Source organism: Monodelphis domestica, chromosome 1 (assembly GCF_027887165.1).
Source record: "Monodelphis domestica isolate mMonDom1 chromosome 1, mMonDom1.pri, whole genome shotgun sequence".
NCBI lineage: Eukaryota > Metazoa > Chordata > Mammalia > Didelphimorphia > Didelphidae > Monodelphis > Monodelphis domestica.
The window spans coordinates 56508658-56580746 of NC_077227.1; the positions used below are offsets into that span (position 1 = coordinate 56508658).

The 72089-nt window shown below is 41.0% G+C and overlaps 1 pseudogene; it reads right to left on the reverse strand.

Annotated features, from left to right (window-relative positions):
- Positions 1 to 32487: 32487 nt before the first annotated feature.
- Positions 32488 to 33050, reverse strand: LOC100011380 (40S ribosomal protein S5-like; annotated as a pseudogene).
- Between the last annotated feature and the right edge of the window lie 39039 nt (positions 33051 to 72089).

The window sequence follows — 72089 nt, forward strand, 5'->3', positions numbered from 1 at the left end:
TTAGGGAATTTCCATCCTTATCCTTTTTAGTTGTAAGCCGTTTTGATTAGATTTGTAAGACACCTGATAAACAGATTCTTATGTGCCTTTGATTAAGTATACTCCATCTCTGGCCAGGAAACTGTCAACCCTATAATATAAACTGTGATAGAAAAACCTAAATTCTGTTTTAAGTCATCATCTTATCCAGTGGTTCACTTCTCAAATTACTACAAGTACTCAAGACTGAATACTGAGTTAGCTATCATCTTATGTTGTTTTTCATTATTTCCTATATCTGAATCTTCTTTCCTTAATGGAAATGGATGGATTTCTTTGATAGAGAATGTTTATTGGAAGAGGAAGGACTTGAGCTGGGTCTGGAAGAATGGGTAATATCTGGACAGATGGAAGATATCAGGATATTAAAGCCTGAGAGAACAATACAGGTAAAAACATACTAAAAATGATTATGTCATAAAGTAGGACCTCGTTTTACATGATCAGTATGTTCCAGGACACTTCACACAAGCTGGAAATCATGCATAATAGCTAACCCATTATTCAAGAAATATTTCTTATACAAACTCAGTAATTTGAGCAGGTACTTTATTACTCCAGAGTTACAAGCATCACTACTCTTGAACTCTGGGGGTATTATTAATAACTAAATAGTATTAATAAAACAAAGAGAAGCACTGCTTTGACGTGGACATGGCAAGAACACCAGACAAAGATTGATGTGATAGCTAATGTTTGGAGCAAAACAACATAATGACTCACACTAATGCTTCTCAGAGAGAACGAGCATGACTGGACAAACCACTGCAAGTTGGGGAAAATGGCATGGATTTAGCACATAATTAAAAATTTATGTATTTTTCTGCATTTTTTTATTGCCAATTGCATATACCTGAATTTGTGTGTGTGGAGTTCATGTAAAACAAGGTCCTACTCTATTTTAGGATAGGCTGGGGAACCAACATGATTGAAAAGGAGGTTAAAATCATAGAGCTAAAAGGGACCTTAGAGATCACCTAAACACAATGCTTATAACCTAATAGGTGTTTAATAAATGCTTTTCATTCATTTGCTCATTCATTTTTTAATTAATTCATTCATCTAGTACAACTTCCAGAGTGAGGCAATATAAAAACATTAAGCCATTTGCTAAAAGGTGAATTTAAGCTTGATGGGAGGAAGAATTCTAATTGATTATTAGAACTCTCCACAAGTGGAATGGTTGGCCATGCCAAGCCACCTGATGTTGATCAGTCTTGACAGTTTTAAGATATTTTATTGAAGCTCCTCATTGGAGATTTTCAAGTAAAGGCTGGATGACCATTGTTCGGTGTGTAGTAGAGGAGATTCCCATTTAGGGGCAAGTTGGACTAGCTACCTCCTGAGATCCTGTCAGATGCTGAGATTCCATAATCCCTTCTGTAGGTGAAGAAACTGAAGCCAAGAGAGGGAGATGTGAATCACCTAAGGTCACACAGTTTATTGGTGGGAGATTTGGAACTGGAACCCAGCTTAGAGTTGAATATATAGCATGTCAACTATGAGAGTTATATCTCTACCCCCCCAGCTGCCAAGTCATATACCTCGGGATGTCCCACTCATAAAGCTTCTGAAAAAATGAGTGTGTGTGGCCAAGAGATAGAGAGAGAAAGAAGAAAAGAGGAGAGGGAGAGAGTGCATCAAATAGGACACAAATTTTGTAGGGTGAATTCAAATGACATTCAAGAAGTAGTGGGTCAAGGAATAGGAGGAATGATGGCTAGAGGAGTATTTCATTCTACCTTGAATTGTCTCCCCTATTTCACAAGTGAAGAATAAGCTGTGAGGAATGATCAAAGTTCTATACAATACAGGCAATGAGCGGTCATGCCAGGAAATAGTCAGAGATGATGGCAGACTCAAGGCAGAATGGGATGTTCCTGCCAATGAAAATTGTGAGCTCTGGAGTAGATTCTAGTTGATGAGTTCTCCAACTTTCTGAATGTATATCCTGCAGGAGCCTATGAGTAAAGGAGATAGATGAATAGTCCCTAGTTCCTGGTGGTGGGGGGTTCTGAGTCTAAGCTCTGAAACTGTGTCCAGAATTGCTTTAATTTACATTTCTCATTGTTAGTCTAAACCTGCTTTCTGGGACAAGAAATACTTAATTTCCAGAATCTTCTAATGCTCAAAAGAGAGACCAGAGTGGGAATCCCTGGGAGAGGGAACAAATGATATAACTATATGAATGAGGTAAAGAAAATAGTGTGTGGGGAAATTATGTCTCAGTGGATTTTGAGTCAAGCCTAGAGATGGAAGGTCCTGGGTTCAAATTAAAGCTCAGACACTTCCTACTTGTGTGACTCTGGGCAAGTCCCTTAAACCGCATGGCCTTGCCCTTATGACTCCACAGTTTCTATCCTAAGACAGAAGGTAAGGATTTGGGGGTGGTAAAATGGAAGAAACCTCAATGTGGAAATCAGGAGACCTGGGTTCTAATCATAGCTTTTCTACTCACTTATCATCTGACCATGGACAAAGTACTTTATTCTTCTTGAGTCTTAGCTTCCACATATGTCAAATGAGGGAAGGGAACTATTTCAGTGGCTTCAGATTCAAATAGAAGTGGTGGGGAGGGTGGGGTAGAGGGTAACTAAGGTAACATAAGGATCCCTGCAACCTACTTACAGATTCAGAAAACCAAATATTATCATTATCTATGTTCAATTGTATTTTTATTTTGTTAAACATTTCCCAATTACATTTTAATCTGGTTTCGCTCTTAGGAGTATTGCTGGTTGCCGCCTGATGCCTGGTCTAGATCATCTCTTTTAGTTCCAACAAGTGATTGATATCAAAATCTTTCCTAGAAAATCATGGCTGAAGGAGATGAAAGTCCACCATGGGATGGATGAGCAGGGTCAGGGGAGGAGCAAAGAGGGCTTTATAAGTCAGAGGAGACAGAGAGTAGAGCCACAGAGGGAAAAAACCCCCCATCCAATTTCATATAATTCTGCCTGTTCATTTTAGAGATTTTGTTTTCTGGTCCCTCATTTTAATGACAAGAAAACTGAAGAAGAGAGAAGTGACTTGCCTAAGGTCACTAGGTAGGTACAAAGTAGCAGAACTGGAATTTTACCCCAGATCCACTGACTCTAAATCTGATCCTCTTGTCACCACACTACATTCTTGTTGGGCTACTCCTTTCCTCCCTTCCCTGCAGGGTCCCTGCTTGCCTATTCTCTCAGGCAGTGCCAGTGGTGTGCCAAGCTGAGCAGACCTTGGTAATTCCCAGCCTCCTCAGGAGGCCTGGGGAGCTGAGGATTGGGAATATTCATCTTCTCTAGGAGCCTGATTGTGAGCCACAGCATTGCACCCCTCCTTTCCCCCCCAACTTATGACTTCATTTATCCCGCTAATGCCCACCATTGATTCAGCGTGGGGGGAAAAAAGCCCAGGCACATTTGGGGAGCCAACATCATTAACGTTTAATAATTTAGACCTAGTTAATGGGATAATGAATTTACTGACAACTAGAGTGCGGTTTCAGTACTTACACTTCAAGAAATACTGACTCCTCAGATCAGCTTTGCAGGCAGCAAAGTTATAACTCAGGGAATTGTTGGGGAGGGGGGTGAATTCGCGAGCTTCCATCCTGCTTGGAAAATACAAATTGGAACATAGGAAAACTTGCTCCTGTCTCCGCATTTCCTCTCATCTAAGGAGGGAATGGGGGACCTGTCCATCAGAGAGCGGAGCACAGAACATGCCCCTTCATCATATTAGGGGGCAAGATTGCCAGGGAAGAAACAGCGGTGGCCTTGTCTAACACAGAACCTCAGACCTGGGAGGGAACTTGGGGGAGATCTAGTACAATCTTCTACAATATATCCAGCAGACAATCATCAAGCCTTTGCTTGAACTTAATCCATTCCACTTTGAGGCCACTCTGTTCATTTTTTAAAAAACATCAAATTTAAATTGGTCTTCTTGTGACTTTTCATCCATTTAGTGAATAAATACAAAAATAATTTGTTAAGTGCTTACCATGTACCAAACTTTGTGCTACCAATACAAAAGCAAGGCAGTCTCTGCCCTCAGGCAACTTACCTTCTAACAGTCTCAGACTCACATATGGAAGAGTGGTGTCTAGAGAAGAGTGTTAGAGAATCCTTTGGGTGGTCCATTGACAGAGCCTTTCTAGAGGCAGTGGTAGTGTTTATTTGATACTGAACCCAGAAAGAGAGGTAGAAAAGGGATTAGGGTTTACATGAATGTCTGTGGCAAGATGGAAAATGGCCAGTGAGTGGATGATGATACCTGGTCCAGGTGAGTTCAGTGCTAAGTAATTTAGTCTTCCCAGTGTGTCAAGGAAGTTCATTACCTCCCCCTCCTGAGTAGCTTGACCTGTCCATCAAACATCCCTAACATAACACAGTTGTGCCAGGTTTGCATTCCTGTACATGCTGTACATCAATAAACGTCAAGGCTTTGGTCTTGAGAAAAAGGGAAGAGAGAAGAGAATGAAGAAGGAAGAAATCAAGAACAGAGCAGGGGTAAGAGGGAAGGAGGAAGAGACTTGCAGGCTAAGGACCACATAGTCAGGTTACTTAGAGGAATAATTGTCTGCCCTTTCTAATAAATTTTATAAAATATATATCTGGGTAAAAATATTATTTCAATTCTTACACTAGGACATGTTTTTATGGAGGTCTGAGTGGAGCATGCATCCGTATCAAGGCAGAAAATGGCATTCTGGTGACTCCCCAAACCAAAACTCCCTTTCTTGGCTACCATTAGTTCAGAAATCCAAAGGTACTCAGTGCTCCTAGTTCTACTTACTCTACACCTCTAAGCAGAATAGGGCTAATCTCCCTTCCATGTGATGGGCTTTGAAATACTTGAAGATAGCAATTGAATCTCCAACCTCCTTCTCTTCCCTGACCCTCAACAATGTTTTCTCTTCTCTAGGCTAAACGTTCCTAATTCTATTTTGTTTCTGGTTTGGCAGTCATGATCTGCCAATGGTAAAGCCATTTTGGCTCTTTGTGATTGCTGAATCTGTTTCTGGATCCATTCCTTTAAAAATCTGAGTTCAGTTTTAGAGATGTCTGTTGGTCGTCCAATTTGAAATGTATGAAAGGCAACTGAAAATTGGAGACTGGAGGTCAGCAGAGAGGTTAGGGCTGCACCAGTAGATTTGAGAGGCATCATTGTAGAGAGCTAAATCTAGGAGAGGAGTTGAGATCACCAAACAAAATAATAGAGGAAGAAGAGAAGAGAGCCCAGGAAAGACACTGGTGGGAAACCCATGGTTAATAGGCATGACCTTGGTGAAGATCCACCAAAAGAGCTTGAGAAGGAATATTCAGAAAGGCTGTAAGAGAAGTCTCAGGAGACAGGAATGTCCCAAAAGTCTAGAGAGAAGAGGATATCAAAGAGAAGAGCCTGATCAATTGTGTCAAAGCCTGCAGAGAGATCAAGAAGAATGAAGACTGGGAAAGGGCCATTAAGTTTGATAATTAGGAAATCATTGGCAATTTAGGGGAAAGCAGCTTTAGTGAAATAGCAAAGTCAGAAGGTTAAGAAGAGAGTGAGAGAAAAGAAAGTAGAGGCATCTATGTAAATGGTCTTCTCAAGGAGTCTGTCCACAAAGGGCAGAAGAGATAGTTGTTGTTCGGTCCTTTCACTCATGTCTGACTTTCCACATGACCCCATTTGGGGTTTTCTTGGCAAAGATATCAGAGCAGTTTGCCATTTCCTTCTCCAGCTCATTTTACAACTGAGGAAACTGAGGTAAACAGGGTGAAGTGACTTGCCCATGGTCACACAGATAGTAAAAATCCAAGGCTAGATTTGAACTCAGGAAGATGAGGCTTCCTGATTTCAGGCCCAATGATAGAGATCCATTCTGGCACCTAACTGCTACTCTTGTATTGTCTAAGATCGTTCAGTAGTCACTAATAATGGCCAGCAATCACATCCACCAATTCTTTCAGTATTCAACAGTGTAGTTCATCTGAATCTGGAGACCGGAACTCAGCAAAGACAGCTGGGAGTTCTCTTATTTCCCTCTATCTTGGGTTTCAATGCCCTAGCAGACATTTTTGTTCTTTTTGTTCTCCCCAGGGTGGTCTTAATTGCTCTCCTTTCCCCAGATTTGTCCCCACTTCAGTCCAATCTTTACAACCTAAACTGATTGCCTTAAACATAGGGCTCGCTATGTCACTCCCCTATTTAAAAAACAACAAAAAACCTCCAGTGGCTCTCTTGTACTTTAGGATAAATAGAACCCCCTCTTGTCTATCTCTTAAAGCCTGTCACAAGCTGGCCCTAACGTAGCTTTTCAGACTCAGTCTAGCTCACTCCTGTTCCCACACCTTACGCTGTAATCAAGCTGGCCTTTATTCCTAACACACACAGAGATCCAGCTCCCATTCCTGGGTGATTTCTCCTGCCATACCCCATGCCTGTAATGCATGAGTCTCAAACTCAAGAAGAAACTGGGGCCACTACACTGTGCATAAGGATCCTTCTTGCTGGCCACCGATTTGAAAATATAACGTGGTGTCTTTTCAGTTGTGTCTGGTTCTCCATGACCCCATTTGGGGTTTTCTTGGCAAAGAAACTGGAGTGGTTTCCTGTTTCCTTCTTCAGTTCCTTTTATAGATGAGGAACCTGAGGCAAACAGGGCTAAGTGGCTTGCCTAGGGCCACACAGCTAAGAAGTGTCTGAGGCCAAATTTGAACCCAGGACCTCCCATCTCTGGGCCTGGCTCTCAATCCACTGAGTCATCTGGCTGCCCTTATATATTTCTTTAAATTTATTTTATTTCTGAATTTAATGAAAGCCAAAAAAAAGAGAACATTTTCACATGTATAAAGTGGAATAAAGAAAATATCCAAATGCATATCTATACATACTTTTATGTTGTAAGGGAGAAAAGTTTTTTTTTTATAAAAGGTTTGCCTGGATTAATTAAGAATAGAATCACTAGGAATTTAATTTATTCCAAAGAGATTTATTTATAATTTATTTACAAAATATAAAGAGTGAAGTAAGAAAATCAGAGAGAGGATAGGGTAAGATATCTAGCCTAAGCACTAAGTAATTTACTCCCAGCCCCTGGCTCAACCCAGGCAGGGAGAATTAATTTAGCTGGAGAGGCCTCGGCAAAGCCAAGGACCTGGAGATGTCTCTCTCAAGAGGCAGATCTCTCCTGGGGCTAGTGTCTTCAGAAAATCCAGGAAAGGAGTCAGCTTTTTCACTTACCATGTGTCAGTCCAAAGGGAGAGGCTCAAGGACACTCTCACCAGGAACAGGGTCTGAGGTCCAGCCAGCAGATTCTTCTCCAGTCTCTAACTTTAACTCAGAACTCCAGAAGAAGACGAAGTCCAAGTTCAACTCTCTGAAGATCTCAGATGATTCTCCTTCAGAGTAAGTTGTAACTCCCTTTTAAAGACACTTTCTTTTGCATCACTTCTTGTGTCTTCCCCTAATTTTACATCTACCAACCACAGTTGAATCTTTGCTTAGAATGTCACCCAGTATTGTGGATCACAGACCTCTCCACTTAATGATTAAGTGGGATGTTTACTCTTTTGGCGATTAGATCTAAAAATGGGCAGGGGAGTTAATTTAATTTTCACAGTCAGGGGAAAGTAAATTAATTTCATTTTCTCAATTAGGAGAGAGTTAAATTTAATCTTCACAATGTATATAGGTATCTTTGTATATCAATAACTGCCAAATAAAGATGGCAGCTAGCATTCATAGAATTTGTTAAAGATTGCAAAATGCTTTATACATACTGTTTCATTTGACCCTCACAAAAACCTTGGGTGGTAGACCCTATTATTACCCCATTCTACAGATGAAAAAGTTGAGGCAAAAAGAAATTAAATGACTTGCCCAGGGTCATACAGCTAGTAAGTATCTGAGGATTTGAAATCAGGCCTTTCTGATTCCAAGTCTAGCACTCTATCCTCTGTGCCACCTAGCTCCCTCAAAGAGGGCTGAGCAGGCATAGTTTCCACATGGACTTTGAAGTAGGAGATGAAGGAGGGTCTGGGGGCAGGGGAACCAAGATGGCAGAGAAGGACCCATATAATCTCTACCAAAGTATCCTCCCCAAACTATAATATTACAATGCCTCAGAACAAATTCTAGGGCAGTATAACCTATAAAAAGATGAAGCAAAGTAATTTTTCATCCCAAAATAACTTAGAAGGCCAGCATGAGGGATCTAGTGTACTGGAAAAACAATAGACCCTGGATATAGCTGAATCAGCATCAAGTCTTTCTGAGCTCTCAGCCACAGAAGGTAAGGGAGGGGAGTCGGATAACTGCTCAGAAAGATATTATAGGGGTCCATTTACTGGTCCTGGGTGCAAGACTCTTGTTGCACTACTCATACATAGATTCAGGAAGCAGTCCTGGGGCATACTTTCAGGGGGAGGAGAAGCACATACTAGCACTTGCAGCCAGAGGGGAACAGGAGACCCTAGTTATAGTGCCAAGGCAGAGAAGAATGCTTGGGATTGCTCAGAGAGCAGAATCCAGGCTGGGAGAGTATTAAATACTCTTCTGCTTATATCATACCACCCTGGAAGAACTGAAAGCAAATAGATCCCCAGAGCCAGCTCTGAAGGCAGCTGCACAAAAAAACCTGAAGCTTGGAACAGTGCTTCCTTCACTGCAGTTATATAGAGATCCCAACGTGAACAATTTATAAAAAGAAAAGAAAAAAGCTAGAAAATGAGCAAACGACAAAAAAGAAACAACACAGAAAGTTATTTTGATGAAAGGGAAGACCAAAACACAAATTTAGAAGGCAATAAAGTCAACACTACTGCATCCAAACCTCTAAGAAATATTAATTATTCTCAAGTCCCAAAAGAATTAAGAGAGGAGCTTGAAAAGAATTTTAAATATAAAATCAAAGAAGAAAAATTGGGAAAAGAAATGAGAGTAAAATGGGAAAATTATGAGAAAAGCAACAACTTGGTAAAAGAGATGCCCCCCCCATACTGAACAAATTAATAACATAAAAACAAAAATCAACCAATTGGTAAAAGAGAAGAACCCTATAAAAAGGAGAATTGGCCAAATGGAAAAAGATATACAAAAATGCAATGAAGAGAAGAACTTCCTGAAAGGGAGAATTGAATATAAGGAAAAAGAGAAACAAATAAAAAGAACTTTTTAAAAAGTAGAATTGGCCAAATGGAAAAGGAGGTACAAAAGCTCACTCAAGAAAATCATGTCTTAAAAATTAGAATTGGGCAAGTGGAAGCTAATGACTCCACGAGACATTAAGAAACAATAAAAGTCAAAAGAATGAAACAAATAGAAGAAAATGGAGAAGCAATTGACCTGGAAAATAAATCCAGGAGAGATCATCTAAGAATTATTACATTATCTGAAAGCCATGATCAAAAAAAATCTTAGACAAGAAATCATTAAGGAAAACTTCCCTGATATTCTAGAACCATAGGGCAAAATAAAAGTTGACAGAATATACAGATCACCTCCTGAAAGAGATCCCAAAAGAATAGCTCCTAGGGATATTGTAGCCAAATTCCAGAACTGTCAGCTCAAGAAAAAATTTGCAGGTAGCCAAAAAGAAACAATTTAAATATCATGAAGCCTTAGTCAGGATAACTCAAGATTTAGCAGCTTCTACATTAAAGAATTGGAAGGCATGGAGTATGATATTCCAGATGGCAAAAGAGCTAGGACTTCAACCAAGAATTACTTACCCAGCAAAACTTAGCATAATCTTTCAGGGGAAAAATGGGTATTCAGTGAAATAAAGGGTTTTCAAACATTCCTGACAAAAAGACTAGAACTGAATGGAAAATTTGATTCTCCAATACAAGACTCAAGAGAAACATAACAAGGTAAACAGAAGTCAAGACATTCACTAAGGGTAAGTTGTGTACATCTCTACAATGGGAGATGATTTCTATAACTCCAAAGAATTTTATTATTATTGAGGCAGTTAGAAGGAGTATAGCTAGACAGAGGGCAAAGGCATGAATGAGTTCAATATGATGGGATGATAGAAAAAAATAAAATTAAGACATAAGAAAGAGAAATACATTAGGAGCAGGGGGAAAGGCAAAGTAGAATGGAGTAAATTATCTTACATAAAAGAGGCATGGAAGAGTTTTTACAATGGAGGGGTGGTGAAGGAGGTAGGGAGGAGAATGTGTGAACCTTGTTCTCATTGGAATCGGTTCAACAAAGCAGGAACATACACTATCAGTTGGGTGTAGAAATCTTTTCACCCTACAGGATAGGAGGAGGGGAAGAGGATGGGAGGTATGACTGATAGAAAAGAGGGGAAATTCAGGGAGGTGGTAGTCAGAAATGAAAGAGGGAAATAGGATGGAGAGTAATACACAGCAGTCATAATGGTGCAATTTTTAAAAAAGTCTCACTAATAAAGGCCTCATTTCTCAAATACATAGAAAAATAGGTCAAATATATCAGAATATAAGTCATTCCCTATTTGATAAATGGTCAAAGAATATGAGCAGGAAGTTCTCAAAATAATCAAAGATCTCTATAGTCATGCAAAAAAAGTTAAAACAATTCTGAGGTACCAACCCACACTTAATCAGATTGGCCAGTATGACAGAAAAGGAAGATGACAGAACTTGGGGGGGTGGTTGGGAAAATTAAGCCACTAATGTACTGTTGGAGGAATTTTCAAATGATTCAATCATTCTGGAGACCAATTTGGACTTATGTCCAAAGAACTATAAAACAATGCATGCCGTTTGACCCAGCAATAATATTACTAAGTTTGTGTACTAAAGAGATAAAAACAAAAAAGAAAAGGATCTATATGTACAAAAAGATACTGAAGTAGTTTGCCATTACCACCTCCATTTCATTTTATATTTTATATCACCATTTTATAGATAAAGAAACTGAGGCAAGTAGAGATTAAGTGAATTGCCTACAGTCACATAGCTAGTTAGTATTTGAAGAACTCAGGTTTTCCTGATGCCAGCCTCAGAGCACTATCCACACACCACAAGTTGCCCCTTGACATTTTCCCTAAAAGATATGGCAACCTTTTCCAGTGATCCTTTGACCATTAATATCAAATACGGAATAAACCAGGAAGATGTGTGTCTGCCAAAGATCTTTTCCACTGTCATGGAGGAGATCTAGATCAGAGATCAAGTTGAAGAGGATAAGGACCTACAGATATTTCAATTTGCAGATGACTTTGTGCTGATTGCAGCAAGCCTCAGAACTCTGCAGAATCTTCTACATGAGATCCATAAAAATAGGTCTTGATCAATGACACATGTAAAACCCAGTGGAATTGCGCATTGGCTATGGGTCGGGGGAGGTGGAAAAGGGGAGGGAAAGAACATTAATCATGTAACCATGGGAAAATAGTCTAAATTAATCAATTAAATACAAATGTTCAATTAAAAATGATATCCATAACTCAAGAATTGGGCCCAACTATAAGCAAAGTGAATGAAGAATATTTATTGCCCAGAGCATGACACTCAGTTGAATGGTCTCTGCGTAGAGTTTGTTTTGCAATATATCTGGGACACACACTGAAAAAGGACAAAGAACTGGGTTCAGAGTTGAACAGAAAGAGACGTTTGAGCAGAATGACTTGAGCCAAAGGGGACTTGATGGAGGATTTGAGAGGGGTATAATTTTGGCACATTGGAGTCTGTGTGGGGCTGGCCCAGGTGGATGGCAACATGAGAGAACTGGGCATCTATCTGGAATATGTCCTGAATAGAGAAATGGGACAAAGAATGGGAGGTGGGTGCCACTATAGGCCAGGCTGGTTTGGTAGAGGAGGTTCAGGATTGGAATGAAATCAGACACTCACAGCTCATTTAACAGTTAACAAGGGTATAGGGCACTCCCTCTCTTTTCTCCAATAGAGAATATTTCTGGTCATCAGGGAAGAATGTGATTTGAAAGACCATCAGCTTGAAGGTCCCTGATTTCTTGTGAGGAGATAGAGAGTAGTGGCCACTTTTATGCTCTTTGGCTACCAGAAACTTTCGCATCAAAGCAAGAATCTTAGCATCTTAATCATCAAATCTGAGAATAGCTTTTTGCTATTTTGGAGAAGAGGGAAAAAAAAACCCAACAACAAACAACAAACATCTAGTCCTAGATGGCTAGGCAATTGGGGTTAAATGTCTGAGGCTAGATTCGATTCTAGGACCTCCTGCCTCCAGGTTTGGCACTATCCACTGAGCTACCTAGCTGCCCTTCCTGTCCATACTTTAAAGTCCAACACAAAAACCTCCTTCACCATGAAATGTTCCCTGATTCCTCCTAGTCAGCAGAAACCCTAGGATCTCACATATCGCTTTGATTTCTATTTCCCTAATAAATTCATTATTGTGTAATATAGTTCTGGTGTTTTCTCTCATCTCCCTACTCCAGCTAAGCTCCATAAGGCTTGAGACCAGTATCTTATCTAAGGTGTTTGTTGCTCCCAGTTCTTCATACAGTCGACACTTAATAAATGCTTGCTGAATTCATTTGCAATGATGAGTTTTCTTCTTCAAGGTTTTATCTAAGGACTGGCTTTGTTTCCTGACTTTGTGTCCTAACTGTTTCTTGGCATCAGATGACACACTGGGGTATCTTTTCCTGTTCCCCTCCCTGTCTAGGAAGTCTATTTTTTTGACTGTCCAAGTCATCATTTGCCTGGAACCACCATTTGAAGCTCCGATATTTCCAGAGCATCTGCTTTTCTGTCCCTGAAGCCAGAGCCTCACACCTCTATCCGAGCTTCAGCTCATATGCTTTCCTGGGGGAAGATATCCTGCCCATTCCCCAATTGGTCTTGTTTCTCCACTGAGTTCAGGCCTCGATGGAGTGAACTTAAGCCAGGGTAGGAGGTATTTGCTAATTCCTCTAGCAAAGGTCAGCCAACTAAGAGTAGCCATGGAATCTTCTCCAGAGATCTTTTGAAACAAGATTCTCTTCATTTCTTTTCTATCAGTTTTTCTGGGTGAGATGACCATTGGCAGAGGATGGAATGAAATGACTTTTGGAAGACTCCACCCATTTGGAGGAAGGTATGCCTAAATTCATGGTGTACAGGGAGCACTGGACCGAAGGCCATGAGGACCTGGTGGACATGATTTTCCTTTGAATTCACAGAAGGGGGCAATGTTTCCCTTTGTAGTTATTTGTCCTCCATTCCCCTGTCCCTCCCACCTCCTAGAAGGGCCAGGGCTTTGGAGGAGATAATGAAGGAATCTAGAGTGGTTAAGAGAATAATGGAATGAGGGTACATGAATGGGAAGGATGACTGTCCAGGGTACTCTGTGTAAGGCAATAAATTTCCCCAACTACCTTTGATGTAGCTATTGAGAGGCCACCTGGGAAAAAGAGTGATATAGAGTGAATAGAGTGCTGGACTTGGAGTCAGGAATACCGGTGTTCAAATCCTACCTCAGACACTTTCTAGCTGTGTGGATCTGGGTAATTCACTTAACCTCCATCTACCTCAGTTTCTTCATCTATAGAATGCGGATAAAATAGCATCTGTCTCCCAGGAATGTTATGAAGATTAAATGAGATAATATGTTTATAAAGGGCTTTGCAAGATTTAAAGCAATATATAAATATTTGCTCTCATTTATATATATGTGGCAAGACAGACCTAGAGATAAGGCTAGGTAGATTCAATCTCTCCTATCCCCTACTTTTCCACTGTCACCTACACACCTACTGGCCCTGTTGTTATCCTTTTCCCAACCAGTCATCAGTCTTCTATGAACCTCAGTTCTAGTTTAAGTCCATATATGTCAGTGAGAAAATAGGACTTGGTTTACAAAAATTCAATTTATGCACAATTTGTTGAGGAACAAATCAGTTACACCAAGGACACCAAAGTATAGCTGGTTAGCTCAGCTGCTTAGAATATAGGTGGAGAAAGTCACTCTCTGGCTCCCTCTCTTAAGCCACATCTGCTGTATCTCCCCCCTCAGAGTTTTAGGGGACCCTGAGAAGTTGAGGGGTCTCATTTTTCTTTTGCTATAGGTGTGAGTCTTCACCAGCTGTAGTCCTTCTATTGTTATGGCCTCAGTGACTATCATCTGAGGTTTGTTTAGTTATTAAACACCATTAGTTGTTTTATTTTTGTTTAAATCCTTACCTTCTGTCTTACGATTAATACTATATACTGGTCCTAAGACAGAAGAGTGGGAAAGACTAGGCAATGGAGGTTAAGTGACTTGCCCAGGGTCACACAGTTAGGAAGTGTCTGAGGCCAGATTTGAACCTCCCTTCTCTAAGCCTGGCTTTCTATACTGGGTCACCTAACTGCCCCCAAACACTGTTAGTTTTTACAAAAAGAAATTTACTTCCAAGCTATAGCAAGAGTGAATGTATAATTTTGAATGTCTCCAAAGTCAATCAAAGAACTTCTCATTTAAATATTGTACACAGACTGATACACTGTGGTACAACTGAATGTAATGGACTTCTCCATTAGGGTCAATGCAGTGATCCTGAACAACTTGGAGGAATCTATGAGAAAAACCACTATCCACATTCAGAGGAAAAACTGTGGTAGTGGGTGGGGATGACTACAGTAAAGCAATTCAAATAAGCATCCATCCACTGGCCCATTGGATGGGACAGAATTCTTGAGCCCTTCCTCTAAGGGAGACAGTCTCAGAATGTCATTTCATTCACCCCTTGTGAATGAATGAATGAATAAAGTGTTTACTATGGGCTAGGAATAATTATGGAGAGAGATGAATGATGGTAGATAATAAGGGGTCATAGGATCATAGACTTAGAATAGAAGGGACATTGAGTTCAGCTTTCTCATTGGACAGATGAGGAAACTGAGTTCTAGAAAGGGCATATTTCTATCCTCCTAGGTTTTGGCACAATACTGTCATGTCGGGTTTCTCTTCCCATATAAACTTCTGCCATTTCCACATTATTTGACTCATCTTCCTGCTGGGGGCCTTGAGCCACCAACATTATCTTCAATGCCATCATTGCTCTTAGTATCACCATCCTCACCCTTATCTTAATCATCATCCCCATCCCTATCACCATCACCACACTTACTACTATCATTACCCTCTTACCCCCATCCCCATCATCCCTAGCATCACAACATCAATCATGGTGACAGTGTGAGATGCTGGAGAGAGTATTAGGACTTGGAGTCTGGAAGACCTGTATCTCACATCCAATATTTACTAGCTATGTGATCCTGAGTAAGTCATTTAATCTTTATATGTTTCAGGAAATTCTCTAGGACTTGTCATCCAAGTCACAGACGAGCATTGGTGAAAGGACTTCGGGATGCTGACAAAATCTCACATTCTTCATGTATCCATGTGATAATGATAATTATTTACATGGTGCTTTAAGCATTTCCTTATAACTACCTTCCAAAGTACATGATGCAAGTACTATTGCCTCCACTTTACATAGGAAGAAAATGAGGAACAGAGAGGGAGGGATCTCTTTCTGGGAACACAGTAGAGTCAGAATCCATCTATAGCCTTAGCTTCTTTCATTTCTTGGACACTGTATCAGTCCTCTCCTTCCCATTCTTGGGACATGGAAGGAAGCCCAAGTCATATCTGAACTACCCTAGGGAACACGTTTTTGTTGTCTCCTCTCAAAAAATGCTACTTGGCTGGACTCCAGGACCATTGGAGCCCAGCAAAAGGAGGAGCCAAGTGAAGAAAAAAAAGACATTTAAGGAGATGAAATTGGAAGGAGCAGCTGGACCTGATCAAATTCATGTGGGAGAAATATGAACTGGAGATGATACAGTCTTAAGGTTTCTCAAGGGTCAATTCTCAAGATATAATTCATTTCCATAATACTTTAGGGTTTACAAAGTACTTTCCTCAAAACAACCCTGCAAAGTAGGTATTGCAAGTATCATCATCTCCATTTTATAGACAATGTTATCAAAGTCTTTGAAGGGTTCAGTGAATTTGCCCATTGTATTAAGAGTCACTGTATGTTACATACCCAAAATGTGAAGATATCAAAAGAATATGGAAAAAATCATAATATTATTAGCCCAAAGAATGTGACTGAGAAAAATATCAGCAACTACTGACTCATCTATCTACTTAATTTAAAAAATCTCTAAAATCCTTACATGAATGGTCTATGCACATATTATGAGCATCCTTGATGAAACAAGAGGAAAGAGAAGTTGGGCTATTACAAACAAGTTTCTAAAGCTGACAAGTTACAAAATTAATCAAAAGGTAGAAAGCACTTAAGATCTTGATTTGCTTGTTTGTTAACATGTTATAATGTCGTTATATATGATAAAATATATAATCATATGCATTATGCCATTTATACATAATAACATATCATTAAATAACATAATATGTGATAGGTATAGGTAATTATCTATTATTATATAATATAGAAATTATTAATAAATCATACACATGTTTTTACTTAGAGGAAAACACGTCCTTAAAGACTCTTCTCGAACAAGATTGGCCCATTTTAAAAATTACAAAATAATATCCCATTCCATTTCCACGTATATGTGGAGGTCATACAAGAGTCCCTGATAGATACAAATACAGAATTAATTTGGTTCAAAGATCCTGATTATTGCTGTTGAGGCACAATATATCTGTTGGGACATATATATATATATATATATATATATATATATATATATATATATATGGGATATGTGGGATATAACAGAGGGACAATATAGCTATTGCTATCTTGGAGGACATCCCATCCTCTAGATGGTTATTTTTGTGCATAATGTAATGCTGATCGTATTGATAAGTTCCCAAAGCAGTTCAAGGATTTGAACTCGGGTCTTTTCTGACTCTGGGTCCATATAGCTTTCTATTCACTCCTACTAGAACTCTACAGAGCTTCATGAATTATAGAATCACAGAATTATGGATTTTCAGATTTGGAAGGGTCCTTAGTGAGTATCTAGTCCATCACACAGGTCCAATATGTTAATTTGTTTTGCTTACTTGTGTGCTTTGTCTTAAGGAAATGTTCTGGTGTGTGTGTATGCTTGCATGTATGTGAATGTGTGTGTGTTCATGTTCATTGGGAAATGATCATTATATTAAAAAAATTTCAGCCAGAAAGCTGGTATTATAAGAAATGGTGACACAATGATATAAGATAGGACATGAAGTTTGGGAGGGGGAGGAATCAAAGGCTTTACTGGCTCATACTCCAGAAAAGATTAAAGAAAGAGGAAAAGGACTCATGTACAAAAATGTTTTTGGCAGCTCTTTTTCTGGTGGCAAGGAACTAGAAGCTGAGATGATTCCCATTAATTGGAGAATAGATGAGCAAATTATGGCATATGAATGTAATGGAATACTATTGTGTTATAAGAAATGATTAAGGGGAGAGTTTCAGAGAAAACTAGGAAGACACATAAAAACTGATGCAGAGTGAAGTGAGCAGAACAAGGAGAATAATTTATTAAATCATACCACCAGAAAGAAAAAATAACATTGAAAAGTTCAAGAACTGGGAAAATTGTTCCAAAGGACCAAAGATGAAGCCTGTTACCCACTCACCTCTTGACAGAGAAGTGATGGACTCAGGGTAAAGAATAAGACTTTTAAAATATGGCCAATTCATGAATTCATTTTGCTTGACATGAATATTTATATGAAGGTTTTGTTTTCTTTTTTCTTCATGGGAGAGAGGTGGTGGGAGGGGGAGAAAATAGATTTTTGTTCATTGAAAAAATAACTAAAGTTTTAAGACAAGATAAAGTGATCAGAGTAATCTTGTGGATTGTGCTCTGCAATTGGAGAAAGGAAGACCTACCTTTGAATCTCGTTTTTGATGGTATCCTCTCCATAATCATGAGGATTAAAAACAAACAAACAAAAAACAACCCTTTGTCTTCTGTCTGAAACCAAAACTATGTATTGGTTTCAAGGCAGAAAAGTGATCAGGGCTAGGCAACGGGGGTTAAGAGACTTGCCTAGAGTCAGGTCATGTAGCTAGGAAGTATCTGAGTTCAGATTTGAGCCCAGGACTAACCATCTCTAGTCCTGGCTCTCTCTCCACTCAGCCATCTAACTGCCCCAATGGCCATGGGTGTTTAACTTCTGTAAGCCTCATTTTCCCCACCTGTCAAATGGGGTTAATAATAATAATAACTGTCATAATCACCTCATAAGGTTCTTGTGAGGCTCCAATGAGAAAATAGACATAAAGTACTTTGCACAATTTAAAATGCTATATAAATGCCAGCTACTGTTATTATTCCGGTGAACCTCAGTGAACTTGGGGCCCACAAGTGCCGCTCAGCTGGCATGTTTGGTTTTATAAGGAATTCTGACTCGCTAGCCTCAGCCAGCAGCTTGGATGGAGGGAAGATTTGTTAAAAGAGACTGTCTGGATGATGACTCCACACGGGGGGGGGAATGGACCAACCCCAGTGGGAGGAAGGAAACCATTCTAGGGGACAAAGAGGCCAACATCAGGCACAAGGGAGTTGCTCAAAGGAAAACTCTGAAGTGAGCACTGGCAAACTTGGTAGAGAAGGTGAATGTAAATCAGTCCTCCATGATGAATGGGGAATTCATCCTTGCCTAATTAACTCCTCTAATGAGTCTCAAAGTAGACCACACTGGAGCTAGGGGTAATCAGGAAGAGGGGCTTGCCTTTTTCTTTTCAGAGTGTGTTTGTGTGTGCATGTGCATTTTCGTGTGCATTTGGGCATTTTTGTCTTTGCATGCATAAGTCCATGTGTGTCTGGGGACTGGGATGATCAAGACCTGAGCTTTCACAAGTCTCTTCCCTCAGACGCCTTCCCAAAACGGTGGGTCTCTCCCTCCCCTAGTCTCAGACTGCCTCCATCTGTAATTGTTTTCAACCACCTTGGGTAGGCTGAAGGTTGACCTGCTCTGGCTAACTGGAGGTTTTAATTAGGTGGTACATCTGGAACATCTCACAAGGCCCAAGAGTCCTTAGATCCCTCTTTCCCTCAAGAATGCAGAGGGCTATTACCCAGGTCTCCTGCTCCTATCGTTCAGATAGGATTTCCCCCCAATTTCTCCCAAGAAGCTCAGATTGGTATTTGTAGAGTTTGAGGGTTCTCTCAACTCTTTTTGGTTGGATTTTAAATCCCCCCAACTTGGTTCCTTACCTGTGGCAACTTGGTCCTTTGACCTCTGGGATTCTCTGCCTCTCCATGGCTGGGGGAACAGGGTGAGCATGCATTTGTGGACTTTAGGTGGGATTCTTCATCCTCAGAGATTACTGTACCTTCTTGTAGCAAACTGCCTTGCCTAAGATACCTTCTCCCAGTATTACCTCAGGCCCCAAAGTGGGCTCTCCCATATTGCTCCAGGAAGTTTGGCACAGTGGACCAGGTGTTAGGAGACCTGGCTTCTAGGTCTTGCTCTATGACCTTGGGCATGTCAACTAATGGATTCATGCTTCAGTTTCCTTAGCTGAAAAAAGGGATAACAGTCCTAACCTTACCTACCTTATAGGAAGGTTGTGGGGTTCAAATTACATAAGATGTGGGAGAGTAATATGAAAAGTATGGGATACCTTTATCAGCAAATGGTGGCATGACTACTAAAGAACCCATATTAGCCTCCAAGTCACCCATCTCTTCAAAGTTACCTCTCTCATCATACTTTCAAGGTTCTAGCTCACTATTCTCATCTCTTCTTATCCCTTGAGAAGGATGCTATAGCCTAGTCTGTTTCCTGTTCATCACTTGGTCCCATCTCTGAGTTGAGTATTTTTATATTTGGGAATTTCCCATGGCGACCACTTATTTAGATTTTGTCAAAACACTAAAAATTATCCTTTACCCAGTAGTGATGGTCTCCAATCCTGGAATGTCCTTTTCTCTGTCTTCACATCCTTACTTAAGCAAGGGGTCTTTTATCTCCTGGTGTTCCTCTGTGGTTTCCCCACTTTATTTTATTTTATTTGTTTAGATTTTTGGAAAATTGTATTTTATTAATTAATTTATAATATTTTGCCATGGTTACAAGATTCATGTTCTTTCCCTCCCCTCTACCTTCCCCTCCCATAGCTGGCACATAATTCCACTGGGTTTTACATGTGTCATTGATCAAGACCTATTTCCATATTATTGATATTTGCACTAGGGTGATCATTGAGAGTCTGTCTACATCCTCAATCCTATCCCCATTGACCCATGTGATCAAGGAGTTGTTTTTCTTCTGTGTTTCTCATGAATCCCTCAGAATTGACCTGGATCATTGCATTGCTGGTAGAAGAGAAGTCCATTGCATTCAATTGTACCACAGTGTATCAGTCTCTGTGTACAATGTTCTCCTGGTTCTGCCCCTCTCTCTCTGCATCACTTCCTGGAGGTTGTTCCAGTCTCCATGGAATTCCTCCACTTTATTATTCCTTTTAGCACAATAGTATTCCATCACCAACAGATACCACAATTTGTTCAGTCATTCCCCAATTGGAGGGTATCCCCTTATTTTCCAATGGTTTCCCCACTTCAAGCTTTTCACCATTCCAGTCTATTCTCCACACTGCTGCCAAATTTTCCCCACATACCAATATGACCATTGGACTCCCTTACTCAATCAATTCTTTCTATTGCCTCTAGAATAAAAAAAAACCTATAAATTCAGTTTAGCTTGAAAACCCTTCATAACCTGGCCCCAACCCTTTCCCAAGCCACATTGGATATTATCCTTTCTTCATACTCTATGATCCAAGCAAGCTGGCTCTTTCTCTGTTCATTACTCTCAACTCTTCATTTCCCATCTCCCTGCCTTTGTGCTATTTCCCAAGTCTGTAATGTCTCCCTGTTTGTTTCCTCTTTTCCTTAAGAGATAGCTCAGACACTATCTTCTGCATGAAGTCTTTCCTGATCCTTATACCTTCTAATACCCTTTCTCTCAAAGTTCCTTGTATTTAACTACTTTGTGGGCATGTATATTTATTCATATTATATTTGGGAAGTATATAGTCTTTTAAATATGCTTTCATTGATTTTTGAGGTTTTTTAAAATATCATCATAGATTTCCTCAGCATCTTTTCCTCTTCCCCTCTAGAGAACCATCCTATTTAAACAGTAGTATTTTTTTAAACCCTTACTTTCCATCTTAGAATGGATACTATGTATTGGTTCCAAGGCAGAAGAGTGATAAGGGCTAGGCAATGGGAGTTAAATGACTTGCTCAGGGTCACACAGCTAGGAAGTGTCTGAGGCCAAATTTGAACAATAGTATTTTTTTTGAAAATTTTATTTAGTCAATTTAGAACATTATTCCTTGGTTACAAGAATCATATTCTTTCCCTCCCTCCCCTCCCCCCACTCCTTCCCATAGTTGACACACAATTCCACTGGGTTTTACATGTGTCCTTGGTCAGAGCCTATTTCTATGTTGTTGATGTTTACACTAGGGTGATCATTTAGAGTCTACATCCCCAATCATATCCCCTTCGACCCAGGCAATCAAGCAGTTGTTTTACTTCGGTGTCTCTGCTCTCAGTTTTTCCTCTGGATGTGGATAGTGTTCCTTCTCGTAGATCCCTTCAGGTTGTTCAGTATCACTGCACTGCTGCTAATGGAGAAGTCCATTACATTCGATTGTACCACAGTGTATCGGTCTGTGTACAATGTTCTCCTGGTTCTGTTCCTTTCACTCTGCATCACTTCCTGGAGGTCATGCCATTTCCCATGGAATTCCTCCAGTTTATTATTCCTTTGAGCACAATGGTATTCCATCACCAACATATACCACAATTTGATCAATAGTATTTTTTAAAGACAAAAAAAGAAAAGAAGAGGTGAGGAAAATCAGTAAAATTGATCAGTACAGTTTGATTATTTGATTATTCAAACTTAAAAAAGTTTGAAAACACTTGCAGTGCAACACTTCTGGATCTCCCACCGCCATGAGCATCCTCTCATATCGTTCATGTTTTTGCAGTAGCTAACTACATTTTTGTATGTACTTGTCTCCTGCATTAGAATGTAAGCTCATTGTGAGTAGGTATTGTCTGATTGGCTATTCTTCTATCTCTAGTGACTGGTACAATGCTAGATGAAAAAATACTTGTTGATTGGTTAGCTCTCCAAAATCTCAGTATTCTCTTAGGGAACGGGAGTGGGTCCTTTGGAGATGGAGGACACTTTTACAGATCTCTAGTCTTCCTCTCCATGACAGACAGATGCATCAGGAAGACATTGCAGTTGGATTCAGGGTATATTAGTCAGCCAAACAAGCATTAGTTAAGGACCTCCTTTGTGCCAGTGGGGGCGGGGGGGGGGGGGAACAAAGATGAAACAGCCCTTGAGGAACTAAGTCTCTTTTCTTTGTATTGTGGTTGTTGAGTTACTTCAATGATGTTCAACTCTTCATGACTTCATTTGGGGTTTTATTGGTGAAGATGCTGGAGAGGTTCCTTTTTTTGTGACCCTAAGCCAAACTTTCTGGGCTTTAGTTATCTCATCTGTCAAGTGGGACAACAATCACTTCCTTGTTTCCTTTTAGGATTATAATGAGGATTGAATAAAGTAGTTTTAAGGTTATAAAATGATTGCAATAAGAAGTATGTGCATAAGACTATCATGATTGTTGTCATATTTTCTGCTGCTTTGCTTAGGATTTTGGGTTGTAGAAGATAAGAGATCCTGTGTTCATGTCTTTCTGTGCCCATGGTCTCTACTGCGATCTTGTCCCCATCCTGAGGATAGCCCCTAGACTCAATTGCATTTGCGGAATCCCAGGCAAAGAAAGCCCCATCTGAAAGATCCACTTAAATTAGGCCTTAGGGCTTGACTCCTCAGGAATGAGGTTGCTATTAAAAGTATTTTTAGATCACATTCAAAGAATTGGGAAGGCATCCTAGTCCAACACTTTCATTTTACAGATGAGGAAACTGAAGCCAAACACAAAAAAATATCTTGTTCAAGGTGAGTCAACTAGAAAATGGTAGAGCCAGGATTTGACTCCAGGAAAGAGGTTGAGAGGGAAGCAAAGGGTAAAGGAGGCAATTGAGGTTAGATCTCAATTCTCTAGGGTGATTCTAGGACACAGCCCCAACTTTGTAAATTACTGTTCTAGAATTTACCTTTCTTCAAACACCCCTTGGTTCTCAAAATGGTTTCACATTGGCTCCCATCAGAGTTATTGGTCTTTACAAAAAGTAGCCATCCTAAAACTTCCCAGAAGTATAGGCAGACAAGAGGACAACCAGCTGTGGGAATCTCCTCAGAGCATCTGTCTGATGTGAGGAGAGAGGTGGAGATTTTGACAGAACTGGGTCCAGCTCTGCTTCCAACCTTCAACTCATTCCTTCCTCCATAGACCTCGATGAACTCTGTCCCAGCCCGTCAAGACCATGACATTGGCCAAAGCTTTCCCATCTGACAGCAAAGTGTGGCCTTGGCAGTGGCTGCCACAGTAACAAGAAACAGACACCCAACAAGGGGGGCGCAAAAGGAGAGGAAGACAGTGTTCAGCAGCCCTTAGCACAGCCATCAAAGAATTCTGATTCTGCTTAATAATTCAATTCATTTCTCTTCATGACCCCTTATTCCCATCTCTTCACTTACCATCAAATCCAATCCTGGCAATTAGCAGTTCTCAGCTCTGCTCCTCTCTACCCAATCCTGTTCTGAAAATCAACTTGATTCTAGAGGTGGAGACAATTCCTTTTTCTTGGTAATGATTCTCACTCCTAAATAGGTTCAGAGCCTCTGGTGGAAGAGATCTTGTAGAGTAAAGCCATGAATACTCTCAGAGATAGAGAGACTCAGAAGAAGTCTTACCCTTTACCCACACTACATTTGAACCAAAGTGGTTTTCTCACAATGATATGATAGCGGTTGCCTCTGTCTCTTCACACTGGCTGTCCCCTGTGTCTTGGACATTTCTCCTCCTTCCCCATATATCTTGCAATCCTTTAGGTCTCTTTAAGCTCTACTTCAGGAGCCATCTCCTTAATGAGGCTTTGTCTGATACTTCCCAGGTGTTAGCGCTTTCCTTACCTCTCTCCCCCAACTAATTTTCATTTACTTTGTACTTAATTTTGTAGTCCATGTGTTCTACCCCCCATCTTTCTCCCTGTTAGAATGTAAGCCCCTTGAAGGAAGTGACTTTCCCATTCTTGTCATTGTTCATCAATTATGTCCCACTCTTCATGATCCCATTTGGGGTTTTCTTGGCATTTCTCATTTTCCATTTCTAGCCTTTATGTATTTAGCATTTAGCACAATGGAACATGTAGAAGGAACTTAATTGCTTGTTGAATTGAATGAGAAGGTGAAAAACTAAGAGGAGCAGAAAGAGAGAAGAAGGCATGACATAGGTAGATTCTGGAGACAGTAAGAATGAGACAAAGAAAAGCATAAAGAATAAACCAAAAAACTAAAATGGAGATCTGGAGAAATGGAGAGGCCAGAAAGCCAGAGACAGTAAAAGGCTATTCTCACTGGAGCACATTTTCCTTCTCTCTGTCTCTGTCTCCTCTGTCTGTCTGTCTCTCTCTCACCCTTACCTTCTGTCTTAGAATCAGTACTAAGTATCAGTACCAAGGGAGGAGAGCGGTAAAGCTAGGCAATGGGGTTTAAGTGACTTGTTGAGGTTCACACAGCTAGGAAGTGTTGGGGATCAAAATTGAACCCAGGACTTCCTGTCTGAAGTCTTGGTACTCAATCCACTGAGCCACCTATCTGCTTCCTGTTTTCCTTTTCAATGATCTAACTCTTCTTTCACTCACTGCCCATTCTCTCTAGCCTCTGGTGTATCACTTAGCCCAGTGATGGGCCACATCCTCTTGCCCACCTCAAGCTCTCCTGGGGCTCCTGCTCTATCTCCCTCTTTGTCCTCTGTGTCTGGTTATAGATGCTTTAGGGTGTTGGGAGCAGGGGGATTTGCTGGCCTTCAAGACAATTTTCCAGGCTGAAGTCAGAGCAGAGGGTCATTACTGTGCTTGCCTTTGTCTCCTCCAAAAATGAATGGGAGGGTAGCTTGCTCCCAGGCCCCTGAGGCTTTATGGGAGAATTCCAGGGCTCTCTCCATATTCTCCTGTTGCTTCATCTGTCACACATAATAAGGAACAGATTAAGTAATTCCAGGTGATCATGTCAGCCGATTCTACCTAATCCTTTACAGGAAATGCAGCCTAATCAGAATTACCAAGCAATCCCAGAAATTCATTTGTCTTCCTCTCCTTGTCAGGGGAGACAGTCACGTGTGTGTTGAGGGGCACAGAAAAGGAGAGAGAGAGAGAGAGAGAGAGAGAGAGAGAGAGAGAGAGAGAGAGAGAGAGAGAGAGCATCATTTACAGCCAACAAGGAAAACCAACCATTCCCTAGACTCTGAGAGCTGGGTCTCAGGCCCCCAAAGGAATCCTGGAATTGTAATGGAGTGAGGGGGCTCACTGAGACAGGAATGAAGGAATTAGGAATGAATGCTTCTTTCCTTATACAAAGACAAAAAAGGAAAACTATTGTCTGGTCACAAAAAGTACTAGAGTTGTTTGCATAGTTTATATAATTGTGCAGTTGAAGTGGAGATTATGTAGAAATGCCTTCATTTCAGTGAAAGACTATTAAAGGGACATCACCTGGAGGAAGTTAATGAAGGCAGTAGACTTACTAAGACTGAGAGACTGGATGCAAAGAAGGAGGGAGGGAAGGAAGGAAGAAAGAAAAAAGGTAAGAAAGGAGGGAAAGAAGAACAGAAAGGAAGAAAGGAAGGAGGAAAGAAGGGAAGGAAGAGAAGAGGAAAGGAGGGAAGGAAAGAATAAAGAAAGAAAAAAGGTAAGAAAGGAGGGAAAGAAGAACAGAAAGAAAGGAAGAAAGAAGTGTAGAAAGGGAGGGAGGGAAAGAGGAAGAAAGGAGGGAAGGAAGGAGGGAAGGAAGGAAAGGAAGAGGGAAGGAGAAGATGGAAAGAACAGGAAGGAAGGATGGGAGGGAGAGAGGAAGGGAAGAAGGGGGGAAGGAGGAAAAGAGGAAGGAAAGGAGAGAGGACTGTGAAGACTATTATTGGGTATTGGGAAAAATCTAGTCTAGCTTGGAGGAAGCTATGTGCAAGAGGTCTGGACTAACTAGAGAATGGACTCAGAGAATGAATCCTTACAGGAAAAGGAGACAGTCACTGAAAGAAAAGAAAAGAATTAAGAAATCAAAATAAGTCAATGAAACTTCCTTGCCAAGGCACTGCGGGAGGTGGGGAGGGCAGAGACATTTGAACCCCCCACCCCCATCTCTCTTTTCTCTCTCCCCTCCCCCTGCTCTAGCAGGAGATGCAGGGACTCATCAACCTCTCAGTCCACATCTGGCCTCTGATTGAATAGACCTGCAATTCATCCATCTCCCCACACGCCTGCAAATTTGGAACAGCTCAGTTTGTGACTGGGAGGGGGTGGGGAGTGAAATGGCAGGATACCCCAGCCCAGAAAGGAAGAAGAGACTGACAGAGTGACAAAGATAGGAATGGCATGAGGGGGCAGTAGGACAAAGAGGCATAAAGAGAGACAGACATATAGCCAGAAGACCGGAGAAACAGTGATTGACCTCAGGGTGCCTGGGAGTTGGGATGGCTCATGACAGGTTCAGATGAACTCCAATTCAGCTGAAAGGAGGAGACTTCAGAAATGTTCACTCAGTCATTAATTCAAATAAATTCTATTCAGCAAGCATACATTAAGCACACACTACATATAAGGCACTGTGCTAAGCCCTTGGGTTACAAAAGACAAAATTAAAACATTCCCTCCCTAGATAGTCCACATCCTTCTTAGGGTAAGACTTGGAGAGATACAAGGTGTATCCAAAATGCAAATGCAAACTAATTTGCTAGGGAGACTAACAATTAGGAGAATCAGAAAAAAACTTCTGTTAGGAAGTAGTACCTGAACTGAGCCTTGAAGGAAGCTAAACATTCCAAGAGGTCTAAGTAGGAAGAGAATGTATTCCAGGAAGAGGACATAGCCTTTTCAAAGGCACAGAGATGGGATGATAGGATCAGGGGAAAACAAAAATGCCATTTTGGAAAGGCAAATTGAAGCTGAATCATAAAGAATTTATACACCAAATTAAGGAGTTTGTATTTTATCTTAGAGGTAAGAGGGAGCCACTGATATTCTTGAGCAGAGGAATCATACCACAAGACCTGGAAGGAAAGAAGGAAGAAAGAACGGAAGGAGGGATGGAAGGAAGGGAAGATTTAGGAAGATTTTTTTTTTTTTTGCAGTCATATAGAGGAAGGCTGGGAGGCTGGGAAAGGGAAGAGAATGGAAAAAGGGAGACAAATTAGCAGGCTACTGCAATAGTTTAGGTAAGAGATAAGTGTCTTGAACCTGGAAGGTGGCCCTGTGAGTGGAAATAATTATAATGATATTAACTGATGTTTTATGTCCTGCTCTAAAGTTACCTAAAGTTCTTCACATATATGATTTCATTTGAGCCTTAAAATAATTCTAGGCATTATTATCCCTGTGTTACAGATGAATAAACTGAGACTAATTGATGGTAAATGACTCACTCCAGACACCCAGCTATGAAATGCCAGTCAGTCAACAAGAGCTTATTAAATGCTTACTACAAGCACTGTGCTAGGTACCAGGGATACAAAGGAAGACAAAATGAATCCCTGCCCTCAAGAAGCATATGTTCTAAGGGAGAAAACAGCATGTACTTAAGGACCTGGATTCAGTCAGGGAATATATAGAATAGATGGAAGATAATCTAAGAGTGGGAAGGTCCTAGAAAATGAGAGGGGACCAGGGAAAAGGCTTCCTGAGGAAGGTAGTACTTGAATTTAGTCTTGAAGGAAACCATGGAAACTCTGAAGTGGTGGGAGATGTGAGGTAGAGAGTTTGGGGGACCAACAGAGAATAACCAATAGGACTTGGCAATTAGTGAACCTGGTGTTTGGTAGGTGGACAATGTAGCATGGGGGGTGGGTCTATTAATTTTCAAATCCTCCTTAATGCAGAAGGAGGGGTGTGGTGAGAGTCCTCTCCCTTCCTCTGTTGCTTCCAGACTCAGTCATGGATTAAGATGAAAATCTTTTCAATATTTCTCAAACACATCTGGACCCCAGGTCACTCAGTTGGTGGACATCTTAGTTTGGTGGCATATGGTGACGTTGGGAGAAAGGGTCATTTCAGGGGAATGGATGATGGGATCATAGGCCTGACAGCTGGAAGAGTTCTTAGGGAATCATCTAGTCTTTGTTTTATAGATGAGGAAACTGAGTCCCTGAGACCATAAATGATTTAGCCAAATGGATAGGGTTAGAACAATGAGAACCAGTTGAGTGGTTGAGGAGAGAGGGCCAGGGGCTGGGGGAATAAGGACATCATTCCCCTCAGAGAAATTCAGTCTTCTTTCCCACCCCCAATGAGATACCATTGAGCAATAAACTATATCCAGGACATGGAGAAAACTAGTCATTTGTACTGTTCACAATCCAAATGGCTAGTGGTGAAGGGAGGGGATTAGACTTAGTAGAATTTTAGGATTGAAAGAAAAGGGAGGGAAAGGAAAGACTAAATGGACCCATACAGGTCTGGGTGGGGATTGTCAAGGTATCAGTGGGAGCATATGTCCCAGCCATCCTCATCGGTGAGTATGCAGGTATATTCATGTGTGTCAGTGTCTGCTTGTCAGAGCATCCACCATCTGGAAAGGCAATTGGGGAATGTTGCTAAAAAATTGCTTGGGAGAGTTAGTCATGGGCTGATGGAAGGTGTGTGTGTGTGTCTTGGCAAGTTCAATTGGATTTGTTGGGGATGGAGTAGTGAGGAGTGTGATGGATTTCCTTTAATGGTTTTTTCTCCTCTCAACCCCCTTTCCCAATTCCCTCCTCAGCACTAGATTGATGCTTATTGAATATCAAACTGCTTCCTGCATAGAAATGCCACTATCACCCAGGCTACCTTATCTCCTGTGTTCTCTGTTTGGGGACAAAAACCAACAACCCAGAGCCAATTAGATCAATTCTGTTCTTTGGATTAGTCTTTATAATGTGGCCCTACACTGGATCAAAGAAATATTGGATTTAAGGTTGGGAGTGATCTGACTTAGATATCAAACCTGTAGATTGGTAGAGTCTAGGATACCTAGGATTGATCCCAAGCAAGTTTCTAAGAGGACACATAGTCATCCCTTCCCTTTTGGAATCAAGGTCTACAACAGAATGTCTAGATCAGGATAATAGGACTATAGAATTTCAAGTCTGAAAGAATGATAGATATGTTTTCAAGCCCAAAACTTCCATTTCACAGAGAGAGAAATTAAGTTCCAGAGAGGTCCTCTTCCTCCTCTTCCTCCTCCTCCTCCTTCTCTTCTCCTCCTCGTCCTCGTCCTCGTCCTCCTCCTCCTCCTCCTCCTCCTCCTCCTCCTCCTCCTCCTCCTCCTTCTCCTTCTCCTCCTCCTCCTCCTCCTCCTCCTCCTCCTCCTCCTCCTCCTCCTCCTCCTCCTCCACTTCCTGCCTTGAGGAGCTTCCAGGCTAATGGATAAGGCAAAATGCAAACAATCATGTACAAAGAAGCAATCTACCATATAAAGAGGAAATGATTCACAGAGAGAAGGCACTAGAAGTAAGGGAGATCAGGAAAGGCTTCCTGGAGAAAGTGGGACTTTAGTTGGGGCTTGAAGGAAATCAGGGAAGCCAAGAGGAAGAAATGACAAGGGAGAACCTTCTAGGCTTGGGGAATAGCCAGTGAAAATGCCCAAAGGATGTCTTTCGAATCCCCTGCTCACCAAGATGCCCAACTTCTTGCCAACCTTGACCTTGGATTCTCAGAGGCATATTCCTCTCTACTTGCTTGTCTACCTGGCCTTCTGATCTCCTGTCTGCTTGCTTGGAGTTCTCATAACTGGTACTACTATTTGGCATCTCAAGTCCAACATATGCTTGGCATTCCCCCACTCTCAACCACGACCTTGATTCCCCGTTACAGTAAGGGGAATCAGTCCCTCTTTTCTTCCAAGGGCTCAACTCCGTGGCTCTCCCCACGAAGCAAAATAGAACCCTGGCTCAGTTTTCAGATACATACATGCCCACATATATTTAAATAATTATTTCAATATAATTGGTTTCCTTTGTAATCCTGTGCATTAAACAACATGATTCTGAGAAGGGCTTCACGAGACTGCCCATGGGGTTCATCACCCAACAAAATGTTAAGAACCCTGGACTAAATCTTTACACCACCCATGTGACTTGTGAGTCCCTGAGCTTTGACTGAGACAACAAAAGGGCTGGAAGCAGAAGACCTCAGATTATCAGTGTATGGAAGGGACCTTGGTATGTCCCCTGACCTCCATGAACCCAGGGGACTTTCCTGAGTGCTGGTGCGACAAATCATTGCTATTCTATCATGAGGCAAGCTCTGAATTCCCTGGAGACTGGAGCTAAAAACCCTCGATCTCCCAGATTGGGCTCACAAGTCAGGAGATACAGCATGTTGGAACACTCAAAGTAGCAACTTTCTCCACCAATGCAGAATGTCATTTCTGCAGTATATAATTTTATTCACTTGCTTAGAACAGCAGTTCTCAAACATTTTAGTCTCAGGACTCCTTTATATTCCTTAAAAAAAAACCCAACACCAAAAAAACTCTTTACCTTCCATCTTCACTGTGTATTGATTCCAAGGCAGAAGAGTGGTAAGGGCTAAGCAATTAGGGTTAAGTGACTTGCTTAGGGTCACACAGCTAGGCAGATTTATATCTAGGACCTCCCTTCCTTAGGCCTGGCTCTTTAGCCACCAAGTCACTTACTTGCTTCAATCCTTTACATTCTTAAAAATTATGGGGGATTCCAAAGAGCTTTTGTTTCTAAATATCTATTGATATTCACCATATTAGAAATTAAAGCATCTTTTTTTTTATGAAAATAGCTTTGATCTTTTATACTCCTTGAAAGAGGGAGTTTCTTCTTCTACCTTTGAGAGCTCTGAAGTTTTGAGAACCATTTTCTTGGCTACTTAGAAGTTAATTGAGGGACAGCAATGTAGCACAGTAGATAGAGCCTGGAGTGGGGATGCCAAGGGACTGGGTTGAAATCTGACCTCGGATCCTTCCTAGCTGTGTAATGCTGGGCAAGGCACTTAACCCCAACTGCCTAGTTCCTGCCACTCTCCTGCCTTAGAATTGATAGTACTGATTCTAAACCAGAACTTAATTGACTTTCCCACGATAATATAACTTGCATGTGAGAAAAGCAAAGCCTTGAATGTAGGTAGGTCTCCCTAATTCCAAGTTCTGCTTCCTGTAGATCAAGCTGCTATTATTATTTAATCAATAAATCAATCAACATTTATTAAGTCCCTACTATGTGCCAGGCACTGTGCTGAGCTCCAGATTATTTATTATTACCAATAGTTCTTATTTCTATATCATTTTAAGGTACACAAAGAGCTTTTTTTTTTCTTAACAACTCTGAGTTGTTAACTATTCTCTCATCCCCATTCTATACATGAGGAGACTGGTAGCTAGGTGGCACAGTAGATAGAGTCCCTTATCTTGAATCAGAAAGATTCTTCTTCCTGAGTTCAAATCTGGCTTCAGATACTTACTAGCTATGTGACCCTAGGCAAGTCACTTAACTCTGTGTGCCTCAGTTTCATCATCTGTAAAATGAACTAGAAAAGGAAATAAACCACTTGACTATCTTTGCCAAGAAAACCTCATATGGGGTGGCAAAGAGTCAGACAAGTCTGAAATGCAATTGAACAACAAGAAACCTCAATGGATAGAATGATTCCCCCAAACCACACATAATTAGTAAGTTTCTGAGTTGGGATTTGAATCCAGATTCTAATTGATTCCAAAGTCAGTGCACTTTCCACTACACCCCATATTCTGAGGGTTCCAAGGTACTGTCCCACCCTCTTCCAGGGTTCAAGCCTCTCATACTATCCTTAGCAAGGTAGAGAGGCATAATAGGAATAGTTAGGGTTCATGTCATTTAGATTATTTCATTTCATTCTTTCAACAACATTCTGAGGTAGGTGCTATTATTATCTATGTATTTTATAAATATTGATTTTATTTTTATAATATATTATACACTTATATATAAAATATAAATATATTTTTATAAAAATTTATAAATATTTATTTTTATAGACATGGAAATTGAGACTTTGAAAAAGTAAGTTACTTCTTCAAACTCTCATAGCTGGGAAGTGTAAGTGGCAAGATTTACATTCAGGTCTTCCCAATTCCAAGAGCAGCATTTTATCCACTACAGCACATGAGAAGTTATTTCAGTTCCATAACTTCTTCCCTCCTTTTTTACTTCTATTTTTTTCTCCCTTTCTTGTAGCTATAAATGGGAATTCTAGGCTCAAACTTTCTCGAGGGTAGGAGAGGGCCTAGGAACTTGAAATATCATTTCCAGAAAGAACTCTAGTTAGAATATTATTTCTAGTAACTTAGGATATTTTCTGAAGACCCTGCCAGGGCAGGGGGTATTTATTGTAGACAGGGGCCGCTGCCAGGATCATTGGTTAGACTTGACCACATGCTCCAGCTCATCTTCCTTCTTGATGGTATAAGAGTTGGAGGAGCTCTTGGCAGCATGGTTGAGCTCATTGGCCAAGCACTCGGCAATGTCCTTGATGTTCTGGAAGCCAGCCTTTTCGACTCCTGTGCAGAAGAGTCAGATGACTTCGTTCATTGGCTGGTGCCTCAGGGTGCCCACCAGCCCAATCCTAGTGGAGTCCTCCCGGGGACCACTGTTGATGATGGTACTGATGGGAACTTGCAGCAGGTTCTCCATGGTGAGCAGGTAGATGATCTCAAAAGCCTGCTTGATAATGCACTTGGTCATGAGCTTCTTGTCATTGTTGGGGCTGTGCATCATCATGGAGTTGGCAAGCTGCTCCAAGATGGGGTACTAGACCTTGAGGACTGCTTGGCACTGTGTGGCAGGTTCTCCTTAATGGCAAAGTAGTCCTGCAGGGTGATGTTGTTGATTTGCACTTCGCCCATGTTCCACTTGCCTAACAGCTTGATGTCAGGGGTCTTAGCCACAGTCTGTGCAGGGACCTCCCACTCAGTCATGTTTGGGTTTAGTTCTTGGTTGTCGTGTCCTTTGGGGCACTAGGAGGGATTCCTCTAGACGCCTGCTTCAGGGGCTCACTCTTTGCTCTATGAGCCTGGCACAGGCTGGAATATAATTTCCAGGATATTATTTCTAGAAATATAGTTAGAATATCATTGTTAGTAATTTAGGATATAATTTCTAGAAATAATTCTAGTTAGAATATAACTTTGAGTAACAGGATATCATTTCTAGAAATAATTCATTAGAATATTATTAATAATAATTTAGGATATAATTTCTAGAAATAATTTTGGTTAGAATAATATTTTGAGTAATTTGGGGTATCATTTCTAGAAAGCATTCTAGTTAGAACATAATTTTGAGTAACTTAGGATATCATTTCTAGAAAGAATTCTAGTTAGAATATAATTTTGAGTAACAGGATATCATTTCTAGAAAGAATTCATTAGAATATTAATAATAATTTAGGATATAATTTCTAGAAATAATTCTAGTTAGAATATAACTTTGAGTAACAGGATATCATTTCTAGAAATAATTCATTAGAATATTATTAATAATAATTTAGGATATAATTTCTAGAAATAATTTTGGTTAGAATAATATTTTGAGTAATTTGGGGTATCATTTCTAGAAAGCATTCTAGTTAGAACATAATTTTGAGTAACTTAGGATATCATCTCTAGAAAGAATTCTAGTTAGAACACAATTTTGAGTAATTTAGGATATCATCTCTAGAAATAATTCTACTTAGAATATAATTTTGAGTAATTTGGATATCATTTCTAGAAAGCATTCTAGTTAGAACATAATTTTGAGTAACTTAGGCTATCATTTCTAGAAAGAATTCTAGTTAGAATATAATTTTGAGTAACAGAATATCATTTCTAGAAAAAATTCATTAGAATATTATTAATAATAATTTAGGATATAATTTCTAGAAATAATTTTGGTTAGAATATTATTTTGAGTAATTTAGGGTATCATTTCTAGAAAGCATTCTAGTTAGAACATAATTTTGAGTAACTTAGGATATCATCTCTAGAAAGAATTCTAGTTGGAGCATAATTTTGAGTAACTTAGGATATATTAGATATTTAATCATTAGGTTTTAAGCTCTTTGAAGGCAGGCATTGTCTTTTGTCTCTTTTTTGTATCCCTAGCACTTAACACAGTGTCTGGCACATAGTAGGTGCTTAATAGATTGATTATCACGAGAATAGGGGAGAAGGTGTGTCCATGTTGGGGTGTGTGCCTGGGTGTCTATTTGCATTAGACATAATGAAAACGCTCTCCTTGCTCTCCCCCCAAAGTACTATTACTGACATCACTCTGAGAGTTATCAGTGTGCATAGAGGCCAGGCAGCACAACCTGTCAGACAGTCTGCAACACTACTAAGACCCTTCCTAGCTCTCATTTGGGAGAGGGGGAAATGAACTGACCTACTCTGGCCTGCAGAAATCACCTGCCTTTCTTCCCTAATTCTTTCCTAAAAGGTCTCCCTAGGGCTCCGGCTCCTAGCTGGGCACCTTGTCCAAGGCAGCCCCTTTCAGACCCCTCCAGGGTCCCTGACTTCTTATCCTCCATCCATAGCTCTCCTATCCCACCAGTCTAATCTGATTTTAAAGAAGGGGGTTCAGGGAAGGTAATGTTGTGGATTCAGAGACAGAAGTCCCCCAAGAATGTCCTTCCCAAAGTAACTTCCCCAGAACTTCCAACCAAACCAGGAAGGAAGGGCACACACATACACAAAACTCTCCCTCGCCTCCCTCCCTCCAAAGGGAGAAGCTCTTTTCTCCCCTCTGGGCCTCCGGCCCCAAGTGGAACTCCTGGACATGAAGTTCCAGGCCAGCAGAACTCAAGAGGGCCCCCCAGATCCTGCCAGCCAAGTCCCTGAGCCCGAGCCACTTGTTATCCTCCAATCCGTCCCTGGAGCCCAACCCAGAACATTGTGATTCAGCCAAAGCTTGGCCCCCAAACACATCGTTGCCCTCTGCTCTCTGAACATTTCCAGAGTGCAGTCTTACAAGCTGGGCCCAGTCATGGGGACATCGTGGGGACACCGAGGGTCCCTGGCTGCCGCAGGAACATCTGCTGAGGCATTTACCAAGTTAATAGATTAGCTCTGAGAACTGGGCAGGTGTTTTTCACCAAAGCCAGAAAACATCAAAATCAGATTGCTCTCCAAGCCTTTTCCGTGCAGGCAATCGAGTTAGAATGACTCATACGGTCTAACAGATAATAAAACACACATAACATTTGCTTTAAGGTACAGGTGGGGGTATTTTGTCCCGCGCTTAGGAGAAACAAAAACTAACTCTATTTGGGAATAGAGTAATTGAATACAGATGGGAGGAGGTAAATGAAAGAATTTAGCAAATATCTCAGTGGAATAGCTAATGGGAATGAGACAGAATAGGAAATTAAAAATTATTCGAAGCAGATGGACCATTCTTTGAGTTTTTTAAAATTTATTAGGGCTGCAAAAAAAATGTGTCTGTTTATTTTCTACGGCCATGAAATTAATGACTTGGTGAGTTTTGCTTGTGCAATTTTATGACTGCTATGTCATCTGTCATAATTTGGGTGCTGTTTGATATGGATTTATGAATGTCGCAGCCCCCTCCCCCCCACTGTGATTTATTGGTCTTGGTCATATGTGAATTAGACCATCACCTTTCTTAGGGAGAAATGCCAATGACAGATTGAACCAGCAGGCCCCAAGCTGGGGCCACAGGGATTTCCCCAGCCCCCATGGCAGGTCTGTGAGCTGTGGGGGTCCATTTAGGGGCTGGGGGTGTGGTATAGGAACAAGAACACCTCGAGCTTCCTCAATTGGGGTGATCACTTCCTGCCCCTGCTCAGTGAGGCACAGAGGGAGAAGGAAAAAGATATGTCAGGGGCTCCCTATGGGCTTCCCTCCCTTGGAATTTAGCTACAAGCAGGAATCAAGGGGTTTTCTTTTGTGCTCAACTCATCAGATGGTTGCTTGCCTAGGGTACCTAACACAGAAGAGCTTAACCTCTGCCCTATCTATGCCAAAGGATCCTCGAAGATATTGCTGTAGAGGGGGACGTCTGGGGATGCCAAGTCCCAAGATTTGCTCAGAGCGATGTTACCATACTCTTGTCTGAGGCCAGTGACCCCTTGGGAACTTGTGAGCTTGTCCAGGATAGACTGTATTAAAAGATTGGGAGTAGCTTCCATCCTAGCCCCATCACTACATCCCAAGCAGATGGACTCTCTCCAGGAGGCCAGCTCCCTCTGCCTTCTTGACATTGCCTTGGCCCCATTCCAGCTCCAGTTCCCATCCCCTCTCTTTCCTCTCTACCCCACCTCCCCCATCCCATCCCAAGATGACTAATAGCATCCACAGACCATGTGTTCTAGAGCAGCAGGGGGTTGACATCCAAAGAGAGAGGATGCCGTAGGCTGGGGAACAGAGAAGGAAAGAATCGCTCTAGCAGGCAGTGGTCATTGTCTGTCATGGCTGTTTGCCAAGGAGCCTCGAGGGAGGGGCATTGAGAGGGTAGAGAGGAGAAGACGACCAGGGGCAGAGCCTGATACTTGCTTGGTTCTGTCTTCATGACCTTTGACTGGTCATTAATCATTTTCATTAGTTAGGTGCTTCACACCAACAGTGAACAGAGTTAGGGGGGATCTTGAGTTGGCAGTACTGGTCGCTCTCTCTATGTCCCTTTGTACTTTATGGAACTTTCAAACACTCGTCACCCCTAAATTGCTGGTAGAAGATGACTAGAATAGGGTACTTCCCAGTTCAGTGATCCCCCTGTTCCCAGCCCAAAACCATAATGGGGATTATATCCCATGTGGCATGGGTCTACAAGGGTAGACCTGTCTGTTTCTAAGAAGGGCTGACCTACTCTTCCCTGGTATGATGGCATCCAGAACAAAGGACTCTTCCAGAGTCTAGGACCTTGAAACCCCTGGCTGCCTTTTCTACTTGGTTTTTCATTCCCAAGTAGAGGCGATTAGTAGTCCTGAGATGAGCATAACTTGGAGGTAAACATGAGGATTGGAGAGGCTGGAGTTTTTAAGTTCCTTAGTTGGTGACACCTGAGGAATCTAGGTTGGTGTAAGGCAAGTGCTTTGTAAAATAGTGTATAAACATAACTACTGCTAATAATGATTTCTTTTTTCCTAAGCAAAAACGAGCTAATGCAGATAATCTTGTTATCTAAAAGAAAATAGACTATCAAACCACATTTAGATAATTTAGTAGCATTTCTGTCTTCCGTGGGGACAAAACTGCCGTGTGTGTGTGTGTGTGTGTGTGTGTGTGTGTGTGTGTGTGTGTGTGTGTGTGTGTGTGTGTGTGAGAGAGAGAGAGAGAGAGAGAGAGAGAGAGAGAGAGAGAGAGAGAGAGAGAGAGAGAGAGAGAGAGAGAGAGAGAGAGAGAGAGAGAGAGAGAGAGAGAGAGAGAGAGAGAGAGAGAGAGAGAGAGAGAGAGAGAGAGAGAGAGAGAGAGAGAGAGAGAGAGAGAGAGAGAGAGAGAGAGAGAGAGAGAGAGAGAGAGAGAGAGAGAGAGAGAGAGAGAGAGAGAGAGAGAGAGAGAGAGAGAGAGGAAGGGAGAGAGGAAGGGAGAGAGGAAGGGAGAGAGAGAGAGAGAGTGAGAGAGAGAGAGAGAGAGAGAGAGAGAGAGAGAGAGAGAGAGAGAGAGAGAGAGAGATTTGGAACCTGGGTGTTTTGTCTGCAAAGGCAGCACCTATTCCAAGATATGGTGCATCACAGTGGTCCCTGAGGCTGAGGGATGAGAGGTATCCTAGAAGCAAATGGAAGAGGTATAGGAAGAGGTCAACTTGATCTTTTAAAAGTGGCCTCAGATAATCCCCATGGCAGATAATGAAGAAGGGTTGGCATGTACACCTTCATTCTCTTGGGCCTGGCTGGACTTGTGCATGTCAGTACTGGCCCAGATGTGTCCTCCAGCCCCAAGGTCAGCCACACTGCTCAGGGCAGCCTGGGAGGCCCCTCCCCCAGCCCCAGCTGCAAAGATTCTTTCAGATCCCAGTCCTTGGCCCTGAAGGGGCAAGATTTATGGGGAGATTTCAGTTTTGGTAGCTGGACTGGGGTTTCCTGAATGCTTTTCATCCAGATGGCCCCTGGAGAACAAGGTTGGATGAGATTTATTTTCTGGGAAGAGAGAATGTGAAGGAGAAATAAGGGAGGGGAGGGGGTGCCAGCCTTTGGCCAAGGACTGCCCCAGGGGGTGAAAACTTCTCCAGTCTTTGAATAAAGGAAATGAGCCCCTTTGAAATGCTCTGGGGCTGTCCTGGTTTAGCAGCCTGGTGTGATTCTCAGGGCTTGGAAGTTGTGAGGGAGAATGAAAAAACAGACTTAGGAGAAAGGGGTAAAATGTTGGAGATTTTTTTCTGCTAGAAGCAGAGGATGAGGAGACTAGATAGAAAATGGGCAGTTTTTCATCCCTTCCTTTCTCTGAACCCTTTATAGTATTTATCATCTACACCAGTGATGTCAAACTCAAATAGAAACCCAGGCCACTAAACAGTACATAAATATCCTTGTGGGATGCTCCCTGACTTAGAAAGCCTCGTATTAACATTATGTTTTGTTGTATTTATATTTACTTTATTACATATTTCCCACTTCCATTTTAATTTAGTTCTGCCTCTATGGGGAATGTTGTGGGCTCAATTGGACTCAGGCTACATGTTTGATACCTTTCAACCACGTCACACATAGAAAATTATGGAGTCTACAAAATCTACTCCCTTGTTGCCTGTCAGTGGTATTCGAAAGATAGCTCCAACAGACTTGGGAATGATAGTTAAATTTCCTTCCTCTCTCCCTCCTCCTCCTTCTTCTCTCTGTCTCTGTCTCTGTCTGTCTCTCTTTCTGTCTCTCTCTCTCCTTACCTTCTGTCTTAGACTCAATACAAAGTATCACTTCCAAGGAAAGGCTAGGCAATCAAGGTTAAGTGACTTGCCCAGGGTCACACAGCTAGAACGTATGTGAGGTCAAATTTGAACCCCAAACCTCCTATCTCCAGACATGGCTCTATCCTAGCTGTCCCCTAATAAATGCTTAGTAATTGACTAACTATAAGCTGGTTTGCAGGACAAAACAGATTTCCCCGAGTGGTTGGTGTAGTGTTCCTTTAAATAACCTGTGTGTTCTATATAAGAGACAAGAGCTATGGGATCTATGTGAATAATGATTATGATGATGATAATCACCAGCATTTATATAATGACAAAGTTTGTAAAATACTTTACATGTTATCTCGTTTGCTTCTCACAACAACCCTGTCAAATAGATGCTACTATTCTTTGTATCTTGAGAGCCTCACATAGTACCATTTTACAGATGTGTAAACTGAGGCTGAAAGGTTAAGTGACTTGTCCAGGGTCCCACGGCTAGTAAATATCTGAGGTGGAATTTGAACTCAGGTCTTCTGGACTCCAAGTTCAGGGCTCTATCCACTAAACCACCTAAGTGCCATAAGGTTTTCAGAATAGAGACAGTGACCTGGAGGAGGTCTTTTCAGGTTGCAAACCAAAAGATTCAAAGTGATCTCTGCATACTACTAGAAAACTGGTCTCTTGGGGATGGTAACAGATCATTTAATCATTTTTGGTAACTTCTTTCTAGGAGAGGACATTTTTTTTATTGCTTTGAATAATAGTGTTATATTCTGTGCCAACAAAGGTAACAGTAACCAAACAGCAAATGATTTAAAATTCTTTTCTCTGTGGGTAATATTCTAAAAATTCACTTCAAAGCAATTAACAAAGCCTTTTGGTAATGACACAATTTAAGAGATGTTAGGAAACTTTTTAGTTTATCAGTCTGACTCCTACTCTTTGGGGCTAGGTGATTTAGCTTCTCAGACTGATAAAATGTATCTGCCTAAACAGATTTGTTACATATTTCAGTTTATCTTTCTGTCTTTGACCTTCTCTGGGAATTAAGTATTTTGGTTTAAAAGACCTTCTCTTCTATTTTTCTAGTTATAAAAGGGAGGTAGGTAATTCTTGTGGGGGAAGGGAAGGCAGGGGAAATAGACCCAGTAATGGAGTATTATTGTTCTGTTCACAGATGGCTGCTGTAGCCCAGAGAATAATTTCCACTATAGTGGGCTCTTTTGATTATCCCAAATCAGAGTGACCTCTAAAGGTTTAAGGATTAGGGCAGTTGAAGAACTGAGAACAATGGTTAATCAACTAATCAACATTTCAAAAAGCAGTCGATAAAAGGTGATAACCTCCTAAAACCCAAGTGAACAGTCACTTCAAAACCTACTAAGCCCATCTCTTCAGAGTATCTCTCCACTTTTCTTCACCTTTTATTCTCTTTCCCAGTATCCATGTGTACAAGTTATTTTCTCCTCCATCTTGTCCCATTTGCTAGTCATTATGAGAACTGCTCAAGTATTTTTAGTTTTAGTATTTCCATTCCAAAATCAAGGAGAAATAAGTTTTGGATATACGTACTAAATAAAGTTGCAGGCTTCCTATTCTTCATTTAGAGACCAGGAGAATTGAACACTATCCTCTACAGAAAACAAACATTAAGTTGTTTTTGCTATGTGATATATGATTGATCCCCCCCCCCCATCCCCACCCTTTGGATTGTTATCCCTTGATATCATAAAATCCCCCCATACTGAGTATATAAGGAACTCCCAAGGAGGAGGGCAGTGCTGGTGACTTCATGGGAGAATTTTAAGTCCTTGCTGAGAATTTTGAGATCTGGAATTTTTGCTCTTGGAAAGGCAAAACTGATCGAGCTATTTGAGATGATGTAGTTGTTCAGTTGTGTCCCATCCTTGTGACCCCAACTGAGGTTTTCTTAGGAAAGATCCTGGAGTGGTTTGCCATTTCCTTTTCCATCTCATTTTATAGATGAAGAAACTGAGGTAAGCGGGATTATATGACTCACCTTGGATCACAAAGCTGGTAAGTGAATGAGCCTGAATTTGAACTGAGGTCTTCCTGCCCTAGGCCTAGTGTTCTATCCACTGAGTTACCTAGCTGCCCCATTTGAGATAATGCAGCCCAATGAAAGGCTTAGATAGGCAGCACCTGCCTAAGCAACAGCTGGAAACAGCAATGAGGATAGAGCACAAATGAGTGTGGTTGATGGTTGCTCCCTGCTCATCACTTGCACCCAGGGAGCAGGAGAGGAAGATAGGGCTAGAGAGCTGAGAGGTGGCTGCTATTAGTGGATAAGGCACTGGACTTGGAGCAGGGAAAACTTGTGTTCAGATTTCACATCAAAACACTTACTAGCTATATGACCCTGGTTAAGTTGCTTAAAATCTCTGGGCATCAGTTTCCTTATCTATAAAATGAAGGGGTTGGACTTGGGTTTGTTTAATTTCTTGTTTTATTGCTTTGATCCTGTTTTCTCTTTACATAAAACATCTATGGCTGAGCCAGACATATATTTCCTTGTGTATACGTATTCTGGTTTTGGTCAGAGGGTACATTTTGGAAAGCTCTGGCTCTTTTAATTACACAGAAAGAAATTGGTTGCACCATAAGAAATGGAAGGCAGGTTAATTTCTTTAAAACCTTGGGAAGAATTACGAGATAATGAAGAGTGAAATGAGAAGAACCAAGAGAACAATACATACAGCTACAGATTAAGATTGAAAGAATAATTTGTGAATGTTCACCTCTAGAGAATGACCTGAAAAATGAAAAATCAAAAGACATAATCTGTATATATACTATCTGTTTTCCAGATGATGTTTTCTATGGTGTGAGGAGGAGAGGGAGAGCCCAAGGTGCCTGGAAAGAAATTTTACTAATAATTTTTTAAAAAAGAAAGAAATTGATTAAAAGTGTCCTTGGTTTAGAGCAGAGATCTCAGTTTCTGGTCAATAGTTGGAGGAGAGAAATTTCTTCTCTAACTTAAGAGCAAATGAGCTGTTAGTTTTGTAACTGATCTATCTGTCTATCTGTCTGCCTGACTGCTAACTAACCCGATTTACAAAACCCACCCCAAGTCCTTCCCTTTCCTAATGAAAGTCTCCTCAGAGTTCCAAGAACTGGACCTTGCTTTCTAGGTTCTGAGGCTTTTGAAGATCATTTTTAGTAGGTAAAGCTAATGTCATTCATATGCACTTTTATGTGGCATCTCAAATGGTGAAGATGAGTTGCACCAATTCATTCACACTCCCTTGGCCAATTCTCCATGTTATTAATACTAACAGGAGATATTTCTATATTGGAGGCAGCTAGGTGACACTGGATAGAGCACTAGATTTGAAATTGGGAAGATCCAGGTTCAAATGTGGCCTCTTGACACTCACTAGCTGGGTGACCCTGGGCAAGTCACTTCATTTCTGTTTGCCTTAATCCACTGGAGATGGAAATGGCAAATCCCTCCAGTATCTTTGCCAAGAAAACCCCATAAAAAGTCACGATGAGTCAGATATGACTGAACAACTATTGCTTTTTCTGTCCATTATCTTATTTGAGTCCCACAACAATGCTCTGAAGTGGTATAATTCCCATAAAAAATAAGTTCTATTTAATCAATAGATAATCACTTATTAAGTATGTACCAGGCATACTGCCTAGGTAGTGATGATGCAAAGACAAAAACAAAACAGTGAATTTACTTTTTATCGGATGTATTGAAGCTTATAGTCTATTGACACCTTTTGTTTTTATATATATAAGGTATATTCGTGTTGCCCATATAGGTTATCTGTCTATCTACAACTGTTTGTTTAGATGTGGCTCCCTTCAGGGTATAAACAAATATTGATTAAAATTCCTCTGCCCCTTCCCCAAGGAAGATTTTGATTATTATGTGGAAGGGAACAGAAGATAGGAGCTATCAGCCTGGCTGGCTCTGCTCTCCTCAGAGAGGGGATATTAGACTGAAATGATAGCTATCTGTCATCTTAAATACTGTTGGTCTAGGGGAAATAATTTTTAGGTTTAAGCTATGCTCTTGGTCACTATACCTTTTAACAGTGCCCCAAATTGTATCCAAAAGCTTGGCTCCTTTCTCACCAAATGCCGGTTACCAAAGACCATCATCCACAGTGAATTGTAAATAAAACCATTTCCTCAAATCAAGTAAACAGAAATGAAAGAAGTTATATAGATTAGAATGAACGAGCTCTTTCACTGGAATTGAAATATGAGAAAGAGACAGATGGACAGACATTGACAGAGTCCCAGATCTCTCTCTCACTGGGAACAGGAACATGCTCAAGGTGACAGCTCCTCTAAATGTTGGCTTCTTCTTGGAGTCTTCCTCTTCTTCCAAAGACTTCTCTCTGAAGAGAGCCTGGAAGAGTGTCTTCCCCCTCTCTGCCCTCCTCCCCATGTCCACTCTACCCAAAGTGGAGGCCTGAAACCCAAAGTCTTCATTCTTCTAAACTCTTTACTAATTCCACCCTTCTTGGGCAGGCATAGATCATCAAGTAATCCTCCTCCCCACCAATTAGGAAAGTCTTATGCAAATTAAAAACTTGAGCTCTGGTTTACACATCACAATCATTTCTGGAAATTCTACCTCTATCTATAAACCTACCCTTTCCCCCTTAAATCCACCCCTCCCCCCAAAGCAGTAATATCCACTACGGTGACCACATAGCCAAATATATCAATGCCAAAGGAGGGAGGGATATTTCATTGTTTGTACTCCAGGGCCATTATTGGTTACTCATTTCTTTTCTATTTATATTTCTCTAGCCTTTATTATTCCTGTGCTTCAGCTTTCTACTCTATATCAGTTCATACAAATCTTTTCATGTTTTCCTGAATTTCTGGAATTCATCATTCTTTATTTCCCAATGATATTCTATAACATTCATAGGCCATAGTTTGTTCAGTTATTCTCCAGTTAATGGTTATAACCCCCATTTTAGAGATGAGAAAACTGAAGCTTAGAAAGGTTGACTTGTCTAGGATTACATAGGCAGTATATATAGGATATGTATAGATAGACAGAATCTGGTTTTGAACCCAGGACTCCTCTGACTACAAGCCCAGCTCTCTTCCCAAAATAACTTGCTGCCTCTCAATAGTACGGGATTCTTAGGGGATTGAGTGGAGCCTGTGCCTTATGGAACAGAGTGATAACAATGGGACCACATGATTCTTATATCTTTGGCCCCCTTAATACCTTATTCTAACTAACCCACAGAGCCAAGTAGCCAGATTTTTGGAACATAGCACAGTCATCCCTATGTCTACCTCCATAGAGGGATGGGGAGCCTTCCCATCACTACACGCCCCCTCTCATTGATGACACTCTGTGTCTACAGAAGGCTCTTGGAACTCTCTCTGTGCCAGCCCAGGGTCATGCATTTGGTTCTGACTGCTCCACAATGTCTTTAGGAGGTGAACTATTAAAAATACATTAGCCCAGTGAGGGTGGTAATGAGCCAAATGCTGCCTGTTTGGGAGGTAATCTGGGAGTCTCTCTGCCTCCTTCCCGCCTGCTGGCCTCCTTTCTCTCTCCCCCTTGGAGTTTGGAACTCATTTGCTTTTGCCATTATTGGCTTTAAACAGAGAGATCAGCAGCTTGAGGTACCACTGATCTCTGGTTATAGATTTGGAGCAGAGGAAAGGGGGTGTTTGGGCATGGCCGTCTGTGCCTGTCCATCTGTCTCTCTGTCCATCTGTCTCTGCCCACCCCTGTCTGTCCAGAGGTTTTTGTATTAGTCTCTATGCCTGTCCACATGTGTTCATTCATGTAACAGTTTGCCCATGTTCTTTTCTGTCTGTGTTCATATCTGCTTGTTCTTCCGTCTGGGGCCATATCTTCACATTCATCTGGGTTTATTCATTTGTGCCAATCTACCCATTTGTCTCCATCTGTGTGTCTGTGTCCCTTCCTGTGCTCTTGTCTATACCCATGTCTGTGTATCCACCTGTGCCTGTCTGCATGCCCATCTGTGCCCATGTCTGTGTGTCTGTGCTTTTCTTTTCTTTTCTTTTTTTTTTTGCCAACTCATTCAGAACTTCAAATTAACTTATATTTTCATCCTGCCAGATCTCAGGACCTTCCAAAGATCCTTAGGTATCGCTCTGGCCTGTGGGCAACAGATGATCTGAGCTTGAACATTGCCTTCTGCAGCTCATTATTGAGAGGAGAGGGTGGGTGGATGGGACTTTCTTCAAATCTGTGCTGCCAATTTCTGGAGATTGGTATGATGGCTCAGCCTCATCTCCCAACAGGTTGATAGACAATCACCAGGGGATACCTTCCTCTTTGGTGCCTCAGCTAGATGACAATATGTGGGAAGGGTAAGAGACATACCTATCCTTGGACTCCCACTGGACCAGAAAGGGTTCATGGTGACTCTCAATTTAGAGAAATGCCTCCTTCTGTGAAAGGTCCAGTCAGTTCTGGGAAAACAAAACAAAACAAAACACAGGGGTGTGGTTGTACACAAAAATGTAATTAGCCTAAACATGATGGACCAAGATTTTTAAAAATGGGCCACCATAGGCAAATAAATTGGAAACTAAGGGGGTGTCTACTAACTGGAGGATGACTGAAAAAGTTATGGCATATAGATATAATGGAATATAATTGTGCTATGAGAATAACTAAGGGAATAGTTTCAGAGAAAGTTGGAAAGACTTATATGAACAGATGCAAAGTGAAATAAGCAAGACCAGAAGAACAAATTATACAATGACAATAAAATTATAAAAACAAAAACTGAAGTTACAGAACTCTGCTGAATACAATGACCTACCACAGTTCCAAAGGACTCAAGATGAGACTATACTCAGATTGAAATACTTTTTTTTTCTGGCTTATGGTCAGTGTGGGAATTTTTGGGGTGTTGATTATTCATGTTTGTGACAAGGGTTTTGTTTTTCTTGCTTTTACAGTGTGGGGAGGAGAGAGAGGATGGGAATCTGAAAATAAGAAATAATTTAATTAAAACAATCTACCACAAGTTCTCTATTGCCTCATTGTAGATCCTCAAAAGTTTTACTGATGAAGTGTAAGTCCTGGAAGTTTATATGAAGCTAGAAAGGCTTTGTGTATGGTCTCAGAATCACCCTGTGCCTGGAATCAGAGGATAGGTCAGTGGGTCAGTAATCACACACTGAATTCTTTGTCCACAGCAATTTTTAAAAAGGTAGAAATAATTTTTATTATTTTAAATATTATTTTATTTTAAAAATAATTTTAAAACACAATGAAATTCAGCAAACATTTATTAAGTACTTACCCTGTGTCAGATTTCACACGATGCAAAAATGCAACAGTCCCACAAAAAAAGTGTGTAAATGAATAAATGGAAGAATGAATGTAACACTTATTAAATACCTATTTTGTGACTAGCTCTGTGCTAGGAGCCGGGGTTTCGAAAAAATGAAAATGAAATTCTGCCTTCAAGGTACTGGTATTACAGTAGGAGGAGAAAACATACAGAAGGGAGTGGTGACCAGAAAAGAGAACTTTGATTGAGCCCCAGGGAAGTCCATGGTCATGCCCTTTTCAAAGTCAATGAGAAAAAAAGTCAATGAGAGTTTTAATTTGAAGGCTATTTTCTGAGACTGTATATACCTCCGTCTTCATCTTTGCCTCTAAGTCCCAGCTAAAATTCTACCTTCTATAATAAGCTTTTTCCTAATGTCTTTCCTCTCTTGATTATCTCCAATTTATCCTGTATGTTTGCCCATGATGGTTTGCATGTTGTCTCTACCAGTAGAATGGGAAATCCCTGCGAACAAGAACTATCTTTTCCCCTTTCTTTGTATTTCCAGAGCTTGGCACAGCACCTGGTACATAGTAGGTGCTTTATAAGTGTTTATGGACTGACTGGTGGAAAGTAGGAGTGTAAGGCATATAAAATATACATGTGGTGATTGGTAAGGCAGATGTCAAAATGTCTAGGTTAACTGGATGGGATGTAAAGCATGGTCTGAAGCTGGCTTCCTATAATTAGCTAGATGAGTTTGGACTCACCAATCAGCACAGCTTATTCCTAGGGTAGAGTTAACTCAGTGGAAATGGTCTCTGCTGAGCTAGGTTTTAGAATACTATTATAGGCAGGGATAGAGGAGGCAAAATCAGGGTAATTGCCAAGACGTCCAATATAGATGTCTGTATGGAATATAGCCTCTTCTGTTTCCATGGTAATGGTGGCAGAATAATAGAAAAGAGCACATTGTGTGCTAAGAATCACACAACTTTTAGGACATATACAAACATTAATTTAACTGTTGTTACTTTACGTGTAAGTTCTCTAACCAATGACCAATCAGTTGATATACTCCTGGAGGAACTTGAGTTCATCCTTGTTTTCATTATTACTGTAAAGCAAACCACAAGACACAAAGAGGTTGGACCTTAATGGAAAAATAACTCACAGGTTAGGCTCAGAGAAATAAATAAATGAGTTGGCAGAGTTGGTTTTGTGGTGTGTCCAAAGCAACAAGGAACATAATTTCATAGGACATTTGGTTTACTTACCTTGTAGCTCTCACGATGAGCAAAGGCAAGGAAGGAGCCCTGTTAAATATTATTTATTATTATGTATTTATACAGGGCTTTAAGATTTACAAAGTTAAAGCTTCTGTACTAAAATCTGTTGCAGAGGATGAAATAGAGAAATTCTACAAATAACTTGAAAAGATCCTTCAATGTAAATCAACAGATATCCTGATATTTGATGACTTCATTGTGCCCAAGTCCTTGGTACAAGGTAAGCTGGTGAAAAAATATAGTTTAGGATTAAGAAATGAAAAAGGCCAAAGCCTCATAGATTAGTTAGAAACTCTAGATCCATATATCATGAATGCTTTCTTCCAAAGGATAGCTAGAAGTCAAAAGACATGGTGAGCACTAAAAGATGCTACAAAAAATGAAGTCAGGAAACGACTGGCTGATGATGTAGGAATCATTTCAGAAATACATCTTTCTCTGTTGTCAGACTGCTTTTAAAGATAAAAATTAACACAAAAATGAAAAGAAAGGATACATATTAGAAGGTATTATGTGCAATTATAATAGTTCTAACCCATCTCTTTAAACTAAAGTATTGACTGAAAAAAAGGGAAATGGATAAAAGTCAAGACATTTACACTGACTGTTGTCATTCTGAGAGTTTAACCTGTGTAAAATAATCACCATGATATAGAGGCCCAAAGAGCCCAGAAAACACCACAGCTAGCAAAATTCTTGATCTTTTATTAAACAGAGAGATTTGGCAACAGATAGTTTAGAGTAAAAGTTCATTTCTAAAACATCATCAAAGATGATGAGGAATTAAAAACAGTGTTGCCTCTCTAAACAATAAAAATCAGTGGAGGAGAGAATTAGTATGCAGAATGTTCAATGTGAGATTCAGTAAAGCCAAAGCACTTGGCAATAGCTAGATGGTTTAGGGGAGAGAAAGCCAGGATCAGAGGTGGGAGGTCTGGGGTTGAAATCTGGCCTCAGACACTTCCTAGCTGTGTGACCCTGGGCAAGTCACTGAATCCCCATTGCCTCTAGCTCTTACCACCCTTCTGCCTTAGAAGTAAGATGCAATATAGGTTCTAAGATGGAAGGTAAGGGCTAAGAAATGGGAATTAAGTAATTTGCCCTGGGTCACACAGCTAAGCCTATTAGTGGATCCACTCAGTTGCCTCAATGTTCCCTTTTGCAGAACTGTTCTTTGCATGAAGCCCTCCAGCAGCACTCTTCAACAAGCTACATGATAGAAGACTAGTCCAGAGAGGGAAAACAAACAAAATAGATGAAGAATGAATATTGTCCGAATTATGGTGTTCTGTTGAATGAACAATCTGTTGAGTTAGTTCATCAGTATATATACCTGAGAGAAATAATACAGATAAACACTGAGCTGAACTGAGAATTGAATGGGAGGAAGAAAGGGGAATAGAATGTATTTAAGAATTCCCTTCTCATTTTCAATAACTCCAAACTGCTTCCCATTGGCAAAGTTTATTTAAAAAAAAAACACTAATATTATATTTTATTCAATTCAACAAATTTTAATTTGGTACAGAAAAATCTTTTATATGTGGAACATTTTAATGGGCACATGGGATCCAAAGATGAAAAATAATACGATCGTCGTCTTTAAGAAATTTTCACTCTGTTCAGGAAAATGTAGTCTGCTAATAGGTTAGTATAATACAAGGTTGAGTGCTATGGGGGATAAAAGTGAGATTCACATATATTGCTCTAAGAAAATTTGATAAGAGAGAACTGTGTGTGTGTGTGTGTGTGTGTGTGTGTGTGTGTGTGTGTGTGTGTGTGTGTAGTAAGACTTCACAGAGGGGATGGTTCTGGAGCTGACACTGAGGTAAAGAAAGGATTTCAGTGGTAAAAATGAAGAAGGAGGGGTTTCTAGGCACAAAATAAGATCTATAAAAAGGCCCAGAGGTCAGAAACAGCAAGCTGAGTTCAAGAAAAAAAAGAATGATCTAGTTAGATTGGATGGTAGAAAGTGTGAAGCGGAAGAATTTGAAACAAAGCTTGCAAGATGTTAGAGTGAGATTGGAGAGGGTCTCAAGCGCATCAGAGTAGTAAAGATGTTGCATTTTTTGGTTCTTGGTGGTGACATGATCAGATCTGTGACTATTTTGACAATTATTTAAGAAAAGTATTGGATGGAGAAACTACAAGAGGCAAGGAGATCTAGTGAGAGGTTCTAATAAGAGTCCAGACAAGAAATTTTTAAAAGAATTTTAAGATTTTAAGAATCTGACCTAGAGAGGACATAGTTTCAATGGAGAAGAGGGGAAATATGGAAGAGATAACTGTAGAGGTAGAGTTGATGGGATCTGACAACTGCTTGATTAGCTGTGATGCAGGGAAGGGAGGAGGGAGTGTCAAAGGTAATGAACTCCAAGGTTTCTAGCCTTGGTGGATGTTCTCCCAGGGGTGGCAATAAATCAAGGAATGCCTTTATTTCAGAAGGGGCAAAATTGCAGATGACCCAAATGGCAATGGGAAGATCCATAGCAGATATAGATAGATTTAAGCAGAGAAGTACAAGAAGTATTTATAAAACACTTTTTAAAAATTGGACTTGTAATTTAATTAGAGAACTTTGTGGTGAGGAAATGCCCTCCCTCATACAGTTTATTAATTTTTTTATTTATTAAAAAATTTTAAAAACCTTTACCTTCCATCTTAGAATCAATACTATGTATTGGTTTTGAGGCAGAAGAGAGGTAAGGGCTAGGCAATGGGAATTTAAGTGATTTTTCCCAGGTTCATATAGCTAGGAAGTGTTTGAGGTCACATTTGAACCCAGGACCTTCTGCCTCTGGGCCTAGCTCTCAAACCAACCTAACCTAATCATACCTCCCCACCCCCACCACATAGGTTAGATAAAACTTTATTGATGGTATGTCATTATCAGTAAATTTTTTTGAGCATACAGTTCCAATATATTTGTGCCAATTTGATAATAATGACTAACATTTATATAGAGTTTTAAGGTTTGAAAAGGACTTTAAAAATATTAACTCATTTTATCCTCACAAAAACTACCTGAGAGGTAGGTGCTATGATTATTCTCATTTTACAGATGAGGAATCTGAGGCAGACAAAGGTTGAGTGACTTGCTCAGTTAGTAAGGCTAGATTTAAACTTAGGCTTTCTTGACTCCAGCCCCTATATTCTATCCATTGTACCACCTAGTTGCCTTGTATTCATATACTGCCACACTAATATTATTCATTTTATAAAACACAGAAAAATGGAAATTATAAAATAATGAAACTCATGATCAACCAGAAGTTCTTAACCTAGGGTCCTTGAACTTGTTTGTTTGTTTTTTAATTTGATAACAGTATTTCAGTATAATTGTTTTCCATTGTAATCCTATGGATCTTATTTTTCCAAATTTAACAATGTTCTTCTGAAAAGGGGGGGGCATAGGCTTCATCAGTTATTGTCAAAGGAGTCCAGGACACAAAAAATTAAGGACCTTTATATATAGTTACATAAAAAAATAATAATATAATAGATGTGATAAAATATGTCAGCTTATCAATATAATAAATAATATTGACATTTTACTTATGAATATTCACTTTTCATTTTCACAAATGTTATTACTGATAATATGAGTGACAATAGTGCAAATGAATATGTTAAATTATTTTTAAAAATCCTTATATCCTGATGGCTGGAGCTGTCATAAATCATATATTTTTGCCAGTAACTAGTTAGTTAATTTCATTAATCTCATTAAACAAACAGGCGTGTTTCTCCTTTTTTACATACTTTTTTTAAATTGAGGGCTACCCAGTACAACCATCAAATTAGAAGTCTAATAGTCATGGATTATAAGAAATTTTTGGCAGGAGTCATGCTTATCTGAGTCTAAATAGTCACTGTATACAATGCAAAAACATCAAGGGAAAGTGAGCTACCTCTCATTTCAACTCAGCAGAAAGTCTTCAATATAAACTTGCTCTTCTTTCATTATATAGTTCTGCTTAATGGATGGTATCATACCTTAATTTCCTATTCTTGTTCAGATATTTTAGTTGTTGGGTTTTTTTTTTTAACTTTTAATGAGTGAAGAATGGCAAGAAGGCCAGGTGGAATGAACCTCAGCTTTTGGAAAAGGAAGCAATGTATAATAAGACTGGAAAGGAAGATTTGGGCCAGGTTGTAAATGCCAAACAGATGCATTTGCATTTGATCCTTTAGTCAATAAGGAGTCTGTGGAATTTATTGAGTAAAGGTGTGACATGGTCAGGCTGTACTTTAGGAAAATCTCTTTGGCAGGTGTGCAGAGAATGGACTAGAATAGAAAGCTGAAGTATGGAGACTGATTAAGAAACCATTGTAATAGTCTAAGTGAGAGGTGGTGAGAGCTAGTCTATGGTGGAAGCCAGGAGAGTAGAGAGAAGTGTATGGACAGAGGTGAAAGGAACCTAGATTCAGAATTGGAAGGGATCTTAGAGGGCCATACACTTTATTTTACAGACAAGGAAACTGAGAAGTTAAGTACATTTTTTTTTTTGGCTAGGGTTACACAGCTAATTAGTACGTGAGGTGGGAAATGTAGAGAGAGAGATGACAAGATTTGGCAACCACTTGTATGTGGAGTGAATGACACTGATGAGCTGAGGATAACTCTTAGGTTATAACAGACCTGGGTGATTAGAAGAATGGTAATGTCCTCAACAGAAATAGAGGGATTTGGAAGGGAAAGGGATTTGGGTAGAAAGAGAATGTAAGGGAGGGAAGGACTTTCATTCATTGATCATTGACTTGAATGTAGAACCTGACCTCCAAGGTGAAAGTCTAAGGTGATCTAGAGGAGTTGGGGTGGGGTGGGGTGGGGGGTGGAGTAAGCTGGAGGACTAAATTTTCCCAGTGGCATCCATGTATTTATTGTTATGGGCATCTGGGGTCATGGTTAGGTTACAACTACTTTGAGGAGTTGATGCCAAAAGCAACAGGATGGATTGGGAGCTGAGAGAGGGGTAGAAGTAGAGTTTTGGAGATAATAAGTGAAGAATAGATATGTTTATGTTGGAGACAAACTCCATCAATTGACTGTTGTGGGGAGGGTAGGATGTTACCCATCTTTCCACCCTCTGACTTACCAGTCAGATCATAGACCCTTCATGGGCCCATGCTACATTTCTTTCTCCCTTCCCAATTTAGAGACCATTGTCTAATAGAGTTGCATGAGGCCCTGAGTGATTTGTCATATAGACAATAGATGACTTGGATGAGATGTGAATCCAGGGTTTTCTGATTTGAAGGTAAGTTCTCTAGCTATTATTCCTTGGTGCCTTTGGTGGAGGCACATTATTAAAGGTAAAATATATTCATTAAGAAGAGGTAGATTAGTCTTAGAAAAAAATAAGGGAAAAAAGTTTGAATGTTAAGATGATTCTCATGAAATATTAAGACCCAGAGGAAGTCCTCCAAGATATTAAAGATATTCTCTTTGGGACATTCCTAGAAGGACATGAATGAGGCTTCCATAACCCATGCATGAGTTGTATTCTCCATTGGTGGAGGTAATAAATACCCATGTGGACAAGAGTATAGATCCATCAGAGTAATGGTGGACCCTAGAAAACCGTAAATGTAGACGCCCAGGTCTGGATCCATCACAGTATGTCATAATACTTGGGTGAAGAATAGGTTGAATAGTACCGGAGCGAGGACGCAGCCTTGTTTCACGCCATTGGAGATGTTGAAGCAATCAGAAGTCTCTCTACCAGACAGGACTTCCCCCGTCATGTCGACATTCCAAATCTGTAAAATATCTAATCTCCTTTCCCTCATCAATCATGCCTTCTTGGTGTCAGGGCTGTTCCAACTTTGGGCTGCTTGAAAAAGCAAATAGTGGCTTAACCATTCACCTCTTCCTACGTGGCTGTTCTCCTTATAAAAGAAAGATCTTTTGGATCAACACCCATCTCCTCAGAATAGAAATAGAAATATTGAATATTGAATAGAAATAGAAAATTGAGCATGGGCATAAATGTAAAAGCCATCAAACAAATGAGTGCAGGCAAGGCACCTGGTAAAGACGAGATCCCAACTGAGGTGTACAAGGCCTTAAATGGAAAGGCGCTCCAAGCATTCCACATAGTGCTGACCAGCATATGGGAAGAGGAAGACATGCCCCCAGAACTCAGAGATGCCTCCATCGTAGCCCTATACAAGAACAAAGGCTCACGAGCAGCCTGTGAAAACTACAGAGGCATCTCACTACTCTCCACTGCTGGAAAGATCCTTGCCCGTGTTATACTCAACAGACTCCTGTCATCTGTTTCAGAGCAAAACCTGCCTGAATCACAATGTGGCTTCTGACCAGATTGCAGCACCATCGACATGGTCTTCACAGTGAGGCAAATGCAGGAAAAATGCCTTGAGCAGAACCTGAGTCTCTACATTGTCTTCATAGACCTGACAAAGGCGTTTGACACAGTGAACAGGGATGCATTGTGGGTGGTCCTTAGCAAGCTCGGTTGCCCAGCAAAATTTGTCAAACTGATCCAGTTCTTTCATGTCGACATGACGGGGGAAGTCCTGTCTGGTAGAGAGACTTCTGATTGCTTCAACATCTAGGGGAAGTCCTATCTGGTGGAGAGACTTCTGATTGCTTCAACATCTCCAATGGCGTGAAACAAGGCTGCGTCCTCGCTCCGGTACTATTCAACCTATTCTTCACCCAAGTATTATGACATACTGTGATGGATCCAGACCTGGGCGTCTACATCAAATACCGACTGGATGGCTCACTATTCAACCTTTGCTGCCTGACTGCAAAAACAAAGACAACAGAGAGACTCATCCTGGAAGCTCTCTTTTCAGATGACTGTTCTCTCATGGCCCACCAAGAAAATCATCTCCAAACCATTGTGGACAGGTTCTCCACTGCAACAAAACTGTTTGGCCTGACTATCAGCCTCAGCAAAACAGAGGTGGTGTTCCAACCTGCACCAGGGAAGTCAACTAACCAGCCTTGCATTACAATCGACAGCATGCAGCTTTCTAATGTCACTTTCAAGTACCTGGGCAGCACCATCACTAACAACAGGTCCCTAGACCACGAGATTAATGCCAGGATCCAAAAGGCCAGCCAGGCACTCGGGAGGCTGCGCTCTTAAGTCCTCCAACACAGAAGTGTAAGCACTGCGATGAAGCTCAAAGTGTATAACGCAGTGGTCCTCAGCTCACTCCTGTACGGTTGCGAGATATGGACACTGTACCGGAAGCACATGAAACAGCTGGAGCAATTCCACCAATGCTCCCTCTGGTCAATCATGAGGACCTGATGGCAGGACCGTATCACCAACCAGGAAGTCCTCAACAGAGCCAACTCCACCAGCATCAAAGTCCTGGTCCTCAAAACCCAGCTACGATGGTCTGGACACGTCATCCGCATGGACCCACAGAGAATACCAAGACAGGTATTCTGTGGTGAGCTGTCACCTGGACTCAGGAAACAAGGCTGACCAAAGAAAAGATTCAAGGATCAGCTAAAGTCAAACTTTAGCTGAAGTGGGCTGGCATTACACCAAAGCAACTAGAACTCACTGCCTCTGACAGAAGCAGCTGGCGAACCCACATTAACCATGCCGCCGCCACCTTTGAAGATGAGTGATGTCGACGTCTTGCCGCTGCGCGTGAACGCCGACACCAGGCCACAACCGCACCTCCCGTAACAGCTGGCGTCCCATGCCCCATGTGCCACAAACTCTGTGCCTCAGCCTTTGGACTTCAAAGCCACATGAGGGTACATCAATAGATGATAATGCACAAAGACAATCGTCATTCTCGGCTTCCGAGAGACTACTACTAGTACTACTATTGTTGTATATCATTTGTTTTCAAAGAAGACAAATGGCACAAGGGTGAATGGTGTCTTAACTTGCATATGAATTGGGTTTTAGAGTTATACAAAATCATCAGCTTCACTCCCTCTTCCAGAGTCATCAAAGTCCAGTGGCAAGACAAAAGTCAGGATGATTGGCGTGGTCTAGAATGCAGTGCATGACTTGGTATCTTCATTGTCTGACCAAGCTTTAAGTACCCATTGGAACGAAGTGTTCTCGACCATCCATTCCACTGGGGGAAGTCTTCAAATATTTGAGGTAGACATCCTCCTCCCTCAATCATAGGTTTAAAGCATGTCAACCTGGGTTAGTCCTTCCCTGAGAAGGTTTTACTGAGGTGTAGCTGCCACAGCTTCTTGGAGCCACAGGTGAGAGTTGGATAACAGATGGATACAAAAGGTGGGTGAGTAACTCTGAAAAGGTCTCTGTAAGCTCTCACACCAGAGGTGCTGGTCCTCCCAGAACACCTTATACACTCCATATAGATACTGAATGTATATGTGTGCACTATAAACGTGGTCTATTTTGTTTTAGAGTCTGGGGATTCTTATCCCAACTCCCCTCATGCTGATGAGTTAGGTTCCAGAGGACTGGCTAGTCATTTCTCCTCAGGGTTCCAGGAAAATCCCAGCAAAGCTGTGAGGTACTTCTAGTTCTATCAGCTTGAACCCCCATTTGGTATATCTTTCCCAATATCAATAGATAGTTACAGTATCTGATATCATTGATTTTCCCAAAGATTAGACCCTTACAGTCAATCAATCAATCATCAATTAGTTTTCACACAGGACTAGATATCTTCTCTTACTAAGAAGATGTAGCAAGCACAAAGCATTTTCTCCCACACCAGGGACACACTTCTTTCTGCAAATAACCCCAAGAACAAAGGAGGATGAGTGGGCTCAAACTTAAAATATTTGCAGCAAGGTATTTGCTCCACTAGATTTGCTTCCAAATACATAATAGCTGGTGGAGGATGGACAAGAAAGGACATGGTGGTTTATTATTGGTTCACTGCTGGGCTAGCAGCCCACTCAGCTGCCAGAAAACTCTGGAATGGACATCAATTCCTAAACCTCTCCCAAAACTCCCAGGGTCATAGCCATCTGTAGTACTTGAGGTAAGAGCAAGAATGGCCCAAAAGGCCAATAATAGAGGCACCAAGGTGGGAAGAGGAGGGTCTAGCACATCCTCTCTATCTCTACCAAGGGACTTACAGCAATTATTGCCTCAATCACCACTAGAGATTTGGCCATTTATTACTGTCTCTCTGCATGTGTATTTACAGTGCCCTAGTTGAGACACTGTCTTTTTCTAACCGTCTGACTCCGGGAAAGTAATTTTTCTCCATAGGTTCAGTTGTTTCACCTTTAAAATGGGAAAAACATTTTTTGTTATTGGAGGAGTGGGGAAAATTTTTTGTAAACCTTCAAGTGAAAAGTGAGTTATTATTCTAGCATCTACCATAGAGTGTCTTGCATATAGTAAGCTTAATGTCAAATTGGATTCAGTCATCTGCATAACTTTCATTCAGAAATAGACTTTGAAATTAAGTATCTACCCTGTGAACTAGTCTAGGGATCAGAGTTCTAAAGACAAAAACTAAAGCACCTCTGATCTCAAGGATTATGCACTCCTCTGGGAAGTAGGGACCCCCCCCAACACATAAATATATACAAACATATACAAAACAAATAACCAATGATAAGGAAATAGACACTTGACCACTAATTTCTTTGCTATTGGGAAACTCAGATGAGTAAATTTACTTCTACCAATATAGGCTGGCATCTTCTTTGCAACTGAAAGGATTAAAGAAGAGATTTTAATTTAATTTAATTTCATTTTAAAACCTTTACCTTCTGTCTTAGAATCAATATTGCATATTGGTTGCAAAGCAGAAGAGTGGCAAGGGGGATTAAGTGATTTGCCCAGGTTCACACAGCTAAGAAATGTCTAAAGTCAAATTTGAACCCAGGACTTCCCATTGCTAGGCCTGGCTCTCAATCCACTGAGCCACCTAGCTGCCCCCAAGAAGAGATTTTTAAACTATGTGTCACAGGCCCTTTTGGTAGTCCAGTGAACCCTGCCAATCTCTTCTCAAAATAATAAATGATGATAAAATTTTGGGGCATGGGACTTTGTCTAGAGGCAGCTGGAGGTGATTTCCCATGAACATAGGTTTTGGTGCTAGTGGCTGGTTGAGAGGACACAAGGAATTCTGATTCTATAAAAAAGTTTTTTGGGCGTTTGATGGGCATGGCACTGACTAAATAGATTAATTTGGGTAGGATTTGTCATTTTTATTATATTATCTCATCCTACCTAGGAGTGGTTAATGTTTTTCCAATTGCTTAGATCTAGTTTTAATTGTATGAAAAGTGTTTGGTAGTTGTGTTCATATAATTCCTGTATTTGTCTTGGCAGATAGATTACAAGGAATTCTTCTGACTGGCTTTTTAAAAGATACTTTAAAAACTCTTATTGTCCTTTTAGAATTGATGCTAAATATCGGTTCCAAAGCAGAAGAATGGTAAGGGGTAGGCAATTGGGGTTAAGTGACTTGCCCAGGGTCACACAGCTAGGAAGTGTCTGAGGCCAGATTTGAACCTAGGATCTCCCATCTCTATCTACTGAGCCATCTAGTTGTCCCCTGATTGGCTGCTAATGAATAGAGTTGCCCCCAGCATGACTAGTAACTGAGAGTCAAGGGCATGGACTCTTACTGGAGGAGTCTCCTCTCCTGGTCTATACAAAATGATCCGCAGACTGTTTTCTCACTCTTTAGGATGTCATCTTCACCTTTGCACCTTCATCCAGAGTAAACCAAAATGGGGGTGAGATGCGGGGTGGTAAGATTTTTACCTTCCTCCCGTCCCCGGAGACTTATAGAAGAAGCATATATAAGTGACATGCTTGCTCAGTTGGCCTGAGAGGAGTTCATGGCATTTGCCATGAAATGGTTTGCCTGATTTTCTTAGGTAGACCTCCCCACTGCCACATCTACCCCTTCTAAAGCTGTGCTTGCTGATTCGGATTATTTATCACATGTTCCTATATGTTAAGTCTGTGACACATATTAGCTATGTGACCCTGAACAAGTCAGTGAAATTCTCAGGGTTAATAAGGGCAATGATCTAAGACAGTTAGGTATCTTCTCTTGGGGTCCAGAGACTCTCAAAGCATAGTTTTCAAGGGGGGGGGTCTATGATATTCAATGGGGGAAAAGGATATCTATTTTCACTAAGTTTTAACTGGAATTTAACATTTCCTCCAATTATTTAAAAGCATTATCTTAGGAATGGATTAGTGGGTTCCACCAAACTATCAAAGGGGTACATAGCACAGAAAAAGTTTAAAATTTTTTTGCTTTAATCCTGTAAATTGCTGAGATGGGAAGTAGGTTTCCATAAAATTCCAGGGAATTCATTGGTTGAGTCCCTATCCTATCCCTATAGCTAAAGTTTCCTCTGATTCCTCACTGTGGTGGGGAATTGACCACAGAGATGAAATCTGGTAAATTCTACTAAGATCAAAAGGTTTTGAGTACAGTCCTGGGGACCAACCACATGGCTGCCATCTAAGCAGCAGCCCAGCTAAACTTGGATAAGCTCATCATCAGAAGGCTGGACACCAGGTTGGTTTTTGTTGTTCTTATTGTTTAGCCACAGCCTTGGGGACTACTTGGGCACTTGGAGGGATGGTCCTCTGCATCATTGGAGGGAGTATCCACATGGATGAAGTCACAGATCTTAGAAATACTTGATAAATGTATCTGGTCCCTCTACTAGACTGGAAGCTCTATGAAAGCAGACTTATCTGTGTCAGGACCCAACACAGTATTTTTCTGCAAAACAGACGCTTAACAAAGATATCATTGTTGTTGTTCAGTCATTTTATTCTTGCCATACTCTTGGTGACTCCATTTAGGATTTTCTTGGCAAAGATACTGGAGCATTTTGCCATTTCCTTCTCTAGGTCATTTTACAGATAAAGAAACTAAGGCAAACAGGTTCAGTGACTTACTCAGGGTCACACAGCTAGTAAGTATCTGAGACTAGATTTGAATTGAGAAAGATGAGTCTTCCTGACTCCAGACCTGGCACTCTATTCACTGCACCACACAAAGGTATTGAATTGAATTAAATGGGGGTGGGGAATACATTGCTGCAATGGATGACTTTTGGTCCAGGTGCTTCTCTTTGGGACCTGGGTCCCTGTCACTTGCCCTCTCCTCCTTCAGGCCTCCCTGTGTCTACTAACCTTGGTTTAGGAATAAGACTCCAGGCTCCACATCCCCACAGTGACAACCTCATCTTAGAGGAGGAGGATGAGCCAGGATGAGGAAGAAAGAACAAGGAGGGAAGGGGGGCCTGGGAGAAGAGGCATCAGTATGTCATCAGATGTCTATGGCATCAGTAACCGAGACACCAGGGAAGTGTATGTGGGTGAAGGTAGGAGAAAAGGAAATCTGGGCTGTCTTCTGCTTTAAAGTAGGCAGGTGAGACTTCTTGACATTCTTAATTAAACGTCTGACAAGTTGACACCAGGGGCAGGGATCAAAGAAAATCGTAATACAAACGGAATTTCATTAATACACCAGGACCTCTTTGGTGGGAAGGGAGGGAGAAGCTGGGGAGGGGAGGGAGAGAGGGAGGAGCCTTCTGTCATCTCCTGTTAGTCTTCCCTGGGCAGGCTCGGAGGATGATTTGCTTAAGACAAAGCAACCATTCCAACCAACAAGGTAGCTTCGTAGGCAAAGGGGCATAAGATCTAGGGCATCAAGGAAATGGCGCATGGGCTTGGAGCTCAGGGTCTTAGTTCTTCTTTCTCTTTTTTTTTCCTTCTTCCTTGCCAACTGAGATAAAGCAAACCAATCAGGGTCCCTTCCCCAGCCACTCGACAGAATTCTCAGGATCTTCTGGTAGCAAGTGAATAAATACTTGGTTCTAATGGAGACAAGTAGGTGATAGAGTTGTTAGACACTTCCTGGAGTCACATTCAGGAGGATCTGAGTTCAAATTCTGTATCAAATACTATCTTTTGTTGTTATAGGCAAGCAAGGCTCTTAACCTCAATTTCATCTGTAAAATAGGGATCATAATAGCATCTGCTTCCTAAAGTTATCATTAGCATCATAGAGCAAGAGTTGGAAGGGACCTTAGGAACCATCTAGCCCAATCCTCTCATTTTACAGATTAGGAAATGAGACCCAGTGAGGCTAATAGACTTGCTTAAAGTCATACAACAAAAACAGGATTTGAACCCAAGTCCTATGATTTGAAAGCTAGATTTTATCATGATACCTCTGAGGTAATATATGGAAAACACTTTGATTGAAGCCTTCAAAAATGTTAGCTATTGAGATTCTCTGTATATGGACTTAGTAGATTATTTGGAAAGTAGCATGTCCTGTATCACAAGGCAAAGTCAGTGGGAGATACTTCTGAACTTCCCAAGGAAGACCAACAGGAGACAAAAGGCTCTTCCTCTTCTCCCTCCCTTCCCTAGCCTCCCACTTCCCTCTCATCAAATAGGTCCTGGTATATTAACGAAATTCTGTTTGTATTATGATTGTCTTTGGTCCCTGCCTTTAAACACCAGTTAATTCCAAGTCTACAGAGTGAGGAAAGACCCTTCTCTCCTCAGGCTCTGGGGAGAAAAAGGATACCCAGAATACCTTCCTCCAGTCCTAAGAAATAGCTCCAGGGTGATGAAGAATAGATAGACAATAGGTGGAAGAATAAATGCTAGAAACCCCTTTTTGAAGAAAAGCTGACTGGGAAACAAAACAAAACATCTATTAGTCTAGAGAAGTGATCTCCCACCCTCTGTTATTCTGTTTTCCCCTCTGTCTATCCCCAAGCCCTCTGAAGTCATATGCCTTCTGCAGAGTTCCTAATGAACCAGAGGCCTCCAGGAGATTCAGGACTGAAAGTGGAGTGGGGTAGGAATGTGAGGGTGGCAGAGAAGGAGGCCAGAATGACCAATTGAGTTTATCAAACATCTCTAGTCTGATTTCTAATTGGAAGGACCCTAGGAGGCCAATCTAATTCAAATGCTTCATTTGACAGTTGGGGTAACTGAGGCCCCATGGGGTTAAATGTCTTGCCTAAGAACATATAAAACAAGAGATGTTATTTAGGTAGAGGTGACAAGAACTGGTGATGGGCTGTATATGCAGTGTGACGATGAGGATAATGCCAACGTTGTAAGTCTGGGAGAATGGAGTTGCCATGGCCAATAATAGGAAAGCTGGGAAATTGGGTAAGGTTCATGGGACAAGTTTTGGTTTGAGGCAGGAATGAGGAAATCTTTCCCTTATATAATAAAATCACCGAGGGTCCTCTTAGGAACTGAGGATTGGGTAAGAGGAAGGAATGATGGTGGAGGATAAAAAGAGGTTGCTAGAAAACAAGACCATTTTGGTCCTCCCACTCTATTCCAGAGCCTGGAGCAGGTGGTTTGCATCCCATTACATTGCTGATAGAAGCCTTGGCTGCCTCCCCCAGCCTGCCTGCCCTGGATGCCCACTGGCAGCCCCAGTGGCTATGCTTTCCGCCAAATGGGCCTGGGAATGGGAGCAGGTGAATGGGGCAGGGCAGTGCCCTTCAGGGAAAAGGTAAGAAAGAAGTATGGCCAACAAGAGAGCCCCTCCTCATCTTTCCCCTAAGCCTAGAGTTTGCCATTTTGGACCCAGTTTAAAGAGACACTAGGGAAATGGAGGTGAGGGAGAAGAGCTTCCAATAAGAGATTTTGGCAATCTTCACCTAGTTAAAGACCCCAATTGGAACATGGGAGGGGTCAAGGAGGAGGAGAAGAAGAGAAGCCTCTCTCCATGGGAGCCATCTGGTGCCAAGTGTGCTGGCTGCCCGGTCACACACTGAAAAACAAGAGTTACTTACCATCCCTCTGCTAAAACACCCATGAAATCGACCTCTTGACATATTTCCACAGCCAACTAATCTGGCCATGATTGGTTCAGAATGAGAGGGAAATGAGAAAATTCCAGTCCACTTGGTAGACGGGTAGGTGATTGCCCAGGCCCCATCCCCAGCCCTGGCTGGTAGGAGAAATTAGGAGAGGAGGCCTGGGAGAGAGGCAGCATGCCCCCCCACCCCTCCTTGTAAAAGCCAAAATCAATTTGATTTTAAGTGATTTTCAACTGATTTTTAAAAGCAATGGTGTGGAACTTATGTGTAAGGTTAAAAGGCTTCCGTTTTATTCCCTGCAGACTAAAGCAAGGCATATTCCCTCTACCACCAACACACATTTTATTCAATTTGTTCCTCAAACCACCAGGAGCTTTTCCAAGCCCCTTAGTCAATTGGGCTCAACTACTAGCAGGGCAAGGCAAAGTAATCTAGGCTAGCTGTTTAGGGGGTCAGAGGGCTAGGGGAGGGGGGAATATTTACTGACATCTTAATAGAAAGGTCTTCTAATCCAATCTTTTAATCGTTACAGATGAGGAAACTGAGGTTCATAGAGGGGTAACTCCCCTCCAAGAGAAGGGAGTTAGTGTCTAGTTTTAGATCATTCAAGCTGCCCTGGACCCTTCTTTAATGAATTCTCATGCCACGATAATGTAGAATTTCACCCTTCTCGCTTCTTTCTCCTCTCTCTCCCACTCCCACCATTTTTACTTTTTCAATCTTGAGCACCTGATACGAAAGCGTAAAAAAGTAGGTTTTGACTGTGTTCTCCAACTTCAACTCTCTCTTTTATTTAGGTCAGGTAATCAACATTTATGGAGTTCCAGATATCACTTACAAAGCACAACAGAGTTTGCTCCTGAGTAGGTAGATAAGTTATACAGAGGAATGTACCCATAATCAGGACTGGTTTTATGTAACCACTTATGTGAGGGACTTGAAAGAGCTTTGGACAAAGTTTCCTGGACTAAAAACATCTACCCTCACTAATTGACACTATACCTGGGATTCCCACCATTTATTCTGTGACATTTATTCTGTGAGTGTATTTTCTGTGCCTTTCTGAGTATAGGCTGAGTTAGAAGGGGAGGCCAATAAGGGAAAAGTCCTCACTCTTTTCTCTGGCTCCCACCTTTGGAATGTTAGGAATTCATTCATTGTATGTTTCACCTCTTCTCCTTAGACAATTCTTAATCTTTGGTCACTACTCTTAACTCTACCCTAGCAGAGAGCATGCCTGGAGTGAGGAAGGAGTAAATAAGGTCATATGCCTTACTAGCCTCGCCCTGTCTCAGGCAACAAATATGGCACAGACTAATTTTTAGCTTATATCAAATCTTGGCTTCAATTTAGTTCTGTCTTTTTGGAAATGAACAAAAAATTACTAATAAATCAAAACCCCAAGATTCTCTCTCATTTTTATCTCAGAGCCCCCAGTCATGAGAAAAGTTGGCTCTTTGGAGATCTGAGTATGGGTCCTAATTCTTTCTATATACCAGGTCACAAACATTATTCCTCTTTGCTCTATATGCAAACAAGGCAACATTTGTATCAACAGCAATTAGAATGATTGGTCTTATCTAACCAGCAAAAATAAACCTCTGACTACTCTTAACCAGAAATTATAAAAACAATCTTGGAGAATAGAATAAGTTTTTGCCCTACTTGGGCAGAAAGGGGGAGAAAGACAGAGGATACTGTACTGGAGTGCTTATTCTCCCAAATGGAAAATTAGCAGCCCTAATCTGGTCCCTAAAAGTGGCTAAATCTATAGTTCACAGGGCTTCAGCAGTGCAACTTCATGGGGTACTGTGTCTCAAAGCTTGAATACTCAGCCTAGTCTCTCATTCTAGCTACCATACTATTTCTTCCACCAAAATGAATGTTGATGCTGCTGCCATTTCTATAGTCCTTCCTATCACTGATTCAATGCTCCATTCAAATACTGCCAGTGCTGTGCAAATCTGTCCCTCCTTTCTCATTTACACAGCTGTGTCTGCCTCAGAATTCATGATATTCTCAGTCTCTTTTGGGAGTGGGAATGTTTTCAAAGCCTATTGTAAATATGATCTCATTTGATCTATGGGATAGTTCTGGGATATAGATGCTATTATTATCCCCATTTTACAGATGAGGAAACTGAGGCAGAGTTTAAATGATTTTCCCAAGATCATAGAGATAGTAACTGAGGTTTCATTTGAGCTCTGATCTTCCTGACTCCAGACTCAGTGCTCTATCCACATGAGCCCTAGCTACCCCTGGATAGTACTGAAAAAGATAGGTTGACTTGCCCAGAGTCACATAATTCAAAAGTGTCTGAGGTCAAATTTGAATTCTAGTCTTCCTAATTCCAGACCCAGTGCTCTATTCATTGTGCTCCCTAGCTGCCCAACATTTTTGAACATTTCTCCACAAGGAACATTCTCAAAAGCTTATTAAAATTCTTTTGCATAGTAGGGATTTATTTGGTCTTCCTGAGTCCCCTATTCAAATATCTTTGCTACTGTTGGAAGAATAGTGAGTTAGTCCATCCTTTATCATAACTATTTACAGTTATCCAAGACTAGTGGTTTATCTGTTCATTCCCTTTGTCCTAGCTATCTCACTACTGGGAATATACTTCAATGACAGAAACAAAGTTCCAATATGCATCAAAATGTTCAATGCATCACCTTTTATGGGAGCAGAGAACTAGGAACCAAGTGGGTGTCCATCAGTTTGGGGAATGCCTGAACAAACATCTATGAACAGAATGGAATGATATCACTCAGGAAAAGAAATAATGAAAATGATAAATTCAGAGAAACATGGGAAGATTTGTATGAACTGATGTAGTGACATGAGCAGAGAACCAGGAGAACAATGCCCACAGTGATTAGGACATTGCAAATCATAAACTCACTAAAAGGAAGCCAGATTGTGAGTAGATGAAAATTTAATAAATTGAGAGAAAGAAGAAATAATACAATAGATTTCTCTCCTCTCAGTGGAAAGGAGGGGGACTATGCTGCAGAATGTATTGCCAGAAATAGTTACTATATTGGTAGTTTTAGTTTAATTGCTTCCTTTGTTATAAGGGAGGATTCAGTTTCAGGGGGTTGGAATGCGGATCATATCTAGAAATGATAGATATAAAAGCAAAAGACATCAGAAAGATGTCTTAAAAATAAAATTGATACATTAATGTAAATAGTACCTATAGTTGGTATCTGGTACCCTTTAGGAGGAATGGTTGTAAGGGAGCACTTAGAACTTGGTTAGATATCAAAGACACCAAAATCATCTGTTGCATTCTGGGCCATCATCATCATCTTTATTTTTATCTTGCAACAGATCTTTGATGACTCTGGAAGCCAATGACTGTGCAACTGCCTCATTTAAATCCAATTCATACTCAATTCAAGACATCATCACCCTGTGATATCATTGGTCCTCTTTGAAAATGAAGGACAAACAACAAGAACAGAGAGCAAGGATCTACAGGCGAGAGATTAGGATGTAATAGTGAAGTGGGCCATGATGCTGAATGGGGAAGGGTGGCAGTACTCCCAAAGGGATTCCACTGACCACCATTGTCCCAAGATACAGCTCTGTCACACTATTGTAAAGCTAGAAAGGATATTATGTGTATCTGCCAAGCATAGTGTTGGACCTGGGGTCAGGAAAGACCTGAATTCAGATCTTACCTTTGTCATTGCCTTTGTGACTATTGGGGCAATTATGGATAGAGTGAAGGATCTGGAGTCAATAAGACCCATCTTCTTGAGTTCAAATCTGGCCTCAGGCACTTACACACCCTGTGACTCCGGGCAAACCACTTAACCCATATGCTTCAGTTTCCTCATCTGAAAAATTAACCAGACAAAGAAGTGGTGTACCACTCTGTTATTTTTGCCAAGAAAACCCTAGATGGGATCACCAAGAGTCAGACACAACTGAAATGATTCAACAACAACAAATTTTGACTCAGGGTAAGTTATTTAACCTCTCTGTTTCATGTATAAAATAGGGATAATAATAATTGTAATACTTCCCTCATTGAGTTACCTCTCACCTCTTGGCAGAGAAGTGGTTGAATACAGGTACAGAATAAGGTATGGTCAAATGTTGAATAGTTTTGCTTAATTATATTTCTTACATGGCAGGATTATACTGGAGGGAGTGGGTAGATCAGAGAAGAATGGTCATGGAAAAATGACATCAATAAAAGGGCAAAGATCAGATCTTTGATTCATTTCATTAGTACAGGGAATCAACCAATTCAGGACATCACCTTCTTTGAAACTAATTGTCTTACACAATTTTCTAGGATAGTGAAACCTAGATAACTTGTGGAATTACCTAGTAACTAGTGATTATAGCCTTCCCCTCTAAGGCAATTAGTAAGTCACTAGTATTAGTTGGTGATTTACCCAAGGACACAGTCCTGGACAGGATTGAACCCAGGTCTTTGACCACAAAATATCAAATAGAGCACTTTATAAACTTGAAAGCCTTTCTTGGTCCTCCACAATCTCCATGCCTTCCCTCTAAGATGGTCTCTAATAGCATTTACTTCCCAGGGTTGTTGTGGGGATCAAATGAGATAATATTGGAAAGTACTTTATATAATGCTTGATACATAGTAAGTACTATGAAAATATTAGATATTGTTGTTATCCTGGATACGTCTCCTTTATACATAGTTTTTCACATGTTATAGCCCTATTAGACTGTGAGTTCTTTGAGAGCAAGAAGTCTTTCTTTATATTCCCAGGACTGAGCATAGTGCCTGGCCCATAGTAGGAGCTTAACAAATACCTGTTAACCAGCTGACTAACACCATGTAAGTGTCATTTATTATACTTATGCCTCCTAATGTCTGGCCTAGTGAAGACAACCATTGGTTGCACAGGACCAGAGTTAGAAAGACTGGGGGTAGGAATTCATAATTTATGTACCTCTCCAAAGTTGTGTCCAACTCCTACCTGGCTCGCCAAAACTATAATAGTGGGATTTTGGTAGGGGAATGAACAAGAAGGAAACATATAAAACTCAGGTTTATTTTTTGGGATAGGGAAGAAGGAAAAGGGGTAAAGAGAATTATTACAATTAATCTTAAACCCTAATTTCTATAAACCTATTCTTAACCTAACTTATATAAGCTAAAACAATAAGTTTCCCCAACACCAAATCTCACAAGTGGAGTCCAATCAAATGTGCCAGGATCTTCAGATGAAAATTGTCCAAAGCAGGTCCAGTGGAGAAGTGGGTCTTCAGTTCTCTGTTCTAGCTGCCAGTAGCCAGTTCAAAAGATTCCTCTCTTCAGCTGGTATCATCAAGGCTAGAAACCTGTTGTCAAACCTCCAAACCTAAGGTCCTTCAGGAGAGAAATGTCAAGACTGTTGGGACCTTAGAATCTTTACCCAAATCTTGACCCTTAGGCTCCCATGTGACTCTGTGTTACATGCTCCTGTCAATCTCTCTAACATTTGCATTACACAGTTTTTTGCAAACATCCTCTTCCTATTACATCCCATTTGGGATTTTCTTGGCAAAAATATGGAGTGGTTTGCCATCTTTCTCCAGCTCATTTGAAGATGAGGAAACTGAGATAAACAAAGTTAAGTGACTTTCCCAGGGTCCCACAGAATCTGAGGTCAGATTTGAACTCAGGAACCTGAGTCTGCCGGACTCCAGGCCAGGCACTCTATCTACTGTGCCACCAAATCTCAACATTTATTTCTGTGCCCACATTCTTCCTGCTTTTATGGGTATCCAAAAATATGAATCTTTATCTCTGAGCATTCTCAACTCTTCAGTATGAATAGGTAACCCTTCTAAGTGTGGTTTCAAATTCAGGAGACAAAGCTCCTACCCTCAGTCAAGTCAGGGAAAGCAATTCAGCAGACTTCAGTTTTCATAAACTCAAGGATCAGTCCCTCCTCCCCCTGAACATACACATATTATCTCCAGCCCCCATACACTCTTAAGCAAATCTGGTCCATCTACATCAGATTGTTAACTCCCTAAAGGCAATGATCAAGTCTCTCCTATCTAACTGGGAGTTATTGGACAGGAAGGACTATATCTCTTCTCCTTTCCCCCCTCCAAACCAGTACCTCCCAGAAGGTTGATCACTGCCCCTCTTCTTCTATCACTTTCTTGGACCCAATCTTGGGCTCTGTCTGAAGGGATTGGGAATACAGAGAAAGAAGGAGAGATAGTCCGCCCTCTCCACCCTCTCCACCTTCTGGGGAGGTGTCTAAGATTGCATGCACATCCCGACCTCTGGCATTCCCAACTACATCCTTGAGAAAGATACTGAAGTACATAAAAAAGGGGGTGGGGTGGGTAGTGGGGGGTGGTGGTGATAAGGAGCAGGAGGAAACATTGCCCAAAACCCTGGCTGTCAGATCAAATACTCCTCAGCTTTATCACCATTATTTTTAGTGAGATTTTGCATTATGGTACCTTGAGTTCTAAATTAAATGTCAAATATAATTTGGCACTACAAAGAATGAATTATGTGACTGCCCTTAGAAGAAAGCATTGAGTTCAGTCCTGGGTGTGAAATTGGTATCTGCCTTATAGGGAAGGGAGCACCCCCCAATGCAAACTAATTGATTAGGAGCTGATGCTGGAGGCAAACTGCTAATTCAGTGTGATTCCTGTCTTGGAGCCCTCTGGCACCTAGATGAAAAAGGGGGGTGCTATCACTTAAGAGAAGGGGGTAATGAGAAATCATTTCCATGGGCTGCCCCTGGACTTTAGGCATCTTAGAGTCCCTTCTCCTACCCCTATTCCCCCCAGAACCATGCCTACATCTGTCTGACTTCAGGGGGTTGGGATGGGCGGCAGGGGGGGGGGTATTAGGGGGGGAACACATCTGGCCCATGTCATTCTCTCTCCTTTAAAGAAAAGGGAAGTATTTCCCGTAGTGGGAGGGTGGGAGGAGGAGGGCGTAATGAGGGAAAGGCTGCATTTGTCTCCAAACTTGATGACAAAGTGCCAATTCAGAACATTAGAGGAGAGAGAGCATCCTCCCAGATGGAGGACAAACTCAGACCTCAGAAAGCCAAGCCTCCTCTCTCAGGCCTCCATGGGGGCCCAGACTCATTCCCCCCAGGGATGGAGAGGGAGGCTGGGGGGTGGGATGGGGGTGGGAGAGATTGTAGATAGCATCAGGGAGGGAGAGCGGACATGTGTGTCAAAAACCATCCGTGGAATAAACAGTTCTGGCACTGGGGGCTCAGAGCAGTCTGGGTTTAATTTTCAGGTCAGTCCAAGGAGTGTTAGAAGGAGGGGAAGGGAGGAAGAAGAAGGAGAAGAAGAAGAAGAAAAGAGCTAAGTTGAAGTTCTAATGTAGTCAGGCTGGAATCTGTCACTCAGCTTCCAGCATGCTGATGACTCAGGGCAGTTTCAGCTGTAAGCAGACCATGATTTATGGACACTGAGTGAACTCCTGCGGCAAAAACCAGCCATGAGATCAGAGCAGCAATAGGGCCTTTTTTTGGCAGGAGACAGGGCCTGCATTTTTCTCATTCATGCCAAACTGCTTTGCACGGCAATTAGCTCTGTCCTCATTTAGTCTCCAGTCCCAAAGGGTAATGAAAGTCATATATCATCTTCAAGGCTGCTAATTATCGAGCTCAGTTACAGGTAGGCTTTGTAACTGTGAGAAGGGCCTGTCGACTTGATATTTATTACTCTTCCAATAAGTAAGCAAGGGAGGGGGTGATGGGAGGGGGATGAAGGGTTGGAGGGGGGGCAGGAAAAAAAACTTTCTTGAAAGGCTGCCCAAACCCCAAGCTCTGAGATCTCTGACATACCTTCTGCAAATGTGCTAGTCAGAGGGGAAACGTCTTTATTCCACTGAACCATTTTTCAGGCTGTAACTAAACATTCCTCAAGAACAGAGAGCATGGTGTTTGCACCAGGAAAGGAGGCATATTGAGGGGACTGGCCTGACCTTCGCTCATGTGGGCATGGGCAGAGGGAGTTTGGGTAGGAAGAGAGGAGGGGGGGGTCCGGAGATAGACAGAAAAAGAAAGAACTGGAAGCTGGTCATGAAAATCTTCATTTTCCTGACTGCCTGGTATTCCCCCGTCTTTCCTTGGCCATGTGTGGATGTGTTTTAGGATGTATGTACAGGATTTGTATAAGTGTAATTATATCGATGTAGATGGTAATAATTGCCTCTTATAGCATTAAGTTGACCAGAATACTTGAGAAGCTATTTATTTCTGGGAAGAAGCTTTGTTTTTAATTTATCTATCCTACCACTGGATAGTGGTTTCTCAGTTCATGGTAGGCTTTCCAGTGGTCTTTCCATTGACTTGGGAGAGATAGTAGTTTATTTTTCTACTCCATTATGCTTAAAAAAATACTAAAAGAAACTAAACCTTAACAAGTATGACTCACCTTTTAAAAAAAAAGACATATAATGAGAGCAAGATTTCAAGGAATACAAATGCTTATCTACATATAATTATAGAATAATAAAAGTTCAGAGTTGGAAGAAACTTCAGTAGCCATCTAGTCAAACACATACTGAAAAATAATTCCTTCTCCCCCCCCTCATTGATTCACGATTTTATTCTTTTTTTTGCATTATATAGTTTATTATTATGAAAAATAATTCCTTCTATGGCATGCCCATCATTGAGTTTTTTCTCAAAGTTTTTTCTCAAAGACCTCCAGGGAGGGGAAACGTCCAACCTTCTGAGGTAGGTCTTTCTACTTTTTTTTTTTAATCTTTCTCTTCTGTCTTAGAATCAATACTGTTTATTGGTTCTAAGGCAGAAGAGCCATAAGGGCTAGGCAGTGGAGTGACTTGTCCAGGGTCACTTAGCTAGAAAGTATCTGAGGCTAGGTTTGAACACAGAACCTTCTGTCTCTAGCCCTGAACTCTTTCTACTTTTGATAGTTCTATTTATTTTATTTAGGTTTTCTATTTATTTCTATTGCTTCTATTTTATATATGTTTTTCTCATTTATTTTTATTTTTTCTCATTTTCTCATTTATTTTATATATTCTTATATATTTTATATTAAAACCCAAGTCTGTATCTTTGCTTCTTCCATTCATAGCTCCTACATCTATCTAGAGAACAGGTTTAATCCCTCTTCCATCTAATAGTCCTTCAAATATTCAAAAATATTAATCATGCCTCCCATGAGACGTTTCTTCTCCTGATTAAACATCCACTACTTCCTTCAACGAATCCTCATATGGCATTCCCCTTTGCCATCCCAGATGCCCTTCTCTAGATGGCCTTCCTAAATTATGGTACCCAGAATTAAATACAATGCTTCAGATGTTGTCTAAGCAAGATCATCATGGAGTCAAATCTCAGCTTTTCTTCTAGGCTGAAAACAATTCCTTCCATTGATAATAAATATGAATAAAACCTTCCTGAATATGTATATGACTCTGGTCATTCTAACTATTTAGTTCTGGTGTGTGGCAATCCCTTTGATCCCCAGTCTGGTGAAGGAGCCCTACCTGTTAACATGCTAACCAAAGAGAAGGCATTAAGTTGTCCTCTTATAATTGCCTTTCAGGATTCTGAATTCTTATATCCCTTCTCTATGATGGTAGAAATTGAAAGGAAAATTGGCTGGTGTGAAACCTCATGATTATTTTTTTTCCAATAAAAGGGTAATATGAAGAACAATGAAAAAGGCGCTGCAAAATCTGGGTTCTGGATACAGAGACATGCCTAGATGTATGAAAAAGAACTGGATGATGGTATACTCTGTATACTCAGTATAAGCTCCTGTGTTTTTATTCTTGTTGAGTCA